Source organism: Aedes aegypti, chromosome 3 (genome assembly GCF_002204515.2).
Source record: "Aedes aegypti strain LVP_AGWG chromosome 3, AaegL5.0 Primary Assembly, whole genome shotgun sequence".
Taxonomy (NCBI): domain Eukaryota; kingdom Metazoa; phylum Arthropoda; class Insecta; order Diptera; family Culicidae; genus Aedes; species Aedes aegypti.
Window position 1 is genome coordinate 146,881,622 of NC_035109.1, and position 72,089 is coordinate 146,953,710.

General features: G+C 38.4%; 1 long non-coding RNA gene across 1 annotated transcript; it reads right to left on the reverse strand.

Moving 5' to 3' along the window:
• Positions 1–51,459: 51,459 nt before the first annotated feature.
• On the reverse strand, positions 51,460–52,817 carry LOC110677975. Its single transcript, XR_002501355.1, has 2 exons — positions 52,239–52,817; positions 51,460–52,184 (listed from the first exon to the last, which is right to left on the reverse strand). It is a non-coding gene; the product is annotated as an uncharacterized LOC110677975 (long non-coding RNA).
• Positions 52,818–72,089: the final 19,272 nt, after the last annotated feature.

Below are 72,089 nucleotides of genomic sequence, written 5' to 3' on the forward strand. Positions count from 1 at the left end.
CTATAAAATATTTTTCTTCACTTCCCCACACGTGGCTCTGTTTGGCACATTAGGCTTCATTAGGTGCCTTAACATAGTCTTGAGGATATACGTCCTCTACATTCGGTACAATCTATACGAAAGAACGGTGGTCGATCTTACCACAAAAAACTGATTGCGAAGTCCCTACGTTGTGTTGTCTTTCTCGTTCAATTTCTTCCACCCACAGACAAACGGCGGTCGAGGCAGTAGCGAGCGAACAGGCACAGGTAAGTTTATAGTTTTCTTCTCTTTCAGGGTTCCAGCAGCGGTGATACACAATTTCCACTCAACATCGACATACAGGTAAGTATTAGCATGCACTTTTATTTAAATTTTAACTTTCAGCAGGACATGAACATAGGCACAATCATCCAACACATTACAAATTATGTTCCGAAAACAACTATTGAACGTATACTAGTCTTTATTCACTGGCACTTCTGCTCTTCAAGCCTAGCAAAACAGATCTGACCTCGAAATTCACTTTCGTTTTCTATCAGACCAGCATCACACAGTTGATGCTGCTCGGGTCGAGTACGATCGGATCCGATCGGCTCAGTGTTGCCAGAACACTTCAAAAGAGTAGCTCAAACTGAACCGGTTGTCCGGGAGCCGAAATGAAATTATATACTGCTTCGCGACTAAAAATGGATGAACCAACCTGCGAAGTTCGATTTTTGACCAACTTCACCGTGTCGCGAGTCACTTCGCTATAGTGCGCATCTATGCCCTCCGCCGTGTGCATTATGCGCACTATTGAGAATCGAGTTGCGACGCGGCAAAGTTGGTCAAAAATCAAACTTCGCACGTTGGTTAACCCATTTTCTAACGCGAAGCAGTATACAAGATTATGTCTAATCCGATCAAACGGTTATCTACAACAGAATGCTTAACACATAATTTGTCACTACTATCAGTGGGACTGTTATGCGTAGAAATTCACCAAAAGCCTCGTATTTCTAGGCATAACAGTCCCACTTTGAATTTTGTAGCTTAATTTACTCTTTTCCCATAATACAAATTATTGACTCTAATGAACACGCTTTTCTTTATACTATTGTAGAGATTTAAATCTAATTTACCACACACATGACCAATACGAGGCCTTAATGAGTTAAAATCTTTAAATGCGTTTTTCTCGATTGCATATTTTGGAACATGGGACAATTATGCGTATAACGGCAGTAGAGGCTGCTTCGGTTTGATGCTCGAAAAATTTGTATAGAACATCGAACTGATTGCTCACTTCGATGCAATTATCCAAATTAACCATTTCGCATTCTGAAGAAACGTCCTTTCTTTCATTTTTGCCACGTTTAGTCACAGTTTTAAAACCCATTACCTAAGAATGAACTGTTTTGAACAAAATGTATCTCCATAAGCCCACAAAAACTCAGTGTTCCGTACTTCTTTCATTTAAGTTCATCGACTCGAAAGAAACCAGTAACAGAATTGCAGATTGCCACCGTAACTGAACAATGGTGGTGAATCTTTCAACCATTATCAACTGAGAAAAAAGGCAAGAAAAACGGATGATAATGACTGACCAGGTAATTAGAACCAGGAGTTGAAGGTACTTTTTCATTATTATTTCTTGCTCCCTTCGTTAAGAGCCGCATTTTAAATTCATGAAATTGAGTCTCAAGCTTCGTTTCTCCGCACAATACCCTGTACACTTGAGTTTATAACATTCAAAGCCGGTGCACGGCCCACAATCGGAATTCAGTCGGTAATGATTCCGAGAAAAGGACTCGAGAAAAATTCCCAACAGGTCGAGACGAGCAGAAGCTGACGATATTGTGATGCTATTTAAATATAAATAAATTTGAGTGTATCTAATCAAGCGCGAAACATGATTAGGAAACTCAAAAAGCATTAGGAGCAATTCAGTAAGCACTTGATAAACGGTGTTCAAGACGGGACACAAAATTGTTCTGATCTTGTAAGCTAATCATGCTACCAGTGATGTCCAGAATCACAACAAGAAAACCATTTCTTTTCATGCTCCCGCCAAACAGAAAAAAACTTGCGAATTGCGCTTCTCGGAAAGCATGTTTTTTATTTATTGTGAATTTCAATATTGTTTCGCTGGAAAGTTTATCTTTCCAGCGCGTTCTTTGAAAAAGTGAAAACCCGGTGCTTCGAAACAGAAAAAGAAATTCCGTCCGTAGAATTCGACTATAAATAGTAAGGAAGCTCCACACAGAGAGTATACTTTAGAACTTTGTCTGACCGATGACGGCTGGGAAAAGTTTTATTTCCAGTTGGTTTGGCAGGCAGTATTGTGCATTTCCCTTCCCTTTGAATTCCGCGCTTGTGTTGCATAAGGAATCTTTGACAAAAGGTCAAAACACAAAACGTAGAGAAGACAGAAAATAGGTAGACAATAGGCCGAATGAACAATAGGTCGAAGGATAAAAGGTAGAACATATTTTTAATAAGGAATAATTTCCCACCATGTAAACTATTTTCGAACTTTTTTCTTTTCGACCTTTTGTCTCTAAACCAATAAAGGGCGTAGAAAAAACTAAACGTTTGGATGCATTCGCCCAATTATATTACCATTCCCGTATTTATGATACTCTATTGCAGAGTTCAATTAGGATGGTTAATGCACAATATGACAAACCATATAAATGTACCGCATTCAAGTCCATTCTTCATACTCTTGGATGAAAACCTGGAAATGAGCGTAAACAGAAGAAGATGTGGGCATCGTGGCCGTGCTATTAGCGGCGTCAGTCGTATAGGCGTACTGCCCAAGTAACCAGTAAGCACGATAATGCGGCACGGTCACAGCATTATATGCGCATATAGGGTAATCATTTGATGCATGTCAGTTTTATATGCGCATATAATGCTATTATAATGCCAGAAATGGCGATATAGCGTGCCATTATAGTGCCAATATATAACCGTGCTTCTCTGCACCACTAATGCTGATATAAGACCACGTGGGAAACGTTAGTTGCCAGGTTTTTAGGGCGAATATTTTGTGCTTTCGCGTACGCAGCCAGAGAGCTTTCGCGTATGCGGCCAAGCAACTGGTACACGAGGTAAATAAATGAATGAATGAAAACGGAAATATCTAATAGTATGCAAAAAAATGTAATAAAATGATACAGATAGCACTTCTCCGTATTAGACATATTCGTTTTGGTAGTTTTCATCCTTTTGAGGACTTGCAATTGCCACATTTTGATCCTCGTTTTATGATGATGAAATTCCTCATTTTGCGTCTCGAACCTGCGACACCCGTATTGTTGAGTTGCTGTCAAAACACTGGAAGGCATTTAAGCATGCCCTGTATTCGAATGTAAAGCCAATATAGTGCTTATTTAATGCCTGTATGCATCAGGCTTAGAAGCATTAATGATGCTGTAATAGGGTTTCTATGCAGCAGAAGTCCTATTATAAGGTGTGTAAACATTTGTGGTGCTATTATAATGCATGTACGCATCTATGATGCTGATAAAGGGCTTATTGTTAGTGCTTATGGTTACTTGGGTGTGCCACGAAGCGTGGGTTCGATTCCCGCTCCAGTCGGTGGATACTTTTCGTCAAACGAAAAATTCATCACTGGGCTATTGGGTGTTCCGTGTTGTCCGTTGCCTAATGTTCGTGATTGTTCAGTCTGTACAGCATAGGCGGCATCCACAAATTACGTAACGCTCGAAGGGGGGGGGGGTAGGCTCGAGCGTTACGACTCATACAAAGTTTTAAAAAAAATCCATACAAAAAGCGTTACGGAGGGGGGGGGAGGGGGTCGAAAATTTCCAATTTTAGCGTTACGTAATAAATGGATGCCGCCATATGGCTGAAGACGGTGTAAATTGTCTTTTAAAAGATAGTAAAAGTAAACCAAAATCATCTATTGTTACAGCATCACGTTTAAATTTCTACTAAAGATGCTTGAATATTACATGATCGTGTAAATTAAAAAGTGCATTCGATGGAAAAATAAGCGATTTGTCGTTGATATTTCAGTTTATTTTGAAGCTCCAAATATGTGCATGAAAATAAACTGAAAGCACGTTCTAGCACTAGGATTCCCAAACTTTACCAGATCGCGTCTGATTTTGTAAAGTTATAAAAAATGGTGACTATTAACGGCATTCGAGAGATTTTTCTTTTATATCAAAAACGTATGTTTCACCTTTCCATCCCACTGTGCAGTGTTAGAAGCTCCTTACTTTAATTTCTTTATATCAATTTTTATATAAACTTTCAAAGTATTTAGGCCACCATTAGATCCTAACCAAAACGACTAAAAATTTATAAGAACTCTAGATATTTCCATCACAATCCATTGCAAGAAGAAAATAAGAGATGACATTTTCTAAGAATTTGAATCGCCCAAGTGGACACTGTCGCATGTAAAAATACGGCATAAATTGTTTAGTTTAGACGCTATTTGATGTGTCGCTTAGTGATATTTACATATATTACAGTTACCTTCCTAGATGGCCACTTTTCTGCAAAATCAAAATAAAAACCACTCAGACAACCATAGCCGCAAGTTGAAGGAGACGTTTTTCCCCAGATTCAATAAAAGTTTCACCACACAAAGCGTTCCCACGAATCAATTAACTGCTTCAAAATAGCACTCGTCGTCATCGTTGTTGGGCTGCCCAAAAAGCAGAAGTTCTACGAAGACCCTCATTTAGTCATGTACATAATTTGATGGAATATTTTTCCCGACGGTTTGTGCTTTTCTAGCTGTTTTTTCCTCATGGTCTACGGTTTTCGTTTTCAGAAAGGATAATTAATGAATATTTCTTAACTTCTGCTAAATTCATTCAAACAAGTAAAATATGCGACATAAGGGGTTTGGGATTATGTTTTCTTTTGTGAGATATTTCAGATTGTCCTTTAAATATGAAACGTTTTCTATACAACGTGCTTTCTTGAAATGTACCGTACTTCAAAAGCCCAAAATATTTCAATGTTTCCTATGCCATAGAGAACTCTGCTTCAAAGCTGCCTACTAGTACATTTAAATCTTCGTCCAACCCACGACGCGCCTTTAAGTGGTTTCCACCGAAAAGGCAGTTTTCTAAATGGAAATGGCAAAGAAGCCAATTATGGGAGGCTTCAGGAGGGATGGTATCTTACTCAAATTTTGATGGTGCACTGTGTGCTAACTGAGAAAGACGGTTGATAACTTTCGAATGCCGTACTCCATATGGTTTCGCCGTTGATGAAAATAAAACTTTTTCGCTGATCAAATATGTAATTATGCAGCTTTGAAAAATGCTCTGATGTTAAATTGGGTGGATAGATAATATCAACAGGAGGCCAAAATATGTAGCAGTAAATGGGCAACTGTTTCACAAGACCACACTGAAGGGACTCGAATCCCGCCGGTCGAGTAACTTTTCATATTGCAAATTTTATTAACTTCCTAGAGTCTAGAATATCTGCGAGCTTTTCAAGCCACACGATGTCAGAATGGTCAATTGTCAAAAAACGTTCTCAGTTGAAAACTAGGGAAGTTTCGGAACTTTGTTGCTGATATGTTGACGAAGTAACAGTAGTACAGTAGTTTGGCTTTCGTATGGTTTTATCAATGTTCAATTATGTTAACGAGAATGCTTTAGAATAGAGTGGGGCAAGAGTTTCTTAAACACATGAAAAACTGTGTTTCGTACTAAACCATTTAATCCCACTAGAGCTTGTAATTTATAACAGATACGCGTATTTCGTCAACTAGAAGGCCGTCTTCAATGGCGTGTACTAGACTTGACTTCGAGGGACCAGCCTCAGCAGGACTAATCCTCTGTAGCAAACTCTTGGTCGGTGCGTTTCTGCATTCCAGCACTCGGCATCCGCCCCTCATCCTCTGGATGCAGCGAGCATACATGTAGCGAGCAGGCAAACTCTCACAACAATGAAACGGGGGCAATCGAACACGACATGCTCCGCTGTTTCCTCCACACCAGCACAATTGGGGCACGCAGAAGATTCTGAATGCCCGAACCTGTGCAGGTACTGCCTATAGCAATCATGTCCTGACAATGTATTTAAAAATCATGTAGTGGGGATGTTATCTCAATAACATAAAACACGAAATAATGGTTTTCTATTCTTTTGAGTGCCATACTGTATGCTTTGAGGCTTGAAAGACTGTGATTAGGGGCACAAGTTGATAAGTGCCCATGAAAACACTAAGCTGAGAAGCATGCTCTGTCTCAGTTGAAACAAAGCGCCAGTAAGAAGAAGGAAAAGAAGAAGGACGGAGAAATTATCGGAATAATTGCTGTATTATTTACTCGAGTATTGAATAAAATTAAAATTTAAGATACACATACTACAGTATACTTAAAAAATCGAAGGATATAAATTTGGAAGAACTATGTAATACACTAGAATTGTGTTTTCGGCTTCGTGAGTAGTAGTCGGTGTTTCTGAATTGATAGACGAGGTTGGTGGTCTAATGGCTATCGCTTCTGCTTTGCAAGCAGGAGGTCGTGGGTTCAATCCCAGGCCCGTCCCTTTCACATATTTGTAACTCTCTTTCTAATAGCTGTCTCTCTCTATCTCTCTGCGTCATTATGGCGCAAACATCATCAGTTCTATCTATCGCTAGAATTGAATATGTCTGTCGTGTATGTGGGTGGTTTCCCGAATTAAAGGACTTAAGACGAAATGATTACCGCAAAATATAACTTTATTGTTTAGCTAATTGATACAAAACGCGAATTTAATAGAGGATGGCTAGTTCGCGACGCGCGGTTTTATTCGTCTCATTTTTCAACTGAGTACAAGGTTTAAACAAGAAGTTGCATTATGCACTGGGAAAAATAAACATTTTTAAATTCAAGAAAAACCAAGGTGCATACATAATATTTCCTCCCTCCTTTAAGAAAGAAACTCTTATAACTACTATAATTATGGAGAGTATCGAAGAGGGGGGCGATGTGGTCTCACAGAACGACGCAACCCTGGTGGGGGAGCCGGTGGTGAACCTTCCAGAGGGATGGCATCATAGTTTTTTACTATGGTATTTGACAGGTCTTGTTGTGCCTTCTTATCGGGAGCATAAAATTATACTCCAATTGAAATTCTCACGCACACTCATATATTTGTTGAATGTTTACCTTCCGTATGAGTGAAAATGGGACAAAATGCGCCAAACAAGACAAAAACTGCGCAAAGCTGGTATGTGAGAATGTGCAATGAAAGTCTTCGGTTTACTTATCAGTGGTTTAATCCGCGTTCGCAATGGCATTTAGCTGATGAGAAATGTTATCATCGTGATAATTGTCTTATGATTATGAGAATCGACACCTTAAGAAGGGAACAACACTTCATTGTGATTTTCATTATAATAGATATGAAACTTATTTTTATTTTAAACCGCGAGCTACGCTATGGAAATAATTACGAACAATATGCGTAGATTTTGTGTGCCTAGGTTCGTTTTGCCACATTCACACCAGCTGCATTGCTTATAGCGTAATAGTATTGGTGAGCGCTGCTCGCGTTAGATAAGAGGCAACAAAACATGGCCATCATATCGGTCCCCTGGAACCTTCACTTGACCGGTCCGGGCTGCTACTCGGCGTTGATCGTCCATCTGGTGTCTCGAACCCTTCAGAAGACGATTCCGATGACGAAGTTGTTTGTTGGTCGGATTGTGTTTCTTGTGACGTCACGATGTCTCCATAAAAGTGCATACGATGAGGTGCCATACCTGATGTTTCATTCGACTTTGCTTCGCTTGACGGCTGGATGCACTTTTCGTTGCACTCGTTGTTGTTGTTGTCGTTGTTGTGAAAACGTCGAATTTGGTCAACATGACGTTTCAAATGTTTTCCTTCGTAAACGATGTCGTAGTGCAAATCTCCGAAACGAGCAGCAACAACTCCTGGAATCCATTTGGGCATTCTCGGATTTCCTGACAGGCAGTAGACGTGTTGTCCCGGTGAGAAGGAGCGGAAGGACGAATCGAAGGTTGCCCGTTGTTTCTCCGTTATCTTCGTGCGGGCATCTTGCGGTCTGACCAGATCGAGTCGAGTTCGGATGTTACGACCCAGGAACAACTTTGCTGGTGATTCTCCGGTTTCGGTATGGGGAGCTTTGCGGTACTGTTGAAGGAATTCAAGCGTGTGCTAGAATAAGGGCGTAAGTCGCAAGATCGATATCTCTTCGTCGAACCTCTCTTCTGTGAATAAAGGTGACAAGATGCGGGTTTGTTAGTATTCTTTCACTTCAGGATGCTAGGCAGCGATGCAATCTTGCGTCCTGAGGTGAAAAAATGCTGACAAACTTGCATCTTGTCGCCTTTATTCACAGAAGAGAGGATCGACGAAGAGAAATCGATCATGCGACTTACGCCCTTATTCTAGCACACGCTTGAATTCATTTATGTTTGCTTGCAGATTGCTGGCCGTCGTTCCCATCGCCTTTAGTGCCTTCTTCACGGTCTGGACATAGCGTTCGGCCTGACCGTTCGTAGCCGGATGGTAGGGGGCGGAAAGTTTGTGGAATTTTACCCCGCTTTCCTGGAGAAACGACTTGAATTCACCAGCAGCAAACTGTGGACCGTTGTCCGACACAAGTGTTACTGGTGCTCCATAGGCAGCGAATAATCCGTCAAGCAGCTGGCAAGTTGCCTCCGCCGTGGTTGAGTGGGTGATTTTGACGTCGATCCACTTGCTGTATGCATCGACAATTATTAGAAGCATCGCACCAGCCACAGGGCCAGCGTAATCGACGTGTATACGCTCCTATGGACTGCTCGGGTACTCCCAGTGATGGCTGCTGAACTTCAGTGGTGCAGTTGCATGTCGTGCGCATTCCGTACAGGATCTCACTGCGGCTTCTATCTCTGCATCTATTCCAGGCCAGTACACAAAAGATCGTGCCAGCCCTTTCATCTTGACGACTCCGATGTGTCCTACATGAAGGTCGTTCAGGATTGCTTGCCGAAGAGTTGGTGGGATGACGACACGGTGCTCGAAGAGTAGGCAACTGGCAGCCAGAATGTATTTTGCTTCCGGTGCCTTGTAGCCCGACTGCGGAAGGTTTCGTCCTAGCTCCAGATCTTGAACGATTTTCCCGAGGTGAGTGTCTTTCCGTGTCTCACGAGCAATTTGTTCAGCTCGCATCGGCAATTGTTGGATTTGGCGCAGAGTGAATAGTTCAAATTCGTCTTCGGTATTTCTTCCCTCGTGAAGAAACAGGCTGTTGACATCAGATTGTGTCGATCGGCTTGCAATTCTCGAACAGTAGTCGGCATTCGTGTTCTGACTGGTTGGCTTGTAGACCACGTCGAAGTTGAAGTGGGCCAGGTAATCAGCGTAGTTTGCCATTCGACTAATGCAGAGCGTAGGGAGGGACTTCTCGGGATGCAAGATTTGCGTGAGTGGCTTGTGGTCCGTAACCAGCGTAACCAGCGTGAACTTGCGTGCGTACAGGTAGTGGAAGAACTTCTTCACTGCCCACACAATGGCGAGAGCCTCCTTGTCGATTTGCGGGTACCGTTGCTCGGTGGCGGACATGGTGCAGCTAGCGTAGGCTATCGGTCGCTCCGTTTTGTTGCTCAGACGGTGGGACAAAACAGCGCCGAGACCAGTTTTGCTTGCGTCCGTTGCCAGAACCAGAGGTAGTGTCGGGTCGTACTGGATTAGTACTTGCGGAGAGACCAGAACCTGTTTCAAGTCTCGGTAGACTTCGTCGGCTTCAGGTGTCCATTCGAACGGGTCGGCAAGCAGCATGTCTCGCAAGCTTCTTGCCCTTGCAGAGAGATTGGGAATGAACGCATTATAGTACGTTGCCTTACCTAGGAACAGCTGCAATTCTTCCGGGGCAGTCGGACGTGGTGCGTTACGGATTGCTTCGACGTGCTTGTCCGACTTGTGTAGACCGTGACGATCGATCCGATGACTATATTTATTTATTTATTCACCGTCTTTGACTACACGTCACACAGACTGAAAACTTAATATTATGACCCAGGCATTCTAGTGATGGTGTAGCGAAAATGCATTTCGATCTGTTGAGCCGTAGACCGTTTTCCTTCATCCTGTCCATCGTTGATGTGAGTGCAAGCAGAAGCTCGTCGAAATCCTTTGCGAAAACGTTGACGTCGTCGTAGAAGCTGACAACGTGATCCAACCCTTGAAGAACGGATTCCATACGTCACTGCCAAATAGCCGGGATGTTAGCATCTCCATATACGGCTCTCGTAGGACGAATGAGTCCGTGTGTCGTGGTGTTCAGCGTGAGCACATGGCGGAATTCATCGTCGATTGGGAGGTGCGTATAGGCATCGGTGACGTCTAGGTGACAAAACAAAGTTGCTCCATTCATTTTGTTAAAGAGCGTTTCGATCTTCGGTATCGGATGCTCGTCAATGATCATTCTTGGGTTGACGGTGGGTTTATAGTTACCGGTGATCCGAATACCTACGTTGTTTTTTATCACGATGTGGGTTGGCGAAGCCCATTCGGAGAATTCCACTTTCTCGTAGAATCCTGAGGCTAGCTTCTTATCGATTTCGGCTGCATACCGGTCACGTAGAGCAAAAGGTACGTCGCGCGCCTTTGCGAATACCGGTGATGCGCCGGGCTGGAGATGAACTTTCGCTGGTGGTCCTTTGAGTTTTCCTGGAACGTCGCTGAAGGTTTCTTCGAAGTTGTCCAGAAGTTTCGAGAGGTGTGCTTCTTGATCCTGAGTCAGCTCGGTGTTCGTTATCGAGTTGATGGGCGTGCCTTGCGAAAATATTTGGTTTAGGTTGATCTGGTCTGCAAAGTGAGCAATCCAATCACGCCCGAAAAGAGAATCGGATTCTCCAGACACGACGTATAGGTTCAGTCTGCGCGTTGTAGATCCGAGAGATACATGCACAGGGAGACGACCTAGGCAGTGGATGCGATGACCAGAGTAACTCGAGAATTGTCTGTCCGTTGGCAGCAGTGAAAATTTCGGCTTGATCCGGCGTAGCTTCGACTCTCCAATGATTCCACACGGTGCTCCGGTGTCCAACTCCATCTGCAGGCGACGACCATCGATTTCCACGTCGATCATCTTCTTCTCAATGCACGGAACTGTGTGAACTTGGCTTAGGGACTGTACCAGATCGACCTTGGTTGCGGGCGTTTCTTGCGCTTGCACCTGATCAGCGGAAGAGTGTTGCGACTTCCCCGATCGGCAAACTTTGGCTATGTGGCCCTTCTTGTCGCAGATGTTGAACCTGGCGTTACGGAACCGGCAATTACTTCGTAGGTGCTGTTTGCCACAGCCGTTGCAGAAGCTCGATCCACCAGCTTGCTGTTTGTTACTCGGTCGATTTTCTTGCTGCTTCCGGTGGACGGGAGGCGATCGATGTTGAGGTTGCTGTAGCTTCTTTGTTTTCGGCTTCTCGTAGCCGAGTTTGTGGGTTGCTTCCGGATGTGTTGACGGAGATCCCGTGTTGATTTCTCTCGCCGTGTTCCGGGTTGCTTCCATGGTGTGCGCGACCTTGTAGGCAGCGTCGAAGGTGTCCGGATTCTTCGCGATGATTTCGTCACAGATATCTCGTGCCTCCAGACCGTGTAGAAGCTGTTCGATGAGCATCCGGTCCAGAAAGTCTCCGTAATCACAGTAGGCAGCGCGTTGCTTCAATCGAAGAGCAAACTGAGCGACGGATTCGACTTTTGCTGGATGATTTGCCTAAACTTGACGCTCTCGACAAACTTATTCTTCTTGCAATCGAATTGGTTCACCAGGGCGGTTAGCATATCCTCGAAAGCAATGTCGGCAGGATCCTGGGGGGCAACGAGGAACTTCAGGGCGTTATTCAGGTCTGCTCCCATGTGGACGCGAGCATAGTTAGCGTACTGAGCTTCCGGGATGAGACTCAGCTGCAGGGCCCATTTGAATCGCTTGAAATAATCCTCGACGGACGTTCCCTCTGTGGAGCGGTACTCGGGCATCATGAACGGTGGTACCTTCGGCGATGGAGCAGCGGCGTCTCCGGCCGGAACTGGTCGATCAACGTTCACCTGTTCGATGGCGATACCGATCGATGCTCTGAGGGCTTGCGCAATCATCGTGGGCAGCGCTTGCATAAATTCGGGATTCTCATTTGTTCTCGATGGCAAGAGTGTTTTCAGGGCGACTCTAACCTCACTTTCGTATCGCGAGAAGTTTTCGACCAATTCCACTTCGACTTAACCGCTTACCACAGTGGTATCCATACGGTCGAATACCTCATCCATCACTAACAAAACACTCCTATTTCCAAGGTAGCTGTGGGAAATGCAGGAGATTCTCCGGTTTTCTAGTAACAACGGCTAACTAATAAACATTCCTTCCTCTCCCCGATGGACATAAGGACGTGGCCGGCGCCGTTATCAATCTATAAATATCAAGAGTAGTGTGGTTGTACATTGAAGATGGAAAAAAGCTACAACACAAGCTTCGTCTTAAGTGGCTCTCTGTGCAATATCACTATCCTGATTGATCACGGAGTAGCAACTACGAAGTGTATGTTCCATCAGTTGACCGTTGATCAATCGTTTTTAAGTAGTCGGTGTTTCTGAATTGCTTTCCGAAATTAGTTTAATTTGCTGTTGAAATTGCTGTAGTTAAATTCTCTTTAGTGCTGTGTAGCATCGGATATCAATCGATTTTGGTTCTTGCATATAAAAAATCGCAAAAATCGCAAAAAAAACTAGTACCTTCATGGACTGCAAAAAGTGCCTTGTTCCAATCGCAACGGAAGACCGATCGTTCATTCACTGCAATGGATTGTGCGCCAGAGTTTATCATGCTGTGTGTGTTGGTCTAAGCAAAGATCAACTTGCTGCCGTATCGCCTCCAAACAAAAACAGTTTTTGGCTGTGCGATGAATGTCTCAACGAGTTCGTACAATGGAGAAAAGAACGGAGAGAGGAGCAGCAATCTGGATCATCCGTCCATATCGATCAACAGCCACCTAGTGAACCATGCGTACTTCATCGTGATGTTGATGAGTTGAAAGCAAAAGTGGAATCAAAAATGCACTTTCTAACTTCAAATGAGCAATTCTCGCTGAAACCAGGCCGCCATCGGCACCCATCGTTAGAATACCAATTTTATGTCACTGATCGCTAGTTTTCGATAAAACTTAAGGGTGGTCCTTTCTGTTTTCTCAAATTGGTGGACCCCTCGTACGTCAGCTAGCTAAACAGTTTGCGAAAAAGCCCATTTTTTGATAAATCGTGATTTCACGTGATATGTCTCATATTTCGCTTGGAACACATAGCAAACTTTGTGGCTTCGTATAGAGAAAGGATATAGCTTTCATTTAAAGTAAAAAAAAAAAATTGGCGGCCATTTTAAATTTGGCCGCCATCTTGAATTTTGTTAGAAAAATCGTTTTTTCACCATTAGCGCACCGCTCGTTTTGAATTCTGAGATCACCATCAGAAAGCTGAGGAAAAATTGCGTAAGATAGGCTACAGAAACCAGGTAAGCAATGGTATTTACCCTATGAAATGAACGATTTTTTAAATCATGTTCTACGATTTTGACGTAAATGGCGATTGCAATCAATGCAAACATTATTTTTTGAACAACAAAGAAACAAGTTTTCAATCGTTGGTGTTTTATTCGAGTCTAGTGAATAATAAGAGTATTATTTTGAGTGAAAAAATCTGGCGGCCATCTTCGATTTTGACACCATTTTGGTTTTAAGTAGTAGAATTAGTTTTCACCTTGTTAGCACTCAACATGTTGAATTTTAATGCTACCGTTACACTTACTCTTCTTCTTGTTCTTCTTTTTCCTGACATTACGTCCCTATTGGAACACAGCCAGCCCCTCAGCTTAACTAGTTTCAAAAACAAATTATCAAGTAGGATTTTTTAACGCTTATTTGCTATCTGAATGATTATCCTGCATATCTTCGATTTGAAACACAGCATTTATTCTTTCATTTATTTGGTCTAAAACCTATGATAGAAATGAACAATCAGTTGAACAGCTGAGATTAGATAAGAAATAAAGAATCTGATTGTTTTTTAACGGAGGCCTTATAACTTAATTAATTGAGATGGTAAAAATCATTCAACTGCTAAAAACTAAGATGGCGTCTAAATCCAAGATGGCCACCATATTTTCCAACCTCAAGATGATACACCTGCATTTCGGCATTACGTCCACATTAGAACAAAGCCTGATTCTCATCTTTCAATTTCGCTATTTTTCACATATATGTTGGGCGGTAGTAAAACAATACTTATATGGTTCAGAAAATCAAGGATTTTTTTGCTTAAAACTTTAAGATTTCTATTCGTAATAAATGCACTTTTGGCAATGTTTTACGTTAAAACTACAGATATTACTACAAAACCTACTTATGTCCAAACGCGCAATTTATAAACTTCATTCAATGACAAAAATGCATATGGCAAAAAAATGCATGTTTATTTCAATCAATGGTTTGGGACGGTTTTTATTCAATAAATTTATTTATTCATTTGGCGAAGAATTATTCTGATATTAGAAATCGCATTATAAAAGAAAATTCCTATTTAATAACCTGTATTTATAACTAATAAAGCCGAGTATCAGGCTCGGTTCTGGTAGGGACGTAACGTCAGGAAAATAAAGAGTAATAAGAAGAAGAGTATACGTAACCTTGTTTTTATTGGTAGCCTCTGAATTCGACATGCTACATGTGCTATCAAGGTGAAAAATTCATTCTACTAATTAAAACCAAAATGGCGTCAAAATCCAAGATGGCCGCTGATTTTTTTTCACTCAGAATAATACTCTTATTCTTCAATCGACTAGAATGAAACACCAACGATTGAAAACTTGTTTCTTTGTTGTACAAAATATAATGTTTTCATTGATTGCACTCGCCATATACGTCAAAATCGTAGAACATGATTTAGAAAATCGTTCATTTCATAGGGTAAATACCATTGCTCACCTGGTTTCTGTAGCCTATCTTACGCAATTTTTCCTCAGCTTTCTGATGGTGATCTCAGAATTCAAAACGAGCGGTGCGCTAATGGTGAAAAAACGATTTTTCTAATAAAATTCAAGATGGCGGCCAAATTCAAAATGGCCGCCAAATTTTTTTTAACTTTAAATGACAGCTATATCCTTTCTCTATACGATGCCACTAAGTTTGCTATGTATTCCAAGTGAAATATGAGACATATCACGTGAAGAAATACCCTATATTTATCAAAAAATGGGCTTTTTCGCAAACTGTTTAGCTAGCTGGCGTACGAGGGGTCCACCAATTTGAGAAAACAGAAAGGGCCACCCTTAAGTTTTATCGAAAACTAGCGATCAGTGACATAAAATTTGAATTCTAACGATGGGTGCCGATGGCGGCCTGGTTTCAGCGAGAATTGCTCAAAGCAATTCCGGATACAATCATGCGACACTCGACTCCAAAGTCATCCATGCATTTCAACAGTGGACCAGTGCCGAATACAAGCTGCGAAACGTCACATACACCGAATACTTCACGGCTATCGGAATTAACAGACGTAAACGACAACTTCGTTCTATTGCTCACTAATATCGATGGAAGCGTAACGGAGGAAGATGTCCAGTTGATATGGCGCTATCCATACTAAGATATGGAGGACCAATCTGGTCAAAAGCGCTAAGAACGAGCAGAAACCTAAAGCGGTTGGAAAGCACGTACAGGATAATGTGTTTAAGAGTAACAAGTGCATACCGAACAGTTTCTAAGGACTGATCATTTAAGAAAGTGGACACCTAAATATTAGCATTTTGGTGTAAAAATTCCATAAAAACAAATAAAATTTTGTTTCAGTGTGATCTCAAGTGTTTATTTTGACAGCAGACAAAAGTTGACATAAAAAAATTATAAATTCCAAACGATGGGTCGAATTGACATGGTGACTCTCAATTTTTTTTCTGCACAAATGGTGTACAGAAAAACTGCCGTTTCGAGATTTGGCTTAAATCGCGAAGTGTCCAAATTGAATTTTTTCAACGCTGTGGCCAAAACAGATATTCCTGACGACGTACGATACATCCCAACAGAAAAATTTGGGAAAAATGATTTGGTATGGCAAGCAATTTGCTCCTGCGGTATGAAAGTACTACATATTTCACGACGGTTTCAATCAACGGCGAAAATTACAGAACTGAATGCATTAAAAAATGGCTTCTGCCCATCTACTGAAAGCATACCATGCCTCCATTGTTTTTGCCAGACCTAGCATCGGCTCACTATGCTTCATCTACTTTGGAGATGCTCAAGATGGAATAAGTCGAATTTGTAGAAAAATGATCGATCCATCAAATTGCTCAGAACTACGCCTCATTGAAACATATTGGGCAATAATCAAACGGCATCTTAAGAAGGATGGAAGAGAAGCAAGCTCCATCGATTTTTTCAAGAAAATGTGGTCAGCAGCTCAAAAAGCAGTTCGAAAAGTTCCGAAAAAAGTTGTGCAGAATTTTATGGGAGGTATCAAAAGAAAAGTAAGAGCATTCTCCAGCAATGCTCAATAAATGTTCAAATTTATGTGAATTTGATCGAAATTACGTTGATTTCCATGTATTCTAGGTAAACTCATGAATTTGTTCGAAAATAAACAGTTTACTGTAAAGAACACGTGTCCACTTTCTTAAATGAACAGTCCTTAAGGAGGCCGTGTGCATCATAGCCGGGATGACGCCCCAATGCTTCAACCAAAGAGGTACCAGAGGAGCACGCAACGCGACATTGCACAGAAGCTAGCAGCAGAAATAGGATAACTCCACTAAAGGTAGATGGACCCATCGGCTAAAACCAAATGTGTCAGATTGGTATGAAAGAAACCATGGGGGAGTGAACTTTCACCTGATGCAGTTTCTGTCAGGACATGGCTGCTATAGACAGTACCTGCATAGGTTCGGGCACTCAGAATCTCCTGCGTGCCCCAAATGTGCTGGTGTGGAGGAAACCGCGGAGCATGTCGTGTTCGATTTCCCCCTTTATATTGTTGTGAGAGCCCGCATGCTCGCTACATGCGGAGGAGATACGTCCCCCGACAATATTATAGAGAGAATGTGTGTGGATGCCGTATGCTGAAATGCAGTAGGGGGGCTGGGGGCAAGAAGGACACCTTAAGTGGTTGGTTTGACTTTATTAACGAGATTTTTAGCCCTGGGCTAGTTCATCTCGGGACCAACGGCTTTACTTCCCTTCCGAAGGAAGTCGTCACTATAACTTTTTACGTCATAAGTGACTATGTCGGGGATGGGATTCGATCCCAGGTCCTCGGCGTGAGAGGCGAGTGTTCTAACCACTACACCAGGTCCGTCCCCATAGGACACCTTAAGATATATAGGTTCAAATCATGGTTGATTAGAACAATTTTTGAAGATTATTCCAGTGTAGGGGCAAGTTCAACTCTTGTTCTAAATGATGTTTTCGATAGATTTCAAAAATATAAGAAAAACATGTTGATTTTAGATTTTTGAAAATGTCCCTTCTTATGAGGTTTTTCGACGAGGCACGGGGCAAGAGTGCCACTCGTATGGGGCAAGAAGACCACCAGAGCAAAATGCCACAAATTTTGTATATTATTATTTCCCCGCCTAAACGATACATTCTAGAGTAAGTAAAGATAACAACTGAGGGATAAAAGTTGACTTATAGTTAAACAATAATTTTACGAAATTAATTTAGTTCTTATCTTATTTGACTGTAACAATAATAGTACAAATTTACAGAAACTATTTTGAATGTCCAAGATGGTTTGTTTTGATTTTATTTAGTAGGAAACATTGATTTAATGCAATATTAAACAAGAAAAGTAAAAGTTCATTTGATTTTATATGAGAAAATTGCAGTGTCCCTTTTGCCCCATGAGACATACTGTTTTTATATATGTAAAACTTAATGTCAAAAGAACTTTTTCGAAAAAAAATCCTCACAGCTATATTAAACAATTGTAAATCATCAATACTGTGCGGCAAAAATCAATATTTTTTGTATTCATTGAGTGTCAATCCTTGTTTTCCAGTCTTACATTCTTATAATATTTCGCATTTTTCTCGTTGGTGAGTTAAAGCCATTTTTCTATTTTTTTGTACTACACATTTTTAACTGTAATATTTACACAACCCTCAATTAGTACTCAATGTATTATTGTCCTGCGTTAAACATCAAAAAAATGATTTTAACTACGTGAAATTAGAGGTGGCACTTTTGCCCCGGGTGTCCTTCTTGCCCCATGTCCCCCTAACTACGGCTGTCGCTCACATTATGTTAGAATTGCAGCGCCTATGGCGCCAACCAAGAGTTGGCTGCAGAAGATAAGCCCTGCCGAGGCTGATCCCTTGTAACATTATTAATGTCGGCTAGGAGAAGCAGTTTGCCAAGGATACTTCTGCTTTATGTGTTGTGCTATATGCACTGGCCCTCCCCGAAGAAATGCCGTAGAGTGCTTCCGGGGAGAAAAGGGTCTGAGGCCAAGGGTAATGTCGATGCACTGTACACCACATGAGCAGTTCAAAAAGAATTGCTCAAGTATAGAGCATGGGCTGGTTTTAGCGGGTCGTCGTCGGTTGTCATCCCCGCACTCCCTGAGTTACCTTTTCAGGGGGTCTGTTTGCAGATTTCCCCCTTGTAAAAACAATAAAAAAAAAACAAAATAAGAGCACACCTCCTGCAGTGCTACGATGCCGAACCCGCGGATCTTCAGTACATCGGAGAGTATGCGTGTGCTTCTGATGAAGTACCGAGTTTCCAATCGCTAGTCGATTTCCATCCCTGTGATTTTTGATTTGGTCTTAATATTTATGAATAAAATAATGAATCGAAGGTTCAACAATCCATCATTCAATCATCAGCAATAATCAAGAATGAAAAACCAGTTTTTTTTGCTCGAATTCAATGAAATCCACAGTCTTAAAAATAATGAAAATTACTGCGGACGTAATTCACATCATGACTGAATGACACATGATGTATGTGATGAAATGACGTAAAAATGTGTTCTAAAAGATGTATTGAACGAAAAATGTAATTTTACATGATGAAGGACATGAAAACGATGCTACTATGATTGGCATTTTTCGAATCAGACACCATCGTATTGAAAATGTGACAAAAATTCACGTTATTTGGCTCGCTTCTTTTGAGTGCATCCAAATGACGTAAAATCACACGATTTTTTCGAAGTGTGCACATGAAAATCTAGCATCGCATTACAGATACAAAGTACAATGCAATGATAGATTATCTTGATTAATGCTCCATTTTCCAGCCAAAAAAGTGGTTTTGAAAATCTGTAAAGCAATGATGGTCATTTTCCTCTTAAATTAAAAAAAAAAAAATAACGTAAACGGCATAATTTAAGCCATTTTCTTAGAATTTTCTTGATATATTACAGAAATGTGATTAATTTTACAAAATTAATGGATTGATTGTATGCATCTTCACAAAATCTCAGGCTAGTAGACTTCAATTTCGCCATAAACATTTGTACTTCAATTCGTGAGGATTATCGTAAACCGGGTAACATTGATCAGTTTTGTGGATATTTATTGAAATTTTCATTTGAATTTTATATTTTAAAAACAAGAACTGGCAAAAGTTATTTAGAAAACATAATACATTGAGCGCCTAAAAGTAAGCATATTCCGCCGATAAATGTTGATTCTACTTTGTACTAGAAGGTATATTTTGATCAATGTTACTCCGCTGACCAACGTTGCCCCATTTTACGGAACCATTGCCAGCATTAAATCGATTCGAATAAAAAGAGAAATGTTTATCAAGAATTCACAAGAACAAACAATCACAATTGGTATTATGTACTAGATTATGGTCTCAACTCGATAAACAGAAAGAAACAGAACTGTAAGCCAATAATAATCCGTCGATTGCGAGTGCTCAGGATACAACTTTCTTCTTTAAAATTGGATACCAATTGTTGTGCGAATCGAAACGGCGGCGAAGGATGATCTTATTTTGACAGTCCACAGCCGCAAGCGATAATCAGGATTTTCTTCCATTTTTGCTATCGAGAGCAGTACTTGCGCCTTCTTTTCTAAGAACTCCTCCGGATAACTGTCTGTTGACTATTGGTTGTGAGCTTTTTCAGATGGCAAAATACTTCGCCCTCTCCCTTCGTCGCCTAGATCCCACATAATCCTATGGCATCTCTTTACAACATTGACGGGTGCTGTTGATGATATAAGCTGGGTGCTTGCCTGCGTTTAGAACGGGAACGGGTTCAGTGGTGAATCCGGAAGGTACGAGTAAGGTGGGGCAAAGGTTTGGAATAATCAATATTTTCAGGAAAGCTATAACAGTTGAATAAAATAAAATAACACACAATAGACCTTCAACTTATTGGCTACAATTTTACTGGACAAACTCATATCAAGATATTCATCAATTTTTAGTTAAAACAGTGTCTAAATTGATTGTTTAACTCACAGAAGAAATTGTAAATTATCTAAAATCTACATATTATCATGAGATCAAACAAAACATGTCAGATTACGTGAAAAAATCATCAAAATTTCATATGTTATCATAGTTTTGCGAAAAACTGTTTTTTTTCGGGTATACTATAGCTAACCCTTTCCAGAGAAAATTTCCGTTGTCATGCTAACACTACACTACACTATTTGAAGCAGTCTTGCCGCAAAAATATCAATATTTTATTCAGTAATATATAATAGATTAAAAGTCCACTCTGAAGTATTTATTTGTTTTCAAGCGTTATAGTTGTTTTTTTTTCTGAACATAATTATTATTCCACCATGGTCGATTTTTTCCCCTACTTACTCTACTCTAATTGCACGGATATCGTCGTTTCTGTGTACTGGGTAGCATGCCTGGGTACGCCCTGTTCAAGGATGGAGAGGATGAACCTCACGAGCACGAGCTCGCAAATCGCCTCGGGTTCCCAAGATGATGAACGTGGAAATGGGAATTACTGGCCCGGACGAAATAATCTACTAAATCGGAAGGATTGATCTATGCCGGAGGATAATTTCCCAAGCAATTAATGCACGTTGATTCTATCCGGCAAACCGATTTCTGCCGCAACAAAACATGAAAGCGATGAATATATGAAGACGGAATGAGTGTTTCGCTAAGGCAGATTACATTCATGAGTTATCGTCATCAGTCAATAAATGGCGGATCGGCTTGCTATTTATCACCAAATTTATGTCTGCTTCAATCCGGAAAACTTTCCTATGAGAAACATTTTTGATAGGGCGTTGCAGTTACAATGTCAGTGGCATCCTTTGTAATAAGGAATTTTGTATGAAATTTTGCCAAATAAAAAATCTCAGTCCATTATCGCCCGAATCATGAATAAAGATATGTCTGTATTAACGCCTTCATTACTGCTGACCCAGACCACTGGCGTTCATCACAAATTAAAATGTTTTCATTCTAAAAATAAAACCACCATTCCGTCCCTAAAGGTTTAATCCCTCAGCTCAGTTTCCAACCAGCTCCATATTTAGATTTCATATTGCATCTGCCCGTCCGTTCGTACAGGTTCAACCAATCTGTCCCCAAAACAATGCTTGCCACCAGCCGAAATTAAATTTTCACTTTCGGTCGACACCGGACAGCACAGGCGACAACCCATAATAGATGTGATTCACAACAAAGCCTTTTGGGGGTGGAAAGTTCATCTACACTGGGCCCTTCATTTGAAAAGTTTACAGCCAGCGTGGTCTGCTGGTCGGACCAACTGCAGAAGCATGTCACCACGAATTTTAGATGTGTAGGTGTTTGTTTATTTGATAACAGGGAACAGGAACGGGATTTTCGTAAATGCACTAGGGGTTCAAATAGATCCGAACTTGACTGCATGCTTCGAAATCTGAAAATGTAAAGTTTCCATATTTGAATAAAATTAAATGGCCAACGCATTTTCAATGCCAAGACTCAGCCCTGTTCAAATCCGATGCTATTCTCACAAAACATGGATCATTTAACGTGATGCAAAATATTGTATTTAATTGAATTCGGATGTTTTACGTTGCTTAAAGTTTTTAAATGAGCAGGGCACCCTCATATCCTACATGAAAACGAAATATTATATTAAGTTGTGCGTATGGTTTAGGATCCCTGTAGCATTGTGCTAATGAATAAGTTTAGAGTAGAACAGGAAGAGGACAGGTAGGACATGTCCTATGCAAAGAAATTCCGGGTAGGACAGTCAAAGAATTGTCCTACTTTTGATTCAACAAGGAATGCCATTATTACTACAGAACTTTCACAGTCAGCTCTGAAGATGGTCTTGAAAAAATTGCCATGAGTATTTCTGGAAGTAATTGTTGACAAATTTCTGAAATATTCTTGGAGATCTATCAGTAGATTCCTGAATATCGTTGGGATAATTATACAACAAGATCGATCACATTTTATTCTGAGTGTACGCATCTTGAACAAAGCTCTTTTGTTATACACAGCACGATTGTGAGGCGGCTGGTGAAGGCGGAAGATACCATTGATTTTTCAGGGTATTCCTAGAAGAATCGCTTGACGAATTTTTGGGCAATTCCGAAATAACTTGTACAGCACATTTTCTTTGATCGAATTTTCATAGAAATACCTGGAAGCGATCCTTAAGTAATTATTGGAAAATTTTTGAATTATTCATGAATAATAACATGAATAATTTCAGAGACAATTTGTGTCAGAATCACAAAAATGCTCACAGGATTGTAGAAGGAGTTTTTGCACATAATTTATCAAGAATCTCCTATTTTTTAAGAAATTCCAGAGGACCGCCAATCTGAAGAATTAATCGACAGTCCCGTCGGAACGAATCAGAAGATGTTATCTGAAGTGGATTTCAATGTTAAATGCTGAAGTTGTTATATTCGTTCCAGTTAAAAGCCTAATAATCATTTTTTTTAATATGTTATCCAATGACCATAAAATATCTGCATGGAAAACAAACATTCTCAAGTTTTTAACACTCTTTATTTTTTGAGGAAGTGTATAAATTGCATACTTTTGTGTCAGATTTCCACATCTTATATTGTCGCTTTTCTATTTCAAATACAATGTTGATTGGCTCTTGTTTTTATACGCCAAAACATAGACTACATCCTCTGTGTAACCAAATATGAGACTGTCAATTTTACACGCAATCTACAATATATAGACTAGTTTGGATCATTACACGTGTTTTGCTTTGAATTCAACTGAAGAGCGGATTTCATGCTTGTGATAACACAGCTTTGTATCACTGTAAGTGTACCTTTTCTTTTATATGTCGTGTTTAATAAAAATAACCTTTGAATAGTTAAACATTTAAAATATCGACGCACTGATAGACAACTTTTTAATCTGAGGCTACATGAATTGCATCACTTACCAAGTTGCATCCTGACCATGTAGCTTTTGAACCCTCTCGCTAACAAAATTCCTTCCTGTGAAAACCATGGAGATACAGTGGTGCTCTCAGTCTCTAATAGCAATGGACGTTATACTAACATTCCTTCCCTTCCCGGTTGTCCGTAAGGGCGTGGCCGGCGCTTTTTTCACATTATTAACTTTAGAGTCCATTTACTTGAACATTGAAGATTGTATGCTACTCCCAAGCTATTTCTGTCGGTTTCGTGTAAAATTTTTATTATTATAGCCAATCACCGAGTAGCAACTACGAATTGTAATTAATCTACAACTCCATTTTATAACTTTTAATATTACCCTGAAAGGTTCTAGATTACTTCGCTGCTATCCAAGGCAAGATTTTCTTCAAATTTGGGTTGAAATCAGATTTTAGCATATCTTACAATTATCTTTAAGTTGCAATAATGAGACAACAAGATTTGTTCGGTAAAATCATAATAAAAACGCCAAGTCAAATAGCCTCACAATGAAAAGCAACATCATATCAGTCAAACTACAGATTTCTGCACCGTGTAATAGCAAAATGAACCTTATATAAGTCATATTAATATTTATCTGGGAATGGTTTCGGAGGAAAAGTCAATTGTGAATGTTTCATTGAGATTAAGAAATGGAAAACGAGTTTGTAAACTTCTCATTAGGCTGATGCAAATTTTGAAGTTTTTGCTCCCCTATGCTTAAACGATGTCAATTATGATAAAAATGATCCCAAAATTTGAAGTGATTCGGAAGAAATTTGGTTGTGCACACGCTATTTGAAGTTTATATGGAAATTGAGCCCAGATAGCCGTAGCGGTAAACGCGCAGCTATTCAGCAAGACCAAGCTGAGGGTTGTGGGTTCAAATCCCACCGGTCGAGGATCTTTTCGGGTTGGAAATTTTCTCGACTTCCCAGGGCATAGAGTATCTTCGTACCTGCCACACGATATACGCATGCAAAAATGGTCATTGGCATAGTAAGTTCTCAGTTAATAACTGTGGAAGTGCTCATAAGAACACTAAGCTGAGAAGCAGGCTCTGTCCCAGTGGGGACGTAACGCCAGAAAAGAAGAAGATGGAAATTACTATGAAAAAGGCAAACCTTTTGTGTTCAGTCCCCTAACTGCTCGTCAATATAATTTATGGAAAAGTGAACACACTCATCTCATGTGAAAACTTCCCAGCTACAACTTTGCCGAAGACCACATTTCGATGGGACGTACACACTTAGGTTTTTTCTCGTTGTTCGGTAATTTTTTTTTACCGAAAGCGTACTGTAAATAAATTTTTAACTGAAGTTTCGGTATTACAAACGAGATTTACCGAACACCCTTGAATATATAAGAAAATCAAAACAATATTCGTCCACTTTTACCGAAATCGTCGTTTTATTTACCGAAAAAACTGTAAATCGTTTAGATTCACCGTAGACTGTAATTTTTTACCGTACTTCAGTTCATAGTGCCACAATGCTTTACCGAACAAATTGTGATTTGATATTTTTGTGGCCGCCATATTTGTTTTGATGTGCTAGTCAACATGATAGTTTCACATCCAATACCGTTTAATATTCTGTGTTCAGTGTCCATTGTTTTTTGAAAAAAAATAAAGCTTCAACAGCAGGATGAGCGCCTGGAACTACTTTTCCGTAAGTATGAGCTGAGGGATTCTATTAAAAAACCTATTTTTAAGGTCGAATAAAATATTTTCGTTACAGTATCCAACTGCCCAATTACGGTTCTGGATAGAATCGTCACATTAACGAGCATACCCACCCATGACGGAATCGGTGGCGCTTTTGTGCAAAACGAACGCGCGGTGTTGTTGGTGATGCCTCTGGTGGTTTCCCATCTTCATTAGCAGACAAGCAGTTCATCTTCATACGGATTTAAAACGAAAACGCAAAATAAATCCATAAACATTTGCTATCAATATGAAATTTATTGTTTTTATTTTGTTTTGATCATCCTATTCTATTCCGACTGCCTGCTGCTACGAACAATGCGTTCGGTACTTTGTTTTACAATTCGTTCGGTAATAATTCACGAGCATATTGTAATTTTTTGACAGCTGCGTGTCGATTGAAATTACAGATTGTTCGGTAATCCTTAACTTTACCGGAAGCATTACCGAGCGCTCAGCGGTTTATATTTCGGTAAAAAAATTACCGGAGTCGGTGATATTTTCTAAGTGTGTAAGGATAATTTGTTATTATTGATAACAAAGTCTTAATCATGCTGAGATGATCATTCAATTACATTCAGAGCAACACTGCTTTTTTGCTGTAGAACATAGTAGCCTGGATTGCTTTGATCTATTCTTCCCGCCAGGAGCACCACTGTTGCCTGCCGAACAGTTGGAGAAGCATGCTACATGCAAACCAACTTTATGATGATGAATAACAATTTATCCTGAGGTCCAATCAAAAAGTGATCTTCGGCAAAGTTGTAGCAGGGAGGATTTCACATTAGAAGAATTTGTTCACTTTTTCATAAAATATTATGACGAAGAGATAGAGGGCTTAACACAAAAGATTGACGTTTTCCATAGTAATCTCCATATAAACTTCAAATGGCGTGTGCACAGTCAAATTTCTTCCGAATCACTTTAAACTTTGGGAGGATGCTATTTACCATAATTAAAATCGTTTAAGCATAGGGGAGCAAACATTTCAAAATTTGCATCACTCTACTTCTCATGCTATTTTATTAGGGCTTATTTTTTAAATATGGGACTGATTTGTGATTCACGACAGTTTAGAAATTATAACTATCGTTCAGTTATCTCTGTTAAGCTACCCATAAAGCTTTATGTCACAGTTTTGCAAAGCAAAACAAAATGAAATATTCACAGCTTTTTTTACCGTTTATCCTTTTTTCATTATAATACATAAAGAAAAAAAATGGAGAACAACATCACTAGCTGTTAAGTTATGCAGTTTGTTCTATTTTTCATAGAATCTGTCTGATTAAACTAGTACAAAAAAAGGAAAAATCTACTTAAGTAATGATCTTGAAGCTTTATAGTTTTGCGGTAATGAATTGCATTAAATCCAGTCAGTTTGAATTTGTGACACAGGATTTGAAAAAAATATTCTTGGCTTATCTAAACATATTGCTTTTGCCAATATTTGTCGTACCCATGGTTTCGAATGTGATACTCTAAAGATTCAAGTTGTAGTTTCACTCCGGTGAGTCGACGACGAATTTGTACCTTAGACAAGACGTGTCTGGTCAAAGTGCAAAAACCAAACCAATTGCCGGTCAAAAAGACCACTTCTCATTGGTCGTTTTGACAAAGGCCTACTTCCATATCCTTGAGTTAAATCGCAACAGGGCAGTTTGTTGCTAGCCCGGCCGTATTGCTAGTTCATAAATTAAAGGTTTTATCGAAAGTTTGGAATTTGTTCATGAAATACTTTTGTTTCAAATCTATTTATATTCGATGTTATGTATACGCATGTGCTTTATTGAGAGCAATATACCGTTTTGATTCATATTACGGACACTTAAGGCCTCAGGGAAGTATAGCACAGCATAGAGCATTCAAAATAAATCATTCTATATGATTCCTCAGCGTTATCGAGCGCCGAAAACCCTTAACTTTCGAACCGTGGGTAAAGAATACGCTTCCGCAACTCGAATAATTTTAAATAAATCAAAATGTATAGCCTTTTGATGATTCTTATTCCGGCCGAGTCCTCACTTTTGCCTCATATTTCGGACACTTTGATTCGAATTCCGGACATCTCATGAAAATCATTAATAGAAAAGTCAAATCATCAAATGAAATTGTTCAACCACTAAAGAGACGTCTAAGGTAGTTGTGCATTATAAATTTGCATAGATATTTATCAAAATAGCTTATTAAAATGAGCCTCGAAATTGTGAACTTTCGAACGGCAAAAACTGAAACATTTCGTGTGAAATGTTTTCCATACAAAGTAGAGTGTCCGGAATTAAAAGCTGTCCGTAATATGAATCAAAACGGTAATGGAAATTGTGCAAATTTGCTCTTAAAATATTGCCAGTTTTAAATAGAAGCATGGTTTTTATAAAAGCTTAGCATCCTCTATTGCATTTAATGAATGAAGCGAGCAAGAAACAACCAAATTATGTGCATTGATATTTGAATTTGTTCACAATATTTGCTTTAAAAGGATACTGGTAGCACAGGCTTTTGTACCATCAAGATTATCGACTGAACAACACCAGGGTAGGCTTGGTTGATCTGTCACGCCCTATCCTAGGGATGTACACGGTTAAGAAGTTGTGTATTGTAGTTGTAATTGGCCACATACTCTTAACCATTCATAATAGCGAAAGATATCTGGCACAGACTCCGCAGTCAAGGTTCGTGAAGATCTGAAATTACTGTTACTAGTGCCACGATACGTGGGTTTGATTCCCACTCTAGTCAGAGAAAACTTCTCGTCGAATGAAAAAAAACTTACTGCACTTCTGGGTGTCCCGTGTGATTAGCTGCCTAACGTAAAATAAATTGCAAGTATTCGTTTAGTCTGAACAGCTTTCGACTAAAAACGGAGTACATCAGTGGTCACTAAACTGCGGCCTTCGAGAAGGTTTTGTGCGGTCCGCGAATGAATTTTGAATATCAGTGCGATGCGGCTTGCGTGTTGTAATTTATGGACAATATTCTTTGCTTTCTTTTTTTTTTACATACAAAGGTATCGACCGTGATAATTTTTATTTTGAATTTATTTATCGGCATATCGGTCTATTTTGCTCGAAGTAAGAGGGAGCATGAAGAAGAAAGCAATGAATACTAGATGGATAGGTACCGTAAGGGAACGGCGAGAGAAATTGGATTAGATGTTGAAGAGGGCATACCATACGAAACAGTATTACTTGAAACGTCACTTCCTTGTGGCTAACGTCCCCTATGGGAACGGCTTGGGTGTGTTTTGAGAATGACACTACCAAGACGCCCTTAGGTAGTCGGGGAAGGGAAGGAATGTTAGTTTGACAACCGTTGTTACTAGAGACCGAGTATACCTCTGCATCTCCACAGTTGTCATGGAAAGGATAAAGATTGGTGATGCGATCCATGTTATAATCACGCCTAACCGGATTTGCGAAATAATTCGATAATCGCATTGTACGCCGAACAAGTGTTCGTCACTCGCCCACGCAGGAGCAAGCGACACGATCTATAGATCAAACACTACTAACGGACCGCGAACTTTTTCACTACTGTACTACCGACGCGAGACATGTTTGATCCTGCCCTCATTGCCCACCCCCGCAGGAGCAAGCGTCAAGGTCAAAGGATCAAATACTACTCAAAACCCAAGCAGAACAAAATGAAGATAAACGTTATATTTTGATCATAGATTTGAGTATTAGCATCGTCCGGGGTCAAAATGGGTCAAAATCGCATATGTCCAAGTTGATTGTTGGGAATAAAGCAAAGAAATTAATCTCTACCTTGACAGTTATTAATATGAATAAAAATATTTATTAATGTTATTTATTTAAGTGGCTTTTCGCTCGCGGCGATTTGGCCATCACTAACCTAACCTATACCTCTTTTTACGTAAACTCCATTTATATAATTTTATTTAGAATATTGGAGACTGTCTATTAATTACCGTAAAATAGGGTGAAATTTAGAGCGATTCTGTTCTACAATCCCTAGTAGAATGCATGTATTATTATACAAATATTTTTTAAACCTGTACTGGTTGGATGTTTATCGAATTATACAAATGATTTTTTTACGAAAAGTTATCATAATAACAAAAACATTTATTAGATATCATAAAGTGAAATTTTCGATGCTGGGGTCAAGTTGATCAACTACTGAGATAGCTTTTCTAAAATAAAGATATATTGCGCATTTCTTTCACCACTGGACTATCGTATAAGTTTTCCTAATCCTAATAAAAGTGCGCGATTGCATCAAATCGAGAAAGTGTCTTCAGCGGGGTTGTTCCTCGCAGTCCAAAGAATAAGTACTCTGAAGACACTAACATGAATCGATTCAAAACTGCACTTTTATTCGCATTTTCACACATATGAAGCCGCACTTCGCAGTCCAGTAGTGAAAGAAATAAACAATATGCTATTTACTAAATTCGAGGTCACTGATTCTGAATCAAGTCTCAAAAATCTTATAACTTATTGATAAATCGGTCAATTTTAGAATTGAATGTTGTTAATTACGGAGTACATCACATTTAACGTCTAAAGGTATGCAATTTTCCTCCAAATGAGCTACTCGTTCACAAAAAAAAACATTTTTTTTATATGATTTTTTTTATCATCAATGCCAATTTGAAACTGGCTTCACAGAGCATATCTGGAATGTATAAAACAGTTTATTTGAATGGTGTCTTTATAAAGCCTTGGCAATAGTCGAATGTTTGGACTAGAATCCTGCGATATCACAGAAATTGTGATAATTGAAAACGGATCATACCTCACTTGGCACTTCATACATGTGGGTACGGGAATGATCAACTTCTCCCCACTGATCAACTATACCCCGTATTACGGTACGTAAAACAATTTTCAGGGTTTTCCAACCACCCCTCCCCCCATGATAAGATTTTTTGTATGAAAATCAAACATAAATTGTATGCCGCGTAAGAAGTCTCCATATATTTGCTATCAAGATTAAAATTCAAAGATTGTTAACATGTATCCAAAAGCGTATTTGAGTAATGTCTTACTTATCTACACGCGTAACCAGTGATATTATCCAAGAACGCCGTTGAGCCTAGATCTTCATATCAATAATCGTAACATTATCAAAGTTTACACTTGGTGATTCTGGTGATTCTGGGAAACTACATGGTTCGAACGAAACATGTAAACTTATATGACATATAATGCACATACAATTAGACATGCGTCGCTCTATCATGGATATTTACATGCTATGTCACATAATCTTTAATTATATTTCATGTAATCTAGCAGGATCCTGTGAGATTACGTGACAAATAACACATTTTTACATGATATCAGACTATTTGTTTTCGTTTTTAGAGGCTTTTTTCAAATTTACGTGACTTTATGTTCACATAGCATAAATAATGTTTACATGACGTGTAATCTTTATTGTTCTTATCAGTGTAAGTTTAACATTTTCCGGTAGTTACTGTCAAGATTATACCTATTCGTAAAAAGTTGAGATCATCTGATTTAGACAACCTTCGTCCCATAAGTATTTTGTGCTTGCTTTCTAAAGTATTCGAGAGAATTTCTGAGAATCAAATATAACTTTTCATTTCTAGAGATATAACTTATTGAATCCTCTCCTTGCTTTTATTGATTTCTCAAAAGCATTTGATCGAATTCACTTGCCAAATTATTGAGAAAACTATCCTACAATTTTTGCTTTGCCCGTAGTGCAATAGCACTCATTAATTCTTACCTAAATGGTTGCAATCACATTGTAGATGCAAACAGCTAATTATCAGATTAAACAAATATAATATCTGGTGTGCCTTAGGACTCGGCTGTGGGACCACTTTTGTTTTCATAATTCATTAATGATCTTCCAATTGTTTTAAAACACTGTGACATCCATATTTTTGCCAACGATGTGCAACTTCAATTATGTTCTACGAAATATTCCTTGGATAATGCTGCATGGCTTATAAATATAAATTTGCATATTATTGTCGAATGGTTCACTAGAAACCTTTTAAAGTATTCTATACTAAACAAGGTTATGTTAATAAGGGCACCAATCATGGTATAGTTTTCCAGTCAAACCTAGAATGGGACTTAAAAAAACAAAAATTAATGTAGTAAAATTAATGGTGGTTTACGATCAGCACTGCACAGACTGCGAATATCCTTGAATGCATATATTCGTTGGGCTTTCAATTTGTCAAAGTTTTCAATTGCAAGCCACCTACACAAAGAAATTCTGAAATGAAGAAGTGTTCTTTCAATAACTTCATTAAACTAAGATATTGCCTAACTGTGTTTAAAATATCTAAAAATGGTCCAAAATATCTCTCCGACTGATTGGTTTCATTTTGAAGTATACATTACCTCAGCCTATAGCTTCACATTATAGAAGCTCTTCCTTTGTTCGTGCAATTGAGTTAATAAATCAACTGCCTGCAGACATTTAACAAATTAACTCATTACGGAGATTTCAGAACGAACGCATCAGTTGGTTAAATGAACGAAATTAGTAACAACAGAATTGAATATTGATAAACGAGACAGTTTATTTTGCCTTCATTTTCTTTAACTGTGGTTATTCTTCTCCAAGTGTAGAAATTTATAAGGAAAACACTTTACTCTACTTGAATATAATAAAATAAATGAATAATTTTTGAACTTTTTTAAGTAAAGGATGTTTGATCTACAAGCGTAACTTGTAATCTTTCTAATGTTAATGAATGAGGTTTACAGCCAAATAGGCTCAATTAAATATTTCCATTAAGTTCCAAAATCAGCGATTGTTTTTAGTTATCCAAAATTTTCTGTTAGTTAAGGTTTTCGTATCGTTACGTCTGTAAACCAAAGATCTTCCGAAGGTTTATGAATAAGGTTCATACTCAAGCAGACTCAAACCTATATGCGTATAAATCTATATGAGTATAGAGCAAAGTGGGGCAAAAGTTCGAGTGAGGCAAGAGTTTCTTTTGAGGATTTCTAGCTCAATTCTAAACAAAACTTAGAAATGTTATGGTGGCTCGAATTCTATCCAAGTAAGAGACTTTCACTCCAAATATCATAAAAATTGATTGAGATTTGGAAAAGTTAAGACTATTTGTTGTTCATCGACGTTAAAATTGTAATTTTCGGTCAAACTTTCGTTGCATGGAAACAAATGAAGATAAAATCTTTTTCAACATTTTTGTTTGGGCGTTTCTAAGCCTATCATAAGGATGCTTTGTGGTGTATTAATTTCTGCATAAATGCTTGGAATCAATTTTTAGCCCATAGTGGAGCAAAAGTTCAAATCAGCGGGGCAAAAGTTCGACCCATGTATAAACTCACGGAAAAATTTGCAAATTGCCTAAAATCCACATATTATCTTCAAGTTTAGCAACAGTTGCCTGATCGTATGAAAAATGTTACCAAAATTTTACATTTCCACTTAGTTTTGCGAAAAACTGCTATTTTTGAGTATATTATAATTAACCCTGTTTTGGGTATTTTTTTCTAATGAAAAATTTTGATTGCTTATTTTTAGTTTACTATCCTATCATTTTGTCCCAACCCAGGAGAACAACAAGGAGTGTGCATTAACTTTCTTAGCAACGCCACTCCCAACGACTATACCTACAACCCTGAATTGAAACGGTTGGTACGGTTGTCCCCGTTTCATCCTTTAATTAGTTGAAAATATTTTGGCTATCAGTTTATTCATGCGTGAATAACCTGATCGTCATGATTTTTTACAATTATCTTCAACCACAAAGTCTGCACAGTGGGCCTGGCCATTTTAATATTTGTATCATATCGCTGATATTCTGCAAACATTAATGCTGACAAGAAAATACCTGAATAATTTTTAGGTATTTCCAGGATGCTTTTCAATATTGGCTGTGTAAGTGCTTAGATTAGATTAGATTACTATCCTATCATTTCGGGAAAGGTCGTTATGCATATAGACGTTTCGCTTAATTTTAGAAGTGGACGTTTCCCATAATGTACATTTACCATACCGAGAATAATGAGCCTTATTCAAAATGTTACCTGTTCGTGTATATAACTACCTTATACACATTGGCACCTTTTGGAACTTTGAACCTTTCGGGGAAATGACATCCCGGAAGAGAATCTCTAACGATTTCTTTTATTGAACTAGGGTTTCAATGCTAGTAATGGACCCCTTAGTAGCTGAAATTCATTCTAGACGGTTTTCCGCAATGACATTTCAGACGCATATACGTTTTGTGGTGTCTAACAATAAATTCAATGTCTTTACTTCATAGTACGTCTATGAAACATACAAAATCATTCGATTTTTCCAGCGAAATATGCGTTTGAAAAACTTTTGTCCGAATGCCTATTATGGACCCTCCCAAGGTCCATAATAGGATTGTTTACAAATTTTACGTTTCCTATTATGGACCCTCCATTTGATTCCCATGTAATCCGACTCGCTGCCGACGAGCCTATTATGGACCCACCTGGAAATGCGTATTATGGACCATCTTGTGTGGTTTCATTTACAAAACTGTACAAATATCTGTATATATGCGTCTCAAACCAAATATTTTGCCTGAAACTGCTGACTAACAATGTAATCGAAGTTCCCCCGGTGGATTTTCATAGGAATAAAGTTGCTTTTAGTGTTAATTTTATGTTTTTCTGTAGGGGGTCCATAATACGCAAAGGGTCCATAACCGGCATCGACTCCCTAAATATGATCATCATCATTTCTTTATAATACCCATATAGTAGCATCTCAAAAATAAATCTCTGTGGCCATCATCAGATTAAAATATTTTTCTTTTTGAGTTCACATATCGAATCCTTTCGCTACATTTGAAGATTAATTTAAACGACCATGGATTGACCGATCGGAAATCGCTTTCAAATTCTCCAACCGATCCAATTTCCTGCCATTGTCTCGCCTCTATTGATGAAACGGAGAAATAAACCTTACGGCGACCACTGGTGACCGTTGCCAACATATGTATGTCTCTAAAGCAGACATCATCATCCATCCAGCAGAAGGGATTTTGCATCTCCGACTGCTTCCGGACAAAATCCATCCCGGGCATCAAACCGATACATGACAGAAGTTAAAGAGCCTGTCAAAATCGATGGAAATTCAATTTGGTTCCAGATTTGGTCTCCCGCATCGACCGACCACTTGGCGGCATCCCAGACCGTACTTGATGTGGCATACCAAACCTGAATTGATTTTCGTGGAAAATGGTGTACCTACCTGTTGCAACATTTAAAATTTGGTTGAAATGAGTTTTTGCAACCGAAAACGTTTGATAGCTTTCAAAGTAACTATTAGCACTAATAAACCATGCATAGAGGTTTTTTTTTAATCATAATTCATATGCATGAATGATTTATGAGTTGGTAAATACCTAGCAACGTTATCTGTAATAAATACCCCAAATTACACATAATAGCTGTCGGAATTCCTATCTGTGCAGTATCCTATCTCTAATTTAGAAATAATAATCACTAGAGTAAGGTGGGGTAAATGTTTCTATTCAAGATTTCTAGCTCAAGCCAACACACAAATTATAAATGTTATGGTGGTTCAAATGCTATTCAAGTAAGAGACTTCCACTTCAAATGTTACAAAATCAAGTGAGATTTGGGAAAGTCATAGCCATATGTTGTTGCTATACGTGAACATTGTAATTTTCGTTCGATCTTTCATTTAAAAATATGATAATAAAATATTATTCGATTTTTTATGTACGAGCATAGCAAGACCTGTTGTTAAGATGTTTAAGAATAAGATGCATCGAAGCTAAGCCTCGAGCACAAATCTAGAGAACCAGACAACCGTTTGTGGTGGAAAATTGACTCACTGATCACATAAAATTCGAATTCGTTTAAGACAATTAGTTTTGAAATTCATATAACTTAAAATGAATTAATATTTATTCACAAGTTTGTTCAGCAACATTGTATCCAATCTATTGTAGGTTCACTGTATGGCATTCATTCCTTTTAAACTGTTTTCCTGGAAAGATTGATTATATCACTTTGCCCGACCTTACTCTAATGTTGCAACTACGTCACTCGCCCATATGCCTCTGAACCACACCTCATCCGGTTGATATGGCTTACCACTTCCGCAAATCCAATAGCAGATGACCAAAAGTATTCATTGGTACGATAGAGTTACATCAACGTTGAGTTTGCATGGGTTGTGGTGGCAATATAAATACGGATAATATAATCGATATTCCACACCACTTGCATTGCTGTAAAATTATGACTATAATTGGCATATGAATTGCAACGATGTAGTGGGCAACAGCCAACTGAAAACAAAGCCGATCATAATGAGAAAATACATGTTAACTCTGGGTAAACACAATTTAATTGAGATAACTTGTTGGTTTGATTGGGTTGTCGCTGTATGGTAATTTAACAATTATTATGAGCTCTGAAATGTTGTTGTTTGTGAATACAAACACAGGCAAACTACTTTGCTTTAAATGTAACCAAAATTGCAATTCATCAAAGTCCATTATTTCCTAAAAATGCCACAGAGATAGCTTTTTTCCAATCGATCCATGTATGTTTTAGAGTGCTTTGAAATCAATGCGACTTCAATGACAAGCAATTTCGATACAAATGTTATATCATATAAGCATATACCCAGTACATAAAAACTCCAAGCCCATCCTTTTATCTTTTGATGTTTCCGGCCTCATATTGTTTTATGCCAACACTTGCCAAACGAACACACATCTTCCAATATGAAGTTTATCAGAAAAGCTTTGTCATACTTTTGTCTTCTAGTCCAAAAAACTCGAATCATTGTCAGATTCTTTGGATTAAAAACATATCAAAAGTTTTACATCAACTTTTTCTAAATGGGACTTCGTATGAAACATTACGAGACGTTTGCCTTTTGAAAGTCTCAGTCGCAATGGAGAGAACATTGCGTTATGATTTCCCTTAAGAAAAACCGCGATTGCACCGTAATCCGATGTGGCATTGATCAGTGTTCACGATGTTCCTTGAAAAAATCATTCGAAAATGCCCTAATTTAAGGTTTAGTAGTAGTATGTATCAGTCGCCACATCTCTACAACTTTAGTTGTTTCTGTTCACTGTAAGTTTGAAGTGGGCTTCTTGGCCTTGCGGTTAGCGTCGTCAGTCGTCTAGGCGTATAGTGCCATGGAGTGTGTGGGTTTGATTCCCGCTCCAGTCGGTGGAAACTTTTCGTCTAATGAAAAATTTATCACTGGACTACTGGGTGTTTCGTGTTGTCCGTTGCCTAATGTTAGTGATCGTTCAGTCTGTGTAGCCTATGTGCTGAAAATGGTGTAAATTGTCTTTATAAAAAAAACTAAACCTTAATAGAGGAAGTTGCTGAAGAAAAATAAATCGTTTTGAGAAAATTTTGTATGGAATTTTTTCAGAAGTTTGTAGGGCTAAATTTCCATAAGGAGCTTAATAATATCATATAACTTCATGGATATATCTTCTCCCATTCGTTATATTGAAATGCTCTCCTCAGCAACTTCCTTTATTGGCCTTTGAACAATGAGTTTTTACTATGCGATGATAAGTTTGAACTTACTTTACAGTACTAACGTGTTTGGAACATTTGTCGAAATTTCTCCATAGCAATTTCCATATAAACCTAAATCGGCTTTGGGCCACCTTTAAATCACCACCGAAAAAGCTGAAAATTTCACAGAACCCTATTTTTTATCGTTAAGAAGGTAAGGAAGATGTGGGACGAGGGATTATTAAAATTTTGAATTTTGAACTTCCCTTGTGTAGCCGTTCTATTGTTAGCAGACCATTGTTGGAGTTGCATTGTTGATTTGCCGAGACAACAGAGAGCCTTTTTTATTAAAATTATTTGCTTAATTCCGCTCCTCCATTATTGCAATTGACGAAGACGGGGCACTGAGAAATATGAACCACAGTCAAGATCCCCAAGAATCCGTGAATATCCGGTATGTGAAAAGTGTCCTTTTATAGTATTTTTCGCAAGATTGCCGTTCCGATCAAAGTTTTGTTAATCTCGTCTAAACTGTGCAGTAAGTTAACCTCCATCAAGGAATTGAAAAATAATTATGAGTTCAAGGTCAGAGTCGTTCTTTCAAAACGAGAGGAGGCCAACGAAATATTTAAAATGGAACGCTTTGAGGGTTTACAGAGTGTACCACGTCACGATGTCAATTCCGATGGCGCCAACGAAGTACTCACGCCCGAGGAAATCATGCAGCTTGGCGAAGGCAGGTTTTGTGCCAGTTTTGGACTGCGAACGGCTCACCATGATGAACACTGATAAATCTAGGGGGAGTTCACTCGAATGCATTGAGAATCACATTTGCCAGAACTATGATTCCAATTTCGATTCGGTCCGCAACCATAAGAGGATGTGTTGTGTCGCGGAATAGCATTTTTTTAGCACGGGAATTTCTCAAAGGCTTTAGTTTTTCGTATAAATAACCTGGAGCTTATGTGTCGCAAGTTTAAACAAAAATTGCAGGATCTTAATGGAGCAAATTTGTCGAATGGACTTCCTAACAAGTAATGCTGAAGATGGGAGACACTAGAATATTTATCAAGGCCGAACACTACCCTAACGCAAGCATTAAGAGCTATTCGTAATCTAGATTCAGCGTGCATTGGAGATTTCGAAAGAATAAAATCACAGGCTATGAAATGTGGAAGAATTAAACTTTTGAAGAGTTTGAGCGTTATATCGATATTTAAAAAAGAAGAAACCGCACGGACAACCAGTAGACTAGCATAAATTTTACCACATTGACCAAATTTGAAAATATAAAATTTAAAACTGGAATGAATCGTGATTCCCAAACAGATTGCCTGTTCTACAAATTCAATTTCAGTGTTGTTTATTTTCAAAATTGGTTTAAGGATACTATTTGATCGAGAATTGCTTAGAAACATAGCACAAGTCTTATTCGCATTCAATAATAATTTATTCCTGATCGACCACTCAGCAATGCTTGTAAGATCTTCGTTGATTTTTCTTGATATTATTGATGAAGAATCTTCGCAACATCCAAAATACAATTGAACGTTGTCTGCAAATATATGGATTTGAAAATATTTTAAAACATTTGGAAGGTCATTAATGTATATAGAAAAGAGAATAGGTCCCAGAATTGAGCTTTGGGGTACACCAGAAGAAATAGGGAGATAACTAGAGAAAACCCCCTCATTCAAAACAGTTTGGGTTAGTCCAACTAAATACGATTTTATGAGATTCATTGCGTGGCTGGAAAAACCAAAATTTTCTGTTAGCTTGCGACAAAGAATGTTCGGTGTGAGATGGTGCCAAAGGCTTTCAAAAAGTCAAGAAGCAATAAAACGACTGGTCGTCCTTTATCTATGACAACACCTATGCCATCGAAGACTTTCAACAGTGCAGTTTTTGTGCTATTTTTGGAGCGATAGCCAGATTGGTGTGAAATCAACAAATTCTCCCGATTGATAAAAAGACAGACTTGCTTGAATTTTTGATTAATGTAATACAAGGCGTTAAGACGCAGCAGATGATCAGCATAGCAAATGGTCAAATTACTCACGGGCGTTAATAAAGCTTAAAAATTATAATTAATCTCATGCAGGGCGTTAATAGGCACCTGGTATTTATGGAATAGTTTCAAATTATTACAAGGCGTTGATAAGGCTTTAAATTTTCATTGACGTCCTACAGGGCGTCAAGATGCAAATGATCTACGTACGGTATTTATAAAATAATTTCAAATTATTGCAAAGCGTTGATACAGTTTTAAATTTTAATTGACATCCTATAAGGCGGCAAGATGTAAATAATCTACATAGGAAGGATATGGTCAAATTACTCCAGGGAGTTATTTCAGGTTAGAAATTTTGATTGAATTCTTAGAATCGTTAGATTGTAGTTTATATCTCAAAGTTCTATCACATTACTTTTACTTTTTTATGAATTCGAATGAAGATTGTTTAAAAAATCTGAGAAAAGCTTCTTAGTCGTCGACAAAGGGTGACTAAGCAAGACGACAGGGCTAGTGAAAACATTTTGACGCAGGAATTCTTTTGGGTATTTTCACCAAAAATGAAAAAATTCGACCGGTTACCCGACACGATTATTAAGCAAGCGATCGTAAACTGAAAAATGAGAATTGTTGGAGATTCCTCCTGTGGAATTCCGGCTACGAAAACCCCGTTCATCTGCCTGGTCCGAGTCTCGACAATTCGTTTGCGAGAAGGGCAATCCCCGCAATTTGCTCATTTAAACTTTTTTGGTATCTTCCTTCATAGGACAGACGTCCTTGGCGTGAGAAGAACTTTCGCAAATCATGCATTTAGCATCAATGCGACAATGTTTGATACCATTACTCCACTTTTGGCACCGACGGCACTTAGTGGGTTTATTGGAAATGTTCCCATGTCGCACGGACATCGAACATAAGTCTAGCTTTTTCTAAAGCTTTAATATTATTTAAATCGCTTTTGTTAAAGTGAACTAAATAATATGTATGCTAAAGCCATCTCCGAAGAATGCCAGATTGTTTTTTTTTTATAATGATTACTTGGACTGAGGAAAATCCAAGTAAAACATTTATTCCTTTTTTGATCTCTTCAGGTGGCTTATAGTCACTTGAGAGACCTTTTAAGACGACTTTGAACAAACGTTCAGCTTTTTCGTCTTATGTAAAAAATGTGTGCTTCTTCTCTTCAAGATGTTTAAGAAGAAGTTCGATTTTTCCATTTTTGTCACGTTTAGTGACAGTTTTTAAACCCACCTTTTGGAAGGAAGTTGTGAATTCAGAGATTCACCCTTCATTTTGTTTGCAGATGCAACCATGTTTAGTTAAAAAATGAAAGATTATGTGATCTTCTAAGAGTTTTTTTTCTCAATACGATGTCCAAGAAGGATTACCACCGCTAGCTTTTACAAACGGGTTCAACGAAAAATCGTAGGCATGGGTGCAAACAAGAATCGTAAAGGGATCAATAGTAGAAAAATAGTATTGAAAAGTAGTGTTTTTGTAGTACTGAAAAGTACTGATTTTTGAGCTCTGAGAAGTACTGTTTTATTGGTTAAAGTAGTTTAAAAACTTCCAGGAGCAGAAAGAATTTGTGTACGCACAGCACGAGGGTACGAATGGAATTCGTTGATGTACATCAACTATGGGAATAATGAAATGAACCAGCCTAGGGCTGAAAATTTCAATAATAAAGAACGAAAAATATGGGAAAAAAACATGAATATAAATTAATTAATTTTACTACATATAACAGGACTACACATCGCACACCCAATTTAAATGCAGCTTAAGATAGTTTATCACCCTCGGAAATGCTTTCCGTTTGCATCGTTGCGAGCACCAACAAATTTAAACGAAACAAGTTTCCCGTTTTGATCGGCCATTGGGGAAAACTAGAACAGCGTGTTAAATATTTACCAACACACAATACTCACGTTCAGTTGGCCTTGGAAGCTGTGGATGAAGTTTTCCGCTTTTGTTACCGTGGCAAAGTTTTGTCGGTTTGTGTTTTACACAAAGCGAACTAAGAAGGCTCAAAAGTAGTGCACTGTTCACACCTAAAGTCGATCAATTTAAGCGGGACAGAGAATAGTTATGAATGACGAGGTGTACAGTAGTCTACTGTGAGGTTGTAAAAATGCATGCTAGAACAGGGTGCAATCGATATACTGTAATAAATTGGTTGATAACTAAAATCTATTTTTTGTTCTGGTAAAATGAATGTCGGTTCAATCATGCATGGCCATGTATACATACCTAATTGAATCTTATTACAAAGACAACACCAGACACCAGCAGTCATAAGTGCGCTGAATGAGTTTATACTAAGCACATCATCGGAGATTTTCTTTCAGTTATCTACATCTTCTTGTCCCTCGTCTGTTCTGTCAGGGCAAAATTAAATGTGGTTGATGGGGTCAAAAGGTTGTTTCATCCTAAACAAGAATCATTCCAACGAGGATAGCCTCGAACCACATGCGGAAAATCTGACTGGAGCAGCCCGGAACAAAACCTGCTGCTATTTAATATTGCCTGGCAGCAAACAGTCTTCAATGTTCACTCCTCTCTTTATTGTTGGATTTACGTCTCAACTGGGACAGATTTATCTAGAAGATTTCTTTATCATTGACCATTTATGCATTGATAAATCGTGTGGCAAGCAGAAGATACTCTTTGTCCTGGAAAGTGGAGAACATGTTAAACCCAAAAATTTCATCAAACCTTCGGCATTACCGTTACCGCTATGACAATTTTGACCCCTACGCTTTGTTAACCCTCTTATATATGGAAATATGGAAGACATGAGGCGATGAGAGATCAAGAAAAAACGGAATAATCCCCAACACACAAAAGGATACCTTCACAGATCAGAGGAAGAATAACTTGTGTTAGCTTTGAAAACCATGAGTAGCATCGAGTTTCCTCGTCTCGTTATCTATGGCGTGGACGAAAGCATAAAAATATAAAGGAATTGTAATACACTTGGAAAACTCCTTTGCTTTAATGGTGGCTTTCCGCTTCGGTAGTTCTGTCACTCCAGCAAAGGGGTTTGCGAATGCCTTCACATCCAGCAGCAGTGGTTTGGCCAAAAGCTACCCAAACCAGCATCAGAATCTGCTGTCTGCCACGGAGGGTTCTTCTGAGAGCGTTTGTGAATTTGTGCCATTATTTGCTTCATTATGATGAAGATAATGACCGTAGCCATTCTCGTGAATCTATGCATGATACATTCTTGCTTGCACAGAGGATGAGCCCGGAATGGAGCCGAGATGAACGACATTTTCCTCAGCATCGTGCCGGGTGACTCGAACAAGGATAAATGGGTGGCTCGTCAAATTTATCCTTTTATAATCGGTTTAAGGAGATAAATGAGGCTGGCAAAAGGAACAACAGGGGGGAGAAAAAAAATCGATGAAAGTAAGAGATGAAACTTTTGAAGTAAGACTTTAATGTTCTAATGGGTGAAAAGAATGACCACAGAAAGCATTACAATCCACAATGATACGAGAAATTAATTCCATTAATTCAGGGACTAGTTCCTTATTCCCAAGAGAATTTGTAATTATTAAGGGGGCAAGATCCGTGATTGATTTCGGAATGTTTAAAAATTGTTTTTTCTTAACAACTACCGAAAAGCTAAACATTACATATAATTTGCAATTGGATTAGATGGACAAATTGATGTGAAGATTTGCGAAAAAGTTACACGTCTTCTCAGTGAGAATCGAACTCACGACTCCCCGATCTCTAGTTGGGGAGCGTTACCACTACGCCATGAGAGGACTCATGAACGTAGAAGTTAACCTGAATTCGATTTCAGCTCAATAATCACGTGGTCCTTTTTCGCAAAATGCACCTCTTTCGGAAGAATTAGATGCCCATCCAAACACAACGCTTTCTATATATATTCAATGCCTAGCCCGAGAGCGCATTTTGTTTTAGGTATGAAAATAGCACACTACACTAACCAGCAACTGCGCTGGCTGAGGTTTCTATTGTGTGGGCTTCCAATGGGTCGCGACGTTCTCAAACGACCGGTTACGGAACATGAGTCCATGGCGTAGTAGAAACGCGCCCCAACTAGAGATCGGGGAGTCGTGAGTTCGATTCTCACTGAGAAGACGTGGAACTTTTTCGCAAATCTTCACATCAATTTGTCCATCTAATCCAATTGCAAATTATATGTAATGTTTAGCTTTTCGGTAGTTGTTAAACTTCCACTCGGCTGGTTAGCCGTAAACCACGATTCATAATTAAAAACAAGTGTTTTTTTCTTTCCAAATCAAGAAAATTTACAGGAAAATGTGTTGACTTCATTCTTTTCTCCAACCAAAACACAGTGAATACATTTTCATCGAATAATTTTTAATTTTTAATAGAAAAATAGCTTCTGAAGTTTCAATGATGATTCGAAAAAAATAGTTGAATTTATCCTTAAAAAGCGCATTGAGAGACTTAAACTTTAATCAACTCGTGAGGCAAAAAGACCACACCTATTCAATAACGCCACGCTGCAGTTACGTTTAAATTGGAACCTTATAAATGCACATTTAAGAAGGAGGACCAGCTCTAGTGGTTAGAACACTCGTCACTCACGCCGAGCACCTGGGATCGAATCCCATCTCTGACATGGGAAGGTCACGATGGTGTTACACGGGGTTTTCAACCGTTAGATTCTACATGTCGAAATATGAAAAAAAAAAAAAACCAAAGCCTTTCGGGTGATTGATCAGTGGTATAGCCAGGAGGGGCTCTGAAAGGGTCGATTTTGTACGAATATAATATTATTGAGTCAATTGAAAATTTGCCAAAAATATTTTTCTCAGTTTTTATTGTAATAGTAATGAACAGAATTGACATTAAGGTATGTTTATAATGTATTTTTATGCCATAGGCGTAACTAGCGTGGAATGGAAATATGGACACCAAAACAAAATGGGTGATCGAGCAAGTGGTAGGGATTGTGGGCTCGATTCATCAGTACGGCAAAGAAAGGTATACATATTTCGACATGTAGAATCTAACAAAAATAGTCCGGTTAAAAACCCCGTGTAACACCATCGTGACCTTCCCTTGTGAGATAGTCACTTATAATGTAAAATATATAGGGAAAGCGTACCAGAACCATAGTATTTCCCTATTTGGCCATATGCAAAATTCGGATCACTTTAAAATTTTTAATCTTTTCAAATGTTTTAACATCAAGATATATCCTATATCTTACTGCTTAAATACAAAAAAAATTTTCAAAATATTGAGACATTCAAGTTATCACGTATGGCGAAATAGGGAACCACTATGGCCATAACTGGTACACCTACCAGTTTGTAAAAATGGTTTTCGCTAAGAGATTTGAGACCGAATTCATGTTCTACTATAACTAGGCTATCATGGGTAAGTGACGAACTCATTATGACTTCATCAAATAGTGGTCGTAGAACAGATTGTTTGTAAGCATTTCAAAAATGCTAAAATCTTGTAAATTTTTAATATTTGCATAAAAATCCTCAAATGCACTTGATTCCAACGAAAATAGCTTTGACATGAAGTGGCATATTAATACTCTTTACTTTTGCATTCGTTTTTCTTAACTAATTGACAGAAACTTCGTTATTTTGTTTAGTATGTTTGGGGTCTCGCACTATCAAAGTTACCCGCATTATCAAAGTTACCCCGTTTAAAAGTACGAGTTTTGATGATAAAATTAGGTTTGAGAATATATTTTAAGCATCCTTACAAAAAAAAAAAAACATCACAGCACACAATTCGACAATAGTTCCGACAAACAACGTTCATTCCCTGCAGGTTGCATTGATATTTGTGCTCCATTAGGAAAAATAAAATCGTGTGACACGGTGACCAATTTCACCCTACTGATCAATTTGTCCCGAATTTACGGTACCACATGTAATCGAACGAGTTAAACGTCAAAAACTAATGGTAAACAGGAAAGCCAGCTGACCGTGGATGTCAGAGTCATTATCTTGAAATCTGATAGTTTCCAAAAAATATAAATTCATTCGAATAAAAAGATTTCGATTGTTTTATGTAATTATTCACAAAACTGTTATATATGTAACAATTTCGTAAGGCATGTTCATGCATTCACGCCACAATACATCGATTGCTAGATTTTGACACCCCTTTTTTTCAATGGGTTTTGTAATTTCTGAGCTATTCATCAGACTTCTTTCTGTCCTACGCACTATTAAAAACTATTGTTACAATGACGAAAATTCCATATTAAGCAAAATATTCGATGTACGAAATAAAATGAAGTAGATTTGATAGTAAATATTTGCACTAAGAAATGTATAATTTTTGTAAATCAACGTCCAAGATGACTGAAATTTATTCTGACTTGAACCATATTTAGTTCAATTTGATGGAGAAATTGAACTAGAATTTCCGTAATTTTACTTGTTTTATTATGTCGGGCGCTTCTGACATAAATTTTGATGATTTTTTCCAGATGTGATGCAAACGCGAACTGCTTTTTTTTTTTTGAAATATCCATTTGAATTCTTTAAATAAAATGCATGGTTCCAGTTATTGAAAATTGATCAGTTCCAAGTTACCAATCTAACTGTGGATGTGCTCATAAAACCACTAAACTGAGTAGCAGGTTTTGTCCCAGTGAGGACGTTGATGCCAAAAAGAAGAAGAAGAAGAATCATATAGAAATTAATCAGTTTTTCTTAAAGCAGAGCGACTTGAAAACTTCAAACTTATTGTCGATACATATCTAAGTGTTAAAGTTATAATAGTTAAATTACTATCTACTCCTCAAATTCTTATTTCATCCTCTAATTCAATTTCGATAGAATTCATTGCGCAGCTATATTTCGCAGACAAATAAAGCTCTGATTGGTTTCAATCAAAACTCGCTTTGACATCGAAAACTAGAGAAACCTCACCAATGGGGCCCGAGGGTTAAGCCTCCAACATTCAATTCAAGCATTATCGGAAAACAAAGCCCAATACAAACTGCTGCGCAAGGATAGGATGAAGCCCCCAGTTCAATCAACATTTCGAGAAAATCACATCAAAGGATCAAATGGGTTGGATGGAATCTAATCGGGTGGAGTTCCTTTCTGTGGTATCTGGTATCAGCCAATTCATGCAGTGAATTGCTTGTCACTGCTGTCTGCTGCACGATGACTAGACGAACTAGAAATATCTACTTACTTCCCAGGAATCCGATGCCCATCGGAATGTTTACGCTGAGGTATTTCTAATCGATGACAGTAAATTTTCTACGTAGTGCCCTGAGATGGCAATTTGAGGATGCTCAAATGGAATTCAGGCACATATTCAACTATTAAATGTCAATTATGCTAGATGGCACTCGTTGCATATGAAATGTTAATCATCTTAATGGGTCCGCGGTTGTGGTTTTCTCAATATTGCAGTCGTCGCTTGCAGAAGGTTCCAAAGTATGGACTGTGACGAACTTGACTTGAAAAATTCAAAGCCCTGCATCTTATCTAGACAACGCAGAATTCGTTCTTATCTGATTTTGAAGCACGAGCGAAGCAAGCAAAGAAAAATTGCATCTGTATCGGTTCATGATCGGCAATGTTTAGCAAGTTGTAACAAGCTTGCAGTAAAGGAGAGTCCCAAAGAGATTCATGAGTGAAAGCTATTTGGACTTACTACCGAACCCGTACGATTTTTTCAACATGTCCAAAAATGTAATGTTGCCAAAATCGAACCATACTAAAATCAATCGAGCGATTGTTTATATTAAAACTTCATTGAGACTAATAGGATAAGTGACTGACCCATGATCCTCATTTTGCTTATATATTTGCATGGTCTCAAAAGATAATTTGATTGTATTGACAATGAATGCCGAAGCTAGGGCGGTTTATGTATTTTGGACAGAGCGTTACGTATATATATAATTTAACCACGTCCATTTGATTTTGCCGTAAATGGTTGAATGATATGCGCGTAACGGTCTGTCCGAAATACTTTCATTATCTGTACTAATCATAATATGCCAGTAGATTCATTTAAAAGAAAAAAAAAATAATTCAAATTTTTCAAGTGTAGTTCGTCACAGTCGTTATCAGACACGAATCACTCCTTTCGGTAATGGCTTTGCAAATATGTATCAAATGGAATGGTAAAGGCTACAAATTGTGTCGAATTAGTTTACTTGAACTCAATCAACGGATTTGCCTGCAGGTGTCTCAAAATTCAAATCATTTCGTGGATTACTGATCAGCTCTTGGTAATCTGTTGTGTATATTTAAAATACAAATATTTAAATTCACACAGCACTTTAACAAGAGTGCTATATAGTTTGTTGATTATGGTACAAAAATACATACAATTCATGAATCTAAGATACTCACTTGCAACATTGACTAAATTGACTGAAAGTGCAGGGAGAAATAAGACAAGTTTATTATGAAACAGACATCTTGAAAATTCTTCTGCTCCTATCCATAATAATTATTTCTATTTCTGTTTCTTTTTAGGTAAAGGGAAAACGATTTTAGAAAGATTGCATTGTCAATTAGTAGGTATAAATAAATCTAGAATCTCTAAAAATTTCCGTCGAAACACCAATACTTCAGAAATTGAAAGATTTTTCTCCAAATCCCATCATTCCTTCCCAAACTTCAAGAATTATTTTGGATTCTCTCCGGATTTATAAGATTCTTTACAATACTCCAGAATGATCTTCGGAACTCCAGAATTCCCACAAAACACCTGAATTATTATCGGAATTTAAGAATTCTCCAAAACTACAACAATCTTCCATAAATCTTAGAATACTCCCTATAAAAGCAGAACTCCCAATTTCTACTGAAATCCCAGAACTCCCATCAAAATCTCAAAATTTACAGGAATCCAAGGATTTCAAAACCAGAACTCGCGCCGGAATTTCTAATCACCCATTGAAATCCAGCATTCGCACCAAAAGTTTCTAACACCCTCCATAAACCCTGCACGCTTTCTGTGGTTTCCAATAAATCACGAATTTCTTACTAGAAACCCAGAACTTTCATCAAAAACCAGAATTCGTATGGGAACCCTAAGAGTTCCTACATGATTTACAGGAATCCCTCTAGAATCCTTGCAAAACCTCAAAATTCCCACCCATAGAAATCTCAGAATTGCTTTCAGGGTGTATGAATTCCCACCAGAATAACAAAATGCCAATTGGAGTCCCAGGAAACCTTACATGAAATTCCAGGGGAACTGTCATTGAAATCATGGATTTCAACCTGACCTCAACACTGTCCCCATAATTTCTTCCGGAATCGTAGATTGTCTTCAATATAACTAAGGGTTCATTGGAATTACAGAGATCCCTTAGGTAATTCAAAATTTCTACTGGAATCCAAGACAACTCTATAAATCTTAGGCAATCAAGCCTAAATCTAAGAATACCAACAATAATCAGATTCCAGAAGTTTCGATAACTTAGAACTCCCATTGCAATTTCAATTCATACAAAAGCCTTAGAGCTTCCTCCAGGATTTCTAATCATCAATTGGGTTCCAACACTCAAAAAATTAGAACATGTACCATAATCCACTAGATTCCACGTACTAGAACCCCCAGTAACGCTAACTCCTATCTAAAGTTGAAATCGCACGATTTCAGGTTCAAAAAATTGCCACTGATTTCTAGAAATTCGTATAAAAACCCCAAAAGCTTTTACCAGATTCTTGATAATCTCTTCAAAATCTCAGGATCCCCACTCAGTTGAAATCACAAATTACCCAACGGATGCGCTCTTCCAAAAGCAGACTTACTTCGCTTATTGGATAAATGAATTCAGATGACTTATGACTAATATAAAACCCCTTCTAATAAATCGTATTCACTGCTGGCCAGATCAGTTCCAGAAGGGTCAGACAGGTCATTGTAAGCCAGGAAGGAATTCTTTCATCATTGTGATATATGTGGAAGACATAAACTGTTTTGAAAACACCCTCTTTGCGATGGTAAGCAAAATGTCTATAGTTTTGCATAAAAAAATCATTAAAATTTCAAACTAAACATCGAGGGGAACGGGTGAGGGGGGATGCGTCAACTTCCAGCGTCACCAAAAACATAACCCTAAGGATTTGCTGCCGAATGCTGGTTACAAAATTCGATTTGATTTGTATATGACTGAGATACAGTCATTTTCACATGAATACTCCTATATAAATCCGGACTCACCGGTGTCCTCTTCCGAGAGGACCATAATGGTCCAAAATGCCTTAGTTCATCATTTTGGCCAGTTTGGAGAACGAAAATCTGCATGGCATTTTTGTTTTCATGATGCTTAGTAAAATTGCTATAGAAAAATACTAAAAAGCCAAGGTTTTTCGAGGATGGGTCACTCCCTAGAATATAGATGCACTAATCTCCTTTCCATAACTTCCTAAAGAATTGGATTCGGAAGACTATTGACTGAGATCGAAGCATTTTTGTGAACTAAGTTCCGTCCTGCCACTTTACGGGTCAAGTGAAACCGTGATAGAGCAAAACCGAAAGCGAACTGGTTAGGCTGGTACCGTTTTGATTCATATTACGGACAGCTTCAAATTCCGGACACTCTCGTTTGTATGGGAAACATTTCACACGAAATGTTTCAATTTTCGCCGTCCAAAAGTTCTCATTTTCGAGGATCGTTTTATTAGGTTTTTTCCATAAATATCATTGCAAATTTATAATGCCCAACTACCTTAGACGTCTCTTAAGTGGTTGAACGATTTCAATTGATGATTTGACTGTTCCATTAATAATTATCATGAGCTGTCCGTAATTCGAATCAAAGCGTCCAGAATATGAGGCAAAAGCGAGGGAGCGTCCGGAATAAGAATCATGAAAAGGTCACACGTTTTGATCTATTTAAAATTATTCAAGTTGCGGACGCGTATTCTTTACCCACCATCCGAAAGCTAAGGGCTTCCAACGGCTTCCGATAACGTTAAAAAATCATACAGAATGATTTATTTTGTATGGTCCAAGCTGGGTTATACTTCACTGAGGCCTTAAGTGTCTGTAATATGAAACAAAACGGTAGTTCAGATAAGACCAGAGCTGGGAAAAGTACTGAAATTCACACCACAGTAGGCAAGCGCAGCAAATCACAGTCAGCGGAGTCAGTGAAACTCACGCGTATCGCTGCTGTAGGCAAAATGCCTACTGTAGAAAAATGCTCTATTTCCCGCTGCATTTCCCGCCTTCAATGACACTACTGATTTAGAAAATTCATGTACCCATCATAGGCTACTTGATGAGATTCACAATGGACCGATGCACGAGTTCACTATCTGACGTTTTAGCGGTGCCGTGTTATTTACGTGACCATGACAACGAGTGAATTCGGCACCGCTCAAACGTCAAATTAGTGAACTCGTTCATTGGTCCATGGACCGATGCACGAGTTCATTAGTTTGACGTTTGAGCGGTGCCGAATTCACTCGTTGCCATGGTTACGTAAATAACACGGCACCGCTCAAACGTCTACGAGTGAACGCGTGCATTGGTCTATTTTGAACTACTGTATGGACCGATGCACGAGTTCACTAATTTGACGTTTGAGCGGTGCCGAATTCACTAGTTTCCATGGTCACCTAAATAACACGGCACCGCTAAAACGTCAAATAGTGAACCCGTGCATAGGTCCATTAGAAGAACCTCGTGATTGATCGTGAAACTCAAGCCTACTACTATTACCATTCCCAGCTCTGGATAAGACTGAGCGTCTTGTTTATTTGCTAATGATCGAGCCCTTCGGCTACTTCGATTCGATCATCAAAAACAGCTCAAGGAACGACCATGGCGGTAACACTAGCACGGTCATAGTTTTATGAATGTTGCTCTGTTATTTTGGTATTTTTGGTACCAAATCGTACCGGCAGAACGAGAAAATCAACTATGACGTATCCCAAAATATGTCACCCAACAAATGTTGGACAAAGCCACTTATGTTTGAATGTTATGAATGTTTGAGCATAATGCGTAATGTATTTATGACGCTGGACATTAGACTGGCCCATCTCAGTATGGAAGAAAAATAAAGTTGTATAATTCCACGGGGCACCCCCCAGAATTATTCCTTAGGGTGAGAGGAAGACTTCCTGAAAATTTCAGCTCATTTGGTCGTTCCATGAGCTGGCGCATTTGAATTGAAGTTAATGTGGGATTCCCAGCTCAAACATATGGGAAACAGTACATCATCTACTGTTTGGTTCAGGAAAACTGTTGATCGCGTTCAATTGAACCCAGAATGTCAAAAACTCTACTTGATACCATAGCGAACAATATTGTAGAAGGTTGTATCATGATTAAAAGTGATAAAGTTGGCGTTTTAACTATCTGAAGTAGATCTGCAATACAGCTCTGCATTTCTTCAACATAGCCCAGCCACCTATGACGCTGGGCGAGCTGCTGCGCAAGACACATGCATATATGTGACTGTACGGGAGTTCTGATCTAAGCCTTCCCGCATAAACCGGAACAATACAGCTACTGTTTCCCAAACTATCCGCAACTGTTTGCGACAATTTATACACAGTTTCGTACAACATCCAAAGTAACAATAAACCAACCTTACCCGGAACAATTTTGACAGTTTGTCGAATTGTAATTGAACAAATAACAATGTGGGGAATAGGCGGTTAAGTTATATCACCATTTGAAAACGCCGATTTTTTCGAACAAATTTTTTCAATGATAGTATGTGGAACGGTCGATATATTATCCATGTTATACCCAATTCACCGTATCGGAAACAGTAGTGAAATTGTTGACCAATAAAAATGGCATAAAACTAGTAATGTATGTATAATGACTCATTTACGGTGTGTTATGGTTTTTAAACCCTACGCTATATTGTAATGTTATGCTTGTACCTTATGTATTTTAAACGCACTTCTTGCAAATCATTCTCAATAAAAAAAAATTACACAATGTTATAATTTTATCTTTTATTGTATTTCTTCTAAAAAAAACTATTTATGCACTAAAAAACGGATTGATTCGTAGATCTTATCAATTTATTATGTCAGAGCTACGTTCAGGTGATTATAGAACGAAGCCACACCTCAAATTTTCAAGAACACAAGACTTGAGAACCAAACAGCGTTGGAAATTTATCTAACTGGTCACCACCAGCAAGCAAGCAATTTGATTGGTTTTCAACGTGAACTGTAGTCAGATTCTCTCGTCTTTTGCACTTGAAAAATCAAAGTTTGGCTTCGTTTTATAATCTCCTTCAGAACACTAATGTTATTCTTAAATGGCCTCGTCTTTTCACCGGTGTTGGACCATCAGACATTGTGCCTCTGTGGATCTTTGAAAGTATCGTCCACTTTTTCAAATAATTTCCCACCAGAACCACATCTTCATAATCATCATCTTCGTTGTCATCTTCGTTGAGATCTTTCGGGGCAATTCCGGATAGGCTTAAACGATTGGCCGGAGACATGGCCCGACTTTCATCTTTTATTTCCTCCTCGTTTGTGTCCCCGTCACTTGCAATCGGGACTTCCTCCCCTTTCTTATTGTCGCCGTCGCTTTCGTCCGAACTAACATCGGAACTTGTTTGTCGCTCGTGGAACGACATTCGGCGACTTTGGCGCTTCTTCATCCGCTCACGGATGGCCTTTTACACCTCGTCTTCGGTTTCCGCTGCAATCTAAGAATACTATCTGTTAATATGAAGGAACCAAGGAACTTCAAGATTACACACTTTATTTCATCAGAATGGATCCGACTGCTGGAGGACAGGTAATCCAAAAGACCGGAAAGCCACATTGACTAAAACACACTACACTACCGGAACGAAAACGCAATTAAACAATGTTTAATATAACTTTCGGCTGGTTTTTGTCCGACGACGATGAAACGGGAACCAAAAAATAGGCAGTTTGGAAGTTTTTTTTACTTTTTTTCTCTAGCAAAATAAACACAACAACCTGCACGCTAGAAAAAAGTAGCACAAAAGATAGTCCAAATCTTTAAGTCGCGACCATAGTATTTTCACATAACTTGATCAACAAATGTCGATGATATTAATTTTGCGATTCAGAAAGTATTGGAAGTTATAAATTCAGACCTTATGTTGAAAAAAACAGAAACATTTCATCACGGATTTGCAACTTGTACACAGCTTCTGTGTTGATTATTTCTTAAGTGTGTTCAATTTCCATCGGCTCACGAACGAATGCGTGCAACCGTTCGCCAAACTGTTGAAAATAAGTAATAAATTGTGAGACCAATTCCCTCCTCAAAATGTTTTACAATATCTGAATACTTTAATATATTGTTACAGTTTGATGTTGGTTATTCATACCATTCTTTATAGTATAAGTCTGTAACTTTCATATTGTTCAACATATTAAAAACTGTTCATGGAACGTTAACCTAACCAATACAAGATATTTGTTGTTTTAAATGTATGACAAACCGTAATTTGCTATGCGGGTTACTTTCAACAACTGAAATATTAATGAAAATGAGCTCAAATCTAGATGCAACCTTCTGCAATTATGTACATTAGGTATCAGCTAGTGTATTGTCATTCAGGGCCCAATTGAACTCGATCAATTAGTACACAGAACGAACAGTGACCAAGGGTCAATTTCAATATATTTGAAACGAAAATCTCATACAAACTTCGAATTGAATGCGCCAGCTGGTGGCGCAAACCAATTGAGTTGAAATTTGAGAGACATTTTTTCTTACCCTAAGGCACATATCTAGGGGTGCCCCGTTGAGTTTTACAACTTTTTGTTTAAGGGCCAGTCTACTGGACATTAGTGGCTAGACATGGACGAGGAAAAATCTATGAACATCTCGTACCACTCCCCTCGTTACAGACAATTGCATGGGATTACAAAATTTTGGCGGTCCGCCTTTTTTGGTCGTAATCGGAAACTAAAACAGCCGATCTTATTTCTTTCAATTTTTTTCAATTTTCCATTGGTTTGGTGCAGCTAATTTTCCCATTTATAGGTTTTTGGTCCTACGGTGCCTAAAATGATAAAATAAGATTTTTTACTGATAAGTTTTTAATAAGCTGCTAGCTGGTAGAAATGGTGGCCGATAATAAATACAGTGAAACTTTTGACATTTCAATAAAAAATCTGAGATCACTGCCTACTAAGATCAATTCATAAAATCTGTAGACAATAAGTGCCAAAATCGAACCACCCCCAGCAGTTTTATAGCTAGCGTAAAAAGCTGTATAATGGTGATGTATTCCGAAAACTGACAGCTACTTGACGACATCATTCCTATGTATCTCGTTCAAATTTGCGAAAAAAATGATCTAGTGGTCCGGAAGGTATATGTACGATAGGAGTGACCTCACATGTTAACAATCAAATTTGATATTACATCAGTAAAGAGCCTGCCTTGTTATTTTCTATGCCGTGGTCAGAAAGACGAGCGTCAAATGACTGAGAGCGCACTAGGGTGCGTAGGAAAAAATTCATCAGTTTCTAGCCCTGAAACACGATCAGTTGAACAAATTAGAAATGGCTTGTTTAGGGGTATCCAGATTCTGCATATTCTGAATCTACTTTAAAAATTCTAAGTTTCACAATTTTCCGTAAGCTGATCTATTTTTAAAACACGTTGTGTAAATTGAAATGTCATTGAGTCGACATATCAAAATTAAGATATTGAAGCGCAATACAATCGTGATACACTTAGAAAAATGTGTTCTTTCGATCCAGCATCAAGAACACCGGTACGAATCAAAACGATACTCTGTTCACTTATGTGTGACCAGTCGATTTACTCCGTTCACTGCTAGTTTGACATTGGTCCATAAAGGGTTAATTACACGGAAAAAACTTTAAGAGGTAAACCCACATACCTATAACATAGCTAGGAGGGAAAATATGGAGACTTTAAGATATTAAATACTATGTAAATTAATTCTACAATTAAATAAATATAAACCAAGTTAAAATTAGAATTATCAAAAGCTAGATAGCTGGATGGCATAACGTTTGAATTGAATAAATACCTAGGCATTATGTCAGCACTGGTTGACAGTGTGAACGAGGCTGAATAATGTTGGCCAAATTTCTCCGTTTTTGGAGGTTCCGGGTGGATTACACCTATACAGTCTCAAAAGAACGCCTTCGAATGGGTGGTCGAAGGTCCCAGAGCCAGGAATTGTAAACCACTCGTTCACTTAGTTTGAGAAAGCGAAGCCAACAAGAAGAGTCCGACACCACGAAGACGGTTGTGTAAGCCGAAGCAAGAAGCCTGCTTTACCGAACACGGACCAGTTCAACCCAAGGCCGACGACGTGTGCAAGCCCATTTGGGAGAGGGTTCCGAGCCAGAAGCCTGAGGCCGACCCATGGTTCCAAGATATCCCTGAAGCGATCCGGAATCCGAAGACGAGTACCATCCAAGGCCGCAAGAGGGAGGACAGAAGTCCGGACTGACCGACGATCCGCCAACCGGAGTGCAACGTACGGGCCCCAACGAGACTACACCCACACCACGTGAGTACTATGTACCTGGTAGAATATAGCTAGGGAATTAGGTGGTTAGGGCCTGCCCTCTTATCCCAATAAACGTGCCATCACATTAATTCCTGTGGTTTTCACTCTTATCCGCCCTCTTATGAGCCGACCCTGAGTGTTCTTTAAGGGTCATGCGAGCTAGCAGACCATGTAAAAAGGCTGTTACACGTTCATTATGCGAACCATTATGAAATTATGCGAAACGTCTTTATGAAAAACGTCCCACCCCCTCTATAATCAAAACTTGTCAATACATCGCTGCTTACGCTTAGGCCTATATTTGATTGTGTCCTTGAAGGACCAAGAACATCCGTACAAATCAATGTAATGCTCCGTTTAGTTATATTATTATTTTAATCCATGAGTCATCATAATCATAAATCTGCTCCAAATCCAAACCATCATCATAATCATAAATCTGCTGAAGCTTGCTCATCTCCAGGCCTGTGTTCCATCGAGTCCTTGGAGGACCAAGAACATCGGTACTTATACATACAATACCCTGTGAATTTATATGAACGGTAAGGCTTTGTGTCTATCAAATAAAAACATCAAAGTTTGCTTATCACACCAGTAGATTGAACGTATTCAAGTCAAGAAGTTTTTGATGAACTAGAACAGCTGTTGTACTCACTTTGTTACCAAATCTGGGATCTTGACGATGAAAACGGATTTCAAAGCATTGTAATCTCCTATGGTCCAGTAATGTGACATTTTCTGCTACTTACAAGTGGTAAATTGATATCAATTTACTCATGTTGATTCATGTGCCTAAACTCAAAGAAGACCTTATCTTGCACACATTTTGACCTGATTAAGAACCAAATAAATCCATGTGGTTTATGCACAGCCTCTATGCTGAAATTCCTCTAGGATACCCAATCAACTTTATCTACAAACCATTGCTTTCCAGTGCTACGCTAGTGTAACGCCATTTACATAAATATTCTTGAATATTTAACGTAAATATATTCAATACAGACATTTCATGAGTGTAATATATGTAGATTTACGAGAGAAGCGCCGTTGTGTCCGAACGGTGCATCGTTTTTACATTATTTTATATTAACTATCATTAACTATTCTTTCAATCACAAATATATTTGAAGAAAGTGTATTATAATCTTGTTGATTGTAGGGGAAGTGGTGGCAAAATGAACATTCGTGGTAAAATGAACACCGGGTCTTTTAACGAAAAAAAAATTTTGATTGCATTTTTATCACGCACGGACGATTGAGAGAATAAATCGGAGTTCGGATTGATACGGAGGAAAATGCCAACCAAAGTAAAGATTTTAGAAAACCACATTTGAAAATTAGAATTGACGTAACTTTTAGCTCGGGGGTCAGAGAGGTTTTTCAATTTATTCATGAGATGATGTCAAATCTGATACTTTTCGATTTTTTTCTAAATGGGTTACAATCATAAATGGATATATTTTCGGGAATGCATTGAAAATTCTCAATAATATTTGTTTTGCTCACGTTTTTTGCATGATGTTCATTTTACCCACATGGTGCAGGTAAAATGAACATTGCTGTTATAGATAACATCCCTATTTTTGATGTTGTGCGATAGAACTATACAAATTCCTCGTTTTTTTCTATCAGAAACCAGATGATAACCTGAAGGAGTTCATTTGACCACCCCTTCCTCCATTCCTATTTTGGTGGTTCCAAATTAGGCTCCTCATCGGGCCTCAAAATCCTAGCTACGCCACTGGTAGGGTTGTTGAATCCGACAACACTCTCAGAAATGTTCCTACATGTAAACATTTTGTACTGCATGTCAAAGCTGTATTAAATTCTGGTTTTATCAATGTTACTATGAAATTGAAACTATGATTTTTTTATTTGTTTTAGTATACAAATCGACCAAGCATGCAGAATAAGACTTCAACTTTTATGTGAAACATAGCGTGGTTTAAATTGCACGTTGACATTTTGATTATATCGATGTTTTCAAAATTCCTGCAGTCTTTACACAAAACTCTCTATTTCTTCTATACGGTGAAATATAATACTTTTCTAAAGCATCAAAGAACAACATTTAAGCATTGGCAATATTATGTACTAAGTTAAGCAAAGTTTGAATTTTGTGATAATTAAGCAAATAAATCACCAAACAAGCTGAGAAACTTGCATGCAAGTGGACAGTAATCGTACAAGCCTTTCTTGGCCTGGTGGTAGAGTCCAAGACTACCATGAAAAGCCATGCTGAACGGGTCTGGGTACGATTCCCGTCCAGAAATTTTTTCGTGAAGGAAATTTTCTCGAATTCCGTGGGCATAGACTATCATTGTGCCTGCCACACGATATACTAATTCGAAATTGGCAACTTTGGTAAATAAAGCTCACAGTTATTAATTGTGGAAGTACTGAGAAGCTGAGAAGCATGCCTGATTCCAGTGGGATGTAATGATAAGAAGAAGAATATATGGTAAATCGACATTGCCACAAAGAAGTCGCACGCCAAAGTCAAACCTCCTATCAGTACAATTTAAATTGCAAGAAAAACAGACAAACTTAAGTGTTCTTGGTGTGCTTTTATCTAATTGAAAGCAAAGCTTCAATGAAATTTGCCATTCATGGAGCCGTCTTGGTGTTCTATCTTTCTATCACACTACTTCACCCTGGTTTGCGGTTAGTCGGTTAGTCGTACTTTGCATGACAACTATCTGGCTGGAGCTCTATATGCCAACCCATTGTCTAATTAGTGCCGTCAGCTGGTAGTGAAATAGCGTAGGTGTACCGCAGTGTGAACAACCATCTCCAGGCTATTGAACCATGGATCATCCTTAGAGCAGCACTTGGTTTCGCGATGAATATAAATGGTAGGGTAGGTGCACCAGTATTCGTTGGCCTAGGAAAACTAGTTTTTTTTATAAATAAATCAGTTTCAGTTTAATTTACCATATAATAAAAACTATATGTGTAGGCCTTCCTTAGCCGAGCTGTGAGAGTCCGCGCCTACAAAGTAAGGCCATGCTGAAGGTGTTCGATTCCTGGTCGGTCCAAGATCTTTTCGTAATAGTTCCTCGACTTACCTGGGCATAGCTGCCACACGATATACGAATGCGAAAATGGCAACTTTGGTAAAGAAAGCTCTCAGTTAATAACTGTAGAAGTGCTCATAAGAACACTTAGCTGAGAAGCAGACTCTGAGGACGTAATGCCAAGAAGAAGAAAATAAATCAATCAAAGGCTTTTGAACATTTCCAATGTGGTAAACAAGGACATTCAATCCATGTGAAGTAGAAATATCATAAATACTGGTTAAGAAATATTGTTTTTTTTTTTATTGATAGTTGGGGTGGCGAATACTGGACCAGCAGCATTAGTATTCGCCAACTTTTTATTTCGATTCTTGAATTCGTCACCTTCTGGTTTCTTATGGTGAATATAGGAGCACCGTGGCAAAATAACGTACAAGAGAGCTGAATTTTTAAAGAAAATGATGTTTTGCATTATTTTCTCATCATCGATATTTTGAGAATGTTGCTACATCATTAAAAAAATGAATGATTAAACGATTAAGGTGTGATGTGTCCTGGACAAGGATGGAAAAAAATCGGCTCTAGCGATCAACAACACAGTATTGGAATAATCTAAGAGGGCCGTTACTCTCGCAGCAGCATGATTTCAACACCTCATTACGCATGCGTAGAGCAGATATATGAAGCATCCGATGCACTGTTTGTCGTGGGACAAAGAGTTTATCGGATGTTGTTACAAGTAGCGATCAACTTGAATTATACCGCATTCGCGCTATTATTTATCGCTCAACCAATGTCCGAATGGTTTTAGAATCACAAACAACATATATGGAGGTAGATCATTAAGTAAATGTGGAAAAATCCTCGAAATAATCAAACTTTTTTTTCGCGAACAGTTAATCGCTAGCACACGTGCAACACGATGCATTATTCGCGGAGCGTAGTTTGTTGTGATAACTTGACGACAAAGAGTTAATCGTTGTTGCTATGATCGCAGGATAAAGAACAACGCGAGGCATCATGGATTTTGTCATGATCACTAGATTTCCATCCTTGGTCCTGGAACGTTTTATAATCTGGGGTGATGAATACTGTTACTATGACGAATACCAGCGCATCTACCCTACCCACCATGCTTACCACACCGTATAATCATTTTGTCACCCGGTGCCGCTGTGACGTCATTGTTGCAATCATGCGGAAGAAATGATAAATGAAAGTCCCGTGAAAATTGTCACTTCCTGATGGTGTTTGGACGCCTCTTTTCACATCTTTATGCTGCGACGTCAAGTGACGAAGAACGGAGAGGAAAAATAATAGTATTCAAACACTGCGTTTAATAGAAGCAGAGCTTGAAAGTAGGGCTTGCCGTATCATTAACGTCTGTTTTTTAATGCATTCGGGTATTTAAGGATTGTAGAGAAAACTACAATTTGATTGGTTTACGTTGTCGAAAAAGTGCGAAAGTCTCAGAAACAAGAATTTTGATTCTGTTTGATGATACCTAACCGTACTTAGTAATTTTGTTGACATGTGCCCCTTTTGTTGCAATTACACTTTCCGTATGATGTCCAATACAATGTCCGGTTGATTTTGGTATAATGCTGCATCAAGTCACTCAACCACTAAAAACTATGATAAATTAGTCAGATTAAATTTAGTATCTAGATGAGCCCTAGATACTTAACTTAATCTGACCTAATAGATAAAAAATCAACTTTCAAAAACCACATTGAGGGCATTAAAGCTAAATGTAGAAAATATACAAATTATCTATATCTTCTTATTAACATAAAATCAAAAATCTGTCTAAAGACCAAGCTTTTGATCTTAAAACAAATTTTCAGGCCTGGTGTGTTGTATGCTGTACCAATATGGAATAGCTTCTTACAATTATATTTTTGTCCACTCTATACATACCAATAAAATTGGATTTAAGCTAAAAGTGACAATACTATTAAATTGTTTGTCCGTTAAAACTTTTGCGTCTCAACCTTACAACATAGTTTCCAAATAATGTATATTGCTGTTCTGACAATGAGAAATTTCCATACGTGTTGTAGAAATCAACCAGGCACTGTATAGAAATGCAGCGCACAAAATTCTTAGGTTCATTAACAGTAATGCGATATGACTGAAACTGAAACGAGTAATACACGTCATCGAAGTTCCCGAAATAGAAGAGGCATCCAATGCAGCCCTTTGAGCCCTATTCCAAAACTATGCTTGCATGAAGCACGCACTGCATTCAATGTTGAATGAGTTCATTCCCGGTTGATTAGTTCCATAACATGTCTGATTAACGAGGAATAATCCAGTTTCACGGAAGCTACCAAAACCATTCATTTCATACCGATGCATCTGTCTGTCAGCTCAGCACACTAAATTATTTACATCGTTCGTTCAGTCCGATGCACATAGGAGTAACTAGACCAATTTCTTGGCCGAATGTTAAAATAGTTTTTTTTTTTGATTTTTTGAGATATGTACACTCCCGTGCAGCAGTTTAGGTTTCACCCCATAAAAACTTACAAAAGTGTTTTGTCCATATCTCTTTGATTACGCGTCCAATTGAAACTTTCTATGGTGCAGTTATTCTGACATCGTAATTATTTTTATAGTTATCTTCTTATAATTTTTTGTATAAAGTTGGAACTTTTTGCAAAAAACACACTGAAAAAACATAGCGCGAAATTTTACATCATCTTGTATTTTTTATCATATTCAAACTTACCTCTGAATAAACCACACGTTATATTCAAACGAGCTCTGCGTGCATTCATAAAAGGTTATGGGCACCTCTACGAAAGAAGCTGTATGTGGTTTTCCACAAATCGAGGGTGGTGTAGGATTCCAGCATTTGAGCTTCCGGGTCAAGATGTTTTTGGACTCTGTCGGCGTTCTGAATACCTTAACTCAAGACGCACCGAAAGCTGCTGCTGAGAAGAAGAAGTTTGAAGAATCAAATCGAAAGGCCAAGAATCACATTGTCAGCTTTCTTGCAAACGAATGCCTGGCAATCGTGTGCGAAAAGTAAACGGCTAGAGAAATGTAAAAGGCTCTTGAAAATTCTTTTGCTCTTTTGCGAAGCGGTCGATCAGCACTCAAAACCAAGTAAAGAAACAGCTCAACTGATTGAAGCTACGAGACGGTGATTCGATGAGGGCGCATTTACTGGCTTTTGACGATTTGATCAGGCAATTGAAGACTGCTGGCGCAAAAATTGAAGAAGCTGATCTGGTCATTTCGCTATTTCAAACGCTACCCGACACGTACGACCCTTTGGTAACGGCACTTCAAAACATCCCTGATGAAGAGCTGAGTTTGGAAGCTGAAAGCAACGCTTACTAGTGGAAGTGCTCAAACGAACCGAACGGCCCGAGGACTCAGGTGAGGTGAAGTTGGCAGCGTTCTCTGGAGACAAGCACCGGAAGCCGATTTCGAAACCAATGAAGTTTCAAGGAAAGTGTCACAAATGCGATAAACGGGGCCATATGAAGAAGGACTGTCGACAGAAAACTAGTGAACTGATCAGCTGATTCAGCAGACCAACGAGCCCAACGGTCATGGACGAGAACAGCTTTCCCGGGAAGCTCACAAGATTGATCAGAGCAACGATGGACGGTGTGCAAAACTGCGTGAAGATCTCGGGCGAACAGTCCAGTTCGTTCGAGTCTCGGCGGGGACTACGACAGGGTGACGGACTTTCGTGCCTTTTGTTCAATATTGCGCTTGAAGGTGTCATGCGGAGAGCCGGACTTAACAGTCGAGGCACGATTTTCACGAGATCCGGACAATTTGTTTGCTTCGCGGACGATATGGATATTATTGCGAGAAGATTTGAAACGGTGGCAGATTTGTTCACCCGCCTAAAACGTGAAGCAACAAGAGTCGGGCTAATGGTGAATGCGTCGAAAACAAAGTACATGCTGGTTGGCGGAACTTAGCGCGACAGGGCCCGCCTAGGAAGCAGAGGTGGTGGACGAGTTCGTCTACCTCGCATCCTTGTTGACGGCTGACAACAAAGTTAGTCGGGAAATACGAAGGCGCATCATCAGTGGAAGTCGTGCCTACGGACCGATGCACGAGTTCACTAATTTGACGTTCGAGCGGTGCCGAATTCATTCGTTGCCACGGTCACGTAAATAACACGGCACCGCTCAAACGTCAAATAGTGAACTCGTGCATTGGTACACTTTGGGCTCCAGTTCACTAATTTGACGTTTGAGCGGTGCCGTATACACTCGTTGCCATGGTCACATACATAACACGGCTCCGCTCAAGCGTCAAATAATGAAATCGTGCATTGGTCCATAGTGAAAAACAGTGTACACAAACCCGCCAGCTGTCACTTCCACTTTCCCCGCAGTCAACCACACCGCGCACCCACTGACTGCTTAGATCGGTAAACCTGTCATTATAAAAACTTTTGACCAATCGTTTATCTTAACACATTAATCTTGGCTTCTTTGATATCTTGTACTTTTTGTCATTCTCATACTTACCTCTGAATAAACCACACGTTATACACGGAGAAATATTTTTACCTAATTTTCTGAGTTTACTTTACCCAAAATTAAGTATATCGATTATAGTTTCAACCCAAAATCTCTCGGTTTTCTCTTTCTCCCACACGAATGTTGTCAAAAAATAGAGAGAGCTGCATCTACTCAATGGGGGTACTTTGGCCCAATAAGCCCAAATTGGGTAAATGCAACTTTTCTTATGTTTGGGTCGAAAGAACTCAATTAAGAGAAGAAGCAAATTTTGAAGCTGAAAGTGTTAGATGAAAATTTGTGAATTCGATTTTTCTTTTATTAGCGGAAGTTGACCGATATACGAGAATTCTACCTTTCTAAAAGAAAACATTGATTATAATGTATAGTAGAGTGGTTCAAAAATCGTTTTTGCTCCACACGCTCATTCGATTCTAGATCAAATTCTGAGTGTCCTTCCAAAATTGAGCTCATTTGGATGAAAACTGAGACTGCACAAGTCCTTTAAAGTTTATATGGGAATTAGTATGAGAAAAGCAACCATTCATTCGATCGGTTATAGTGTTTTCCCATGTGCTCTTGGGGATGAAAACTATGTTGATACTGTGAGATGTAATAATCAGCTACAACTTTGCCGAAGACCGTTTTTTAAATCGGACGCCCCAGTAATTAGTTATTGATTTTTGAATGGTTTGTGAAACTTTGGCTATAATTATTGGGCTGTTCTGCAGGGCATCACTGGATATATGCAGTAAAACATAGTAGCCATGATTTGTGCGTGCTATTCGCGTCTACGAAGGTAATTACCACAGTTGACCCTATGCGTGAAGCTCCGATTATTTTACATGCAAAGCATAGGAAGTCAATTTTCAAATGCTTCTTAAAAATTCAAAACACTTTTTAATTAAATTCTGTTAAGTGTACGGGGTTAGACTATTGATCAACTATAGAATCAAGCAGCATATGAGAAAAAAATATAAAACTTAAAATTATATGCCTATAATGTAGCCCATCAAAAGTATATTCAACATATACTGAAAAGATTTTAAATAACTATTGTAGTTTAATTTTATATGAGCATTTGAAATTTCGCTTCCTATACCTTGCCGGGTAAAAATTTTCGACGCTTCACGCATCGAGCAAACTTTTCCAGATGGCAGCACCGTACCTTCGTTTACTCGAATCTTTCGCGCCAGGTGCAGCAATGTGCCCTTGTTCAGAAAGTTGAATGAGCACTGCTGAAGAATTTGTGACTGCATATAAATCCAATAACTAATTACTGAGGCGTCCGATTTGAAAACGGTCTTCGGCAAAGTTGTAGCTGATGAATGTTTCTCACGTATCAATGTAGCTTTGATCTCCAAGAGCACATGGGCAAACACTATGTCAAATCGAATGAATTGGTTGCTGTTCTCATAGTAAATCCCATATAAACTTTAAAGGGCTTGTGCAGTCTCAGTTTTTATCCAAATGAGCTCAAATTTTGGGAGGACACTCAGAATTTGATCTAGAATCGACATGAGCGGTGTGGAGCAAAACGATTTTTTGAACCACTCTATTGTATAGATTGAATAGAAAAATCGGATTCCTCTAACAGATTTTCCTGGCTTTCAGTTTCGAAAAAAAAAAATGGAATAATGCTTATCCCTAGCTTCCCAAATTATGGATTTGCGGCGCCCCGCTGTTGCTGGCTCCGGGTTTAAAAAAAAATCAAGAGAAGCTTGCGACAAGCAAGGAGGAGTCTCGGATCCATATTTTGGGGAGCAAAAGTTTTCTACCAAATTTCTTCTTTCAGTCCCATGACATTTATGTTCTATCTCACATGACTATCTAAAGCTACTACATTTCGAATTCAATAAGCAAATCAGTTGGTTTTTCATGATTTAATATTTGAAAAATTCATGTTTGTTTCACATGACAACCTAATGTTGATACACATGTTATTTATACCTTGAAATCAATGATGAAAATCCATATGGCCTACCACACTCAAATCATGTGGTTTCCTCATTGCGCAAATCTATAAGTAAACACACGACCTTGACGTGTAGATTTTTCTCAGTGTAGTAATGGACCCCTTAGTAGCTAAAATTCATTCTCGATACTCTTCCGCAATAAAATCTCAGACGGATATACGTTGTGTGGAGTGTAACAACAAGTCCCAATGTCTTTACTTAATTAGTACGCCTATGAAACACCCAAAATCATTCTATTTTTCCAGCGAAATGATACATTTGGAAAACTGTTGTACGAATGCCTATTTGGACCCTCCCGGGTCCATAATAAGAATGTTTACAAATTCGACGTTTCCATCTATTATGGACCCTCAATGGGATACACCATGTAATCCGGCTCGCTGCCCGACGTGCCTATTATGGACCTACCTGGAATGCGTATTATGGACCCTCTTGTGTGGTTTCATTTACAAAACTGTTCCCAATATCTGTATTTATGGGTCTCAAACCAAATAATTTTGCCTGAAACTGCTGACTAACATACAATCGAAGTTCCCCCGGTGGATTTTCATAGATACAAGGTTGCTTTGAGTGTTAATTTTATGTTTTTATGTGGGGGTCCATAATACGTAAAGGGTTCATTAAACCGGCATCGACTACCTATTTTAAACGTGCTCTGCGTTCATCCATTAAAGAATCGTAATTTTATATTTCTTTGAATAGCACTCTCGAAATTTTGGCGGAAAAGTCTAAGAACTATTCAAAATCAATTTGTCCCAGAAATTGGACGCTGTTACTCCTATGTGCGCAAGCTGTTCGCCGGCTACCGAGTGGATACCCCAAATAAATTGAAACCAATAAACCCACGGATCAACTCGCAGCCACATGGAGTAACTTTTGACCATGCTCCAAGTTTTCAATCATTCCAATAAATGATGCATTGTTTTGCGGGAACCTAGCTGCCAACGAAAAGCGATCCATCTTCAGCGCTGAAAGCGCAACCGTATACCTCCCTACATTGCAGGTGGTCCTCAAAGGAAGGTGTGTTTCAAAGGAATTTCCCCCGGTTTTGGTTCCACCCTGAATCCATGATGGCGTAGGAACTGGATTTACCGCAGTTCAAAGAGGCCGTTGTTTGACGTGTGATGTACCAAAGGGGGAAAACCAACACCGAATGAGTTAAGGGATACTGGTTCGAAGTATGAACAAAGATTAATTTTATATGTTCTCATGTTGAAATCTATTTTAAATCATTTGAAATCGTAGCTGATATTGTGAAGATACTTGTGCGTTGGGATATGTATCGCGATTTCTAACATCGCATTTTTGCACCCACAATCCCCTATATTGCATACCCAGTTTGGACATACTAGACCGGTCATCATAGGAAAATATCCTCTTCCGACGACGACGGCATGATTCGGTTCCGGTCAGGAAAAGTTAGTCACGCGATTAATATTCATTTGGGGCAGCGGAAACGTGATAGGTCTCATTGGATGAGATTTTCTCCATCGTGCACGACCATACTGGAGTGCAGCTGGAAATACAGTATTGGACAATGAAACTGTATTTTTATTTTCAAATTGTGGCGCAAAGTAGTCAATGGAAGACAAGATCTGAGATATTTATGATCAGATTCGATGTTTTTAAGACAGGACTCCCTCATAACTTAAATTTCAACTACCAATCGTTAGGAATTCGTAAACAAAATCAAACGCAATAACGTTTTGATAAATTCGAAGATTTTGACTAAAAATTAGAAACCATTTATCTCAAAATCTGCAAGTGGTACACATAAATTGTACTTAGCTATATTTCGTATCAATTTCACAACACTGCTGAAGATAAACTGTATCTCTATCTCTAATTTACCAAAATACACTAACGCCACAAAAAACAACACAAATTGCATTACAAAATCGTTGGGGAAAATAACTCCAGAGTTATTCAATTACAGTATTGGACAAAACATTTGCAACTTTTTCGATTTTCAATACAAAATGACCAACTTTGGTAAACTATATCTCGGTTGTTTATAGACCGATTTGGATGAAATTTTGGCAGAACATCAGACATAACTTGACTTTAACATGTATTTTTGAATGATTTTTCCAATCACAAGTTCAAAAGCAGTTACGGTTTTGACTAAAATGATTTTTTTATAAATATCATAATTTAACATATTGAAGGAATAGCTTCATGGTATCTTCAGCAAAGTTGATAGGTTTTAACGAGATGAATAAGTTTGCTGAAATACAGTTTTGTGGTAGGGCTATCAGATTTGAGATATATAGTTTTGAATTTTTTCGATCGAAAATTACACTTTAGTTAAACCGTTTTTACTTATAAACTCGTGATAGGGAAAAATTATTAAAAAATATATGTTAAACTTCAAAAAAATATGTTTAAACTTCATGTTCTAGTGAAAATTTCATCCGACATCGGTCTATAAATAGCTGAGATCTAGCTTACCAAAGTGGCCATTTTGTATGGGAAAATCGAAAAAAGTTGCAAATGTTTTGCCCAATACTGTATATAATAAAAACCTGGAAGGGAGAAACCGATACGAAATGTATGTACGTAAAGGTAAGCCGAGATTTTGCTGTCACGAACTGTCACTGTGAGCCCAGATCTTAAACACAGACAAACAGACGTAACACTCTAATTATTTTTAATCGTCCAGCTGAATAGTGCTCAATTCGCTCTCAATACGACAATTCGTCCGGTGGGGTGTGCTGCTGTCGTCATGATAATGGTTGACGAGAGCAATGTCAAACTCATTCATGGTTTCAAAACATTCGGAACAAAATATTTATTTTCACCGCTTACTTCACTTATGTATGAAATTTGAATGAGATCCAATGGTAGAGAATTCATTTATCTACCCAATGGTATTTTTAGGGGCAGCGGAGAATGTCCCGAAGCGTCTTTTATTCAAGTGCAAAAATCGCTCAGGCGAAAGTTCCAATGAAACTAACCTCGCATATTCTGGTTTTCCAACCTCAAACTAGTGCTCACACCAGCCGGATCTCAATTTTTATGAAAGTAGTGCAAATAATACAAAAACAAAACGTATGTAGAACATAGAGAATGGATATTCTTACCTTTTCCGCCTAACTGTTTCACTGTGAACCGTCTTATATCAGGAAAACAAAAAAATTTTCCCCACAGGCGGCATGTGATGGATGCGTGAAAAATCAAATCTCTCATCATCTGACTAGTTGCGCTACCAAAGTATAGATGGGCTAACAGTATGTTGCGTTTTGCGATTGGAAGCGTATTCTAATATTTGATAATTGGCCGACGGGCCACTCGTGGCGCTCGCATCACTTTTGTTCGAGTTTGACGTTTGCTCACTACCGCCACCTAGTTCAAGGTTGGCCAAATGAAGTATTTTCAGCATTGGGCGTGACTATGTTAAAATTGATAATTGTTCTAGCTGTTACGTCTGTTTGTCTGTGCTTAAAAAATGGACAAACATGTAAGAAGCGCGTAATTGATCGAAACACATTTTTGCATTTTTTTTTTTCAAATGTGACAAAAAATCGATTAAAAAGCTATTCATGCTAATTCAAAAATAATTTCACGATAGCACATTTTATTCTGGTTCAATATAAAGTATTTAAATACGCATCATTTTACTTTTTCCAAAAAAAAACGAAAATTAAATGGCATAGAAAGTTTAATCCTTTTTCCACGTTTGTCCAGAACGATCGAAGGTACACAACAAAAGAAAACTATCGATTTTCATCAAGTCTGCCTTGATTGTCGTTGGCAAGATAGATTTTTCTTGCGGTTTGAAATAACTTTGTGTCACATTTTGTGAGTAGTATTGGTGCCTCCCTCCCAGATAAAAACCAAATAAGTTGCAAACCCATCGATCAAATACTGTAGTTGCAAGGGGGAATAATAACTCTTCACTAGACCACGCGGCAGACTCAACGAAATTTTATGATTGGATGGCGAAATTATGATTTTTTTTTATTCACTTTGCCATCACCGGAGCACAGTTGCACATGGCCGGACAAAACCGTATGTTCTCAAAATCACTAATTGTTCTGTCCCATTGAGTGACAATTTACCAAAATTTAAGATTGATCAATTTTCTTTTCAATTTTTGGCAATATCGTTAGTGTCGAAAAGTCAACAAAATTGAACTGTTTTAAATTCATCAACTGTAGTTACTCTTGCGAACTTCAAACAGCTATATCTAGACGAAATTGATTACTGATTTTGAGCTCCATAGGCCTTATTTGACACGACAGCTATTTGCTGAGTTGTTATTTTTCATTTTCATATATCATTATAATTTGTCAGGGTCATCAAATCAAATATACATCCTATTTCATTAAAATTTAACTGAAAAACTGCAAGAAGTCGAATTTGAATCCCTATATAAGTACAAAAATACTCTAATAAGCTCTTTCATCTGATAGGATTAAAATCAATCTGTACAAATTTCACAAGAAAAAAAATCCATCGCAATGATAACAATAACCTAAGAAAGTTGATAGATAATCATATTTAATCGATTCGCACACCGGTGTTGTCCGACCTTCGTATGAAGGTGCGCCACTGTGCGGGGGCTTAGGAGTTTCTCGAGCTGGAAGAAAATACAAGTAGCGGATTCAAATCCCGAGTCGGCTTACTGCTGGGCTCTGCTGATAGCCGTATTGGAAATTCCAACCTTCAACTACCTGAAAAAGCTCTTAAGGCGAAGTAGGCTGTCATTGAAATTTGTACGCGTCGTTGATGATTGTTGCTAATTCATCTCACGATTTCGAATCAAAGTAATCAGTTGGGGTTGCACTGGCACAGCTGAAAAAGTATCAGCATATTTTTACAGGTTAGCGCTTACATTGATACTTTTTCAAGTCAATATAACTTATCAAGACTGAGTTTTATTACTTTGAAATGCACGCTGAAAAGTCATTATTGTTGCCAAAACAAATGACGGGCTACTTAGCCTTAAGGGGCAGGATCTGTCATTGATTTCGCAAATTTCAAAAGCAGTTTTTCCGTTCAAAACCAAGTAAATTTACAGGAAAATGTGTTCATTGTATTCTATTCTCCAACCGAAACGCAGTGAACACATTTTCACCGAATAATTTTTATTTTTGAACAGAAAAAACTGCTCTTGCAGTCTCATTGATGACGATGATCGTTAAGTGGCGAATCGAAAAGGATGCTTGATTATGCATATAGCAACCATTAAAGCTAGATAGTCGTTTCCCGTCGAAGATCCTGTAGCATTAATTTTATCACACACAATATTTAAATCGAGATTTTTTTAGATATTTTTGCACCATTTTTTTATAAGCTCTTGTATTTTTAGAATCTGTGACACATTTGATCATTGGCCAATTGGTTTTGAAAATATTCCGATTCCGATCAAAAACTTCTCATTTAAATTGTCTTTGCTAAATTTTGCTAAAGTCAATTTATCGAAAAAAAAAATCCAAATGTGTGTTAAAATTGAACCCTTCCAAGATATCATTCAAAACGGTAGAATCGACGGAGTTGGTGGTCGAATGGCTATCGCTTCTGCTTCATAAGCAGAATGTCCTGGGTTCAATTCCAAGCCCGTCCCTTTCCTCGTACTTTGTAGTTGTATCTTTCACTTGCTTCTATCTTCCACTCATAATATAGCACAGTTGATCTATCACAGTTCATATCATTTGCTAGAACCAGAGACGGACAAAAAAGCCGTTTCTCTACTCCTCCATCCTTCAATCGGTTATAGCACGCCTTTCCTTACGCCTGACACATAGGCAGTAGTGTGCGGTTTATTTTTCGAAATGTGTAAAAATCGAAAACTCGTGTGCTCTTTTTAATTCAAATCACATAAAAATGGAAACCTCAAATTTTGAGACAAAAAAAATCTGCTTTAGAGGTGACGCAAGCGACTTGAAGGTGAACTTTCAAGTTATAAAATATGGCCTTCAGTGAAGTCTTCATAACTTTGGTATTTTCCAACCAATGTTGAAGCTTTTGACATCATTTTCTTTAAAATTTCAAATTTGTCTAAAATCAAAATTAGTCTTACTTAGAAGTAATTTTCTACAGCTCTGCTTCTACCACCGTCAAGCACAGACGAGTGCAAATGTGCTCTCGTTCCTATCAGCCACTGCTGGATAGGTAGCTAAAAAGTGTGCTTTGTTTTGCGGTTTTCCACATTGTGCAGTTGCCGGTGGTATTTTGCGAATCGTTTTGGAAATCATTCAAATATCGAAATGGATGAAATGATTGTTAACACCGTTCAGTTTCGATTCCCGGTGGGGAGTCCAAGACCATCATGGACAGAAATCTTGACGTTTTTAAAACAGCTGGATGTGGATCTGGTCAAGATGGAAACAGCTTACAAAACGTTATACAGGACAGGTCGCTGTTTGTGAAGTTACAGCCCTGTCGTCCTGCTTAGTCGCGCTTAGTCGACGACTAAGAAGCTTTTCTCAGATTTTTTTTTTAGAACTTTTAACCTGAGGTCATAAACATAATGTGCGCCCATAATCATAAACATGCGGTCATAAACATAGCGCCCCATAAGATATCAATCGAAATTTCCATCCTGTTCCTTCCAACGCTCTGGAGTAATTTGACCCTATTTCATATAGTACTTCATATAGAACATGAGTATATTACCGCCCTGTATCAACGCTCCAGAGTTATTTCACCGTATCTATCGGTCGGTAGAACATGGATTGAAAATTTCAGGCTTTATCAATACCCTAGAGTAATTTTACCTTATTCTACATAGATCAAAATTGAAAACTCTAAGCTGTTTCAACGCCCTGGAGTAATTTTACTTTGTCCCATATAGATCCGTAGTATCCTAACGCCCTTTTTTTCTTTTGTTGGGATTTGAACCACTGCGACCATTAAGATGATCTATTGTGGTATGTCGCCCTAACGCCCTGTATGACATCATTAAAAATTCAAGCTTTATCAACGCCTAGGAGTAACTTGACCTCCATTATATAGACGCCCATCTTTACGCCCCACATAATTTGAATATTCCAAGCATTATTAACGCCCTGGAGTAGTTTGGACTCGTGTCATGTAAATCAGCTGCATCTTAACGCTCTGTGAGACAATATCAAGATGTAAAAAACGCCCTTGACTCATTTGACCTTGTCTTACGTAAATCAGGTGCATCTCAATGCTCTGCATGGATTAAAAACTCCAATCTGTATCGATGCTTTAGAGTAATAGATCAGCTACATTTCAACGCCCTGTAGGACATTATTTAAATACTTCAAGCTATATAAATGCCCCGGATTAATTTGACTTCATCCCATGTAAATCAAGTGCAGCTTGACGCCCTGTATGACATCCATAGAAACTCCAAGCTCTATCAACGCCCTGGAGTAATCTGATATCATTTTACGTAGATCAAGTGCATCTTTACGCCCTGTTGGACATCAATTGAATATTCTAAGATTCAATAACGCCCTGAAGTGATTTGACCTTGTTCCATGTAAATGAGCTGTATTGAAACGACCTGTGGGGCAAATGTCAAGATGCATAAACGCTCTCCACTAATTTGACCTTGTCTTACGTGGATCAGGTGCACACCAATGCCCTGTATTGATTGAATATTTCAATCTG